At 40.6% G+C, this 64194-nt stretch overlaps 2 protein-coding genes across 4 annotated transcripts; one reads left to right on the forward strand and one right to left on the reverse strand.

The window, feature by feature from the left end:
• Positions 1–6526: 6526 nt before the first annotated feature.
• On the reverse strand, positions 6527–27217 carry DTL (denticleless E3 ubiquitin protein ligase homolog; the record flags this gene model as incomplete). Its single annotated transcript, XM_079532898.1, has 15 exons — positions 6527–6592; positions 7764–8599; positions 12581–12719; positions 14479–14568; positions 18491–18603; positions 21181–21285; positions 21914–22017; positions 23336–23409; positions 24177–24292; positions 25035–25100; positions 25519–25639; positions 25731–25792; positions 26128–26226; positions 26900–27025; positions 27178–27217. 15 exons carry the CDS (start codon positions 27215–27217, stop codon positions 6527–6529), a joined length of 2157 nt encoding a protein of 718 aa, XP_079389024.1.
• Positions 27218–27511: 294 nt separating this feature from the next.
• Positions 27512–47156, forward strand: INTS7 (integrator complex subunit 7; the record flags this gene model as incomplete). Of its 3 annotated transcripts, none has more annotated exons than XM_079532882.1 (20): positions 27512–27602; positions 27697–27826; positions 28470–28616; positions 29759–29896; positions 30244–30290; positions 30653–30852; positions 32135–32257; positions 32683–32800; positions 33725–33859; positions 34402–34499; positions 35128–35367; positions 37254–37391; positions 38256–38462; positions 41269–41463; positions 41948–42051; positions 42421–42489; positions 43585–43717; positions 44911–45009; positions 45840–46025; positions 46869–47156. In XM_079532882.1, the coding sequence occupies 20 exons, from the start codon at positions 27512–27514 to the stop codon at positions 47154–47156; spliced, it is 2886 nt and encodes a 961-aa protein (XP_079389008.1). The 3 variants fall into 3 exon arrangements, with proteins under 3 accessions (XP_079389008.1, XP_079389010.1, XP_079389009.1); XM_079532884.1 differs by having other exon boundaries at positions 43585–43705; positions 44953–45009; XM_079532883.1 differs by having other exon boundaries at positions 43585–43675.
• Between the last annotated feature and the right edge of the window lie 17038 nt (positions 47157–64194).

Raw genomic sequence — 64194 nt, forward strand, 5'->3', positions numbered from 1 at the left:
AGAGCCACCTGCATGTCCAAGGGATGAAGGCTCCTTAAGAGTACAAGATAGTGAAGATACTCTTCTGCACAGGTGAGAACCAAATGGCTGGTACCTGATCTTGTCGGTACCTGTCCATGTTACTGTGCTTTGTACTTCTCTACTCTGATGGTAATAGTGTCATTTTGGTTTTATTTTCCTTTCTTCACCAGGTGCAACATGAAATGGAGGTGATTTAGCTGTCAGTTGGCTGCCAATCAGTCACCAGGGATGTGCTGCTCCTTGACTGCTGTCAGCCGGCATTACAGGACCGGTTCTGATGATGCATTTGTGTTACATTACAGATCTTCAACTCAGAAAAGAAAATTCTCTTCCACTGTCAACAAATTTGGCAAACCACAGTGGTTTGATGCTAACTCTTGTACTGGCAACTCTGCTGTGCTAGTGGGGGTCACAGTGCCCCAATCTTGCTGAGTGATGGAAAAATCTTGCACAGCAGAAATTGCTTTTTCTACCAAGCTTAAACCACGAGAAGTGCTATAACGTATTTGGTAAGGAGACTGAGAAAGCTAAGCAAAGCTAACGTACCACTATACAACTGGGGGTGTTAGAGAAAGCACTGTATACTCTAGCTTTGTACAATTTAATAGCCATCCTGTTTCACACCTGCAGTGGTTATTCTGCAGTCATGGAACCACTTCATTTGTGTTATAGGCAAAGGCAGCCTGCAACAGGCTTCAGTTAGATGAAGAGATCATACTGTCAACAAGAACAATATTTGATTACTAAGAGATGGAGTCCCAGCCAGGAACAACACATCTCCAAGTTTTACGCCCTTATGATCAGAAGGATAATCTATTGATAATCTGATTTTTAGGAAGAGTAACTGGAAAAACAGTCCGGGAGCAGCTGAGATGGCATTCTGTTGTGTGTGTCTGGTGAAAGGATGTATTATCACAGTCCCCAGCGCTTAATCATTGAGTGCAATATGCAGAAATAGTCAGAAAGTTGCAGACTGTGCTGAATGGGTTGAAAGGTTGTGGGAACATGTTCTGGCACAACCTTGTGCTGTGGTGAGACACAGAAAAACCCTCTTCTCTCGTTCATTCAGCATCATTTTGCTTCCTGGAGCAGAAATAATTTCCATTACTCGTTTAGGGTAACACTTTTCTAATGCATATTACATAGAAATTTCTCAGCTGCAGATTTTTGGCCCTGCTCAAACACTGCGAAAAATCTTTAGTATATTACACAATGAAGTATTTGTAAACACAGCTGACTTGAGTTTAACAGGAACTTTGGCCAGTTGAAAAATAAACCAACAGCATATTACATGACAACACACCAGTCTGGCATGAAACCTGCCTGTGGCTCTTACCAAAATCCTGAGACCCTGGAGTGTGTCCAGAGAAGGGCAACGAAGCTGTGGAGGGTCTGGAACACAAGTCTTATGGGAAGGACCTGAGGGGAAGCTGGGATTGCTTAGCCTGGAGATGAGGAGGCTCAGGGCAGATATTATTGCTCTATACAACTGCCTAAAATGAAGTGGCGGTGAGATGGGGATCAGCCTTTTCTCCTGGGTAATAGTGAAACAATGAGAGGGAATGGCCTCAAGTTGCACCAGGGGAAGTTCAGGTTGGATATTAGGAAACATTTCTTCACAGAAATAGAGGTGATGCACTGGCACAGGCTGCCCAGGGATGTGGTGAAGTCACCATCCTGGAGGTGTTCAAGAAATATGCAGGTGTGGTACTGAGGGACATGGTCGACAGGCATGAGGATGTTGGGCTGAGATTTGGGTATGGTGATCTTAGAGGCCTTTCCCAACTGTAATATTCCTATGAAAACTGCTGCAACAAACCCCAAGGCCCACTGCTGGAGCAGGTGGGAGAGCAGATACCTGAGAAAACTAGGGTGAAGAGCTTTTTGGTTGCCTACCTGTGCTGTGTGTGCAAAAAAGGCCCATCAGGACTGGACACTGCCAAAGTAACAGTTAGGTGCCTTGCTGCCTGCTTAAGCCTACTTAGGTGAGGGAACGCAGCCCACAGCCCACACTATGAAAGGCCCAAGAGCAGTGGGAAAGCAGAGTCCAATTTTGTGCCAGTCCAGAAGTGAGACAAGGTGAGGAGGCTGCCAAAGGGCACCATCAGCTGCTCCCTCAGCTGCAGGCTGGCGGAGGGACACACACGTGATCAGAGCTACTCAGAGAACAGCTGAAAACTCACTTTCATGTATAACTGTTTCCCAGCTGCCTTCTCGTCACAGAATCACAGAATGGTTTGGGTTGGAAGGGACCTTAAAGCCCACCAATCCCAACTCCCTGCTGGGGGCAGGGATGCCCCCCAGCAAAGGCTGCCCAGGGACCCATCCAACCTGGCCCTGAGTGCCTCCAGGGATGGGGAACCCACAGCGGCCTTCCAGATTGCATTCACTTAGTCAGAGTGGGCTGGCATGTGTGGACAACTGTCCCCATGCACAGAGGAAAGAAACTGGAGGATATGGACAGGAGCCTAATACGGAGGCACAGAGTGGGCCTCACAGGCCCTAATCTTTCTTATATGTACCCAACAAGCACGTGAAAGCTGTTTCTCCTGCCAGTGGCACCTCTTATGCAATGTACTTTGTTCTTTCAATTTTGTTCTTACATGGAGTGATTTTCCCTCTGCTCAATTCTGCCAACGTCAGCGTTTTGTTTATCATTGCAGTCCCACTTCTTAGAATAATTGCATATGTACAAACAACCAATTTCTAGTAATGCAGCACTCAGTTTTCACATGATCACCTTGCTATCAATTACCTACAGCAAATCAGAGCCTATACAAGCAAATCAAGACTCATTTCATTTATTTCAGTCATGTTTTCAGGAATCCAATAGATTCCTTAATCTCCCATACACACTGTCAATTCCTCCACCAGTAAATTAGCAGAACAAAAGTAATGGTGACACTGAATAATTCACTAATACACTCTGACAGTATTTTATAAGCTCATCAGCACAGCCTACTTTGCTTGTGCTTCAGTATATGATACAACTGGCCTACAGGGTATTGTAAGTTTTTGTTTGTTTTTTTAATACTTATCACCTTTTGCAGGAGCAGAAATAGAATGATGAACAAAAGTTTTATTCTAATGGTGTCAGAGATAGAAGGATGAAATCCCAAGTAGACAAGAGCGTACTGTATTTCACTAGTTACAGGTAAGTTGATATGAAAATGACCAGCTTTACTCAGTGAGCTTTGTCTTTGCTGCTTGGATTTGTGAGTCCAACTCTTCTGCTGTACTCTCAACAGTACGTGCGAACACACTTGCAGGGCAACCAAGGAGTTACAAAATTTATGGTCCAAATAAAAAATCCAGGCTTGGTTACAGAAGTGGATTTTTAAGGATACTTTACCAAACAATTCAGTCTTTCTTCTTTAGACACAAGGGGAGAAGTACAACATAAAGTTGACTCCTCAAAGTGAATGAAAGACAGTGGCTTTGTGTTAATGCTGGTAGAACGACTACAGTAGTACTTTGGTATGAAGGAATGGAGCGCTCCCTTCACTGTTTTACTTAGACTTTTGGAATAGTTTGATCTTGTGTATGTGGAATCTATTAAGCTCATTAAAGAGACCAAGAGATAATGCAGTCTCATATCTGGATTTCTTACATATTGGATGAAAAGCCTATAGTAGTAGAAATATCTTAAACCTAAATAAATAAATAAATAAATAAAATAGTCTGAGCTAATAACTGAAAGATAAACAAATTCAAAATGCAAATCAGAACCTTCTCACAGCGAGTATTTCACCTCTAGAGTAATTTATGTACAGGTGTAATGGACCTGTATCACCCGTTGTCTTTAACTCAAGAGTGAACTAAGAAATGCTGTAACTTAAGCAGAGTTAAAGATGTTATGCTGAAGTTAATGCAACAGGGTATTTGAACTTTGTTATGCATATCTAACTACCTGCACTAGCCTAGGGCAATAGGTCTCCTGTCATAATCTTGCTGTATTTTTAGTCCTTGGAAAAACCTGCAAGATGTGTAAGATGAGACCTGCATATATATACAGTTTGGGAGACCCCTCTCAACCATGGAGTAGAGTTTTTTATCAAACTTTCAGAAAGATAATTTAGAGATATGGCTTGCTAGCTCAGAACAGCTCATAGCCCTTGATACTTAGTTTGACAAGTGTCTCAGGGAAAGCACATCTTATCTTAAAACTTAACTTGAAATGTGATTTGTACATGTGATTCTTCTTCTGTGCTCCTGCAGTCATTATTTTATCACATTGAGATCAAGGCACTTTGACACAGAAGAATGTAAACTTCAGTTATTTTACTTCTTTTGGCTCTGAAACAGGCTGGCAACAGCTTAAGGAGAAAGAAATTACAGCTGATGGTCCACAAAACAAATTGCTCCACTAAACAGGTACTATTTAAAAGGAAAAAATCTCACATTCACAGTTAAGATTATTCATTTAAGAGATACACCATCAGTGTAAATCATCACTAGGCAGCTGTTTACAATATGAAGAGGTAACATTTTGGGTGTAGAACTTTCCTGCCAGAGGAAAATATTGTGAAAGATATGGCGGAACATAAAACCCTATCGCTGTTGAAATGGCTGACAAAACACTCAAATACTTTGAGAGGGTCCACATCTGCTTATTCTGCAACAAGTAATTTACAAGCTGAATAGAAAAATCCTGCACAGAAAACTGGCTGTAGGCAAGGTAAACAGTTTCTCTGATTAATTGTAATTAAGACAGAATTAAATTGCAAACCTCCTAGGTTGCCTCTGTTATATTTCTTTGCTACTTCCATCTACACAAAGTATGTTAATATTAAACTAACAGAATTTTTTATTCTTGTTTTACTCAAGTTATTATTAATTCAGAAAATCAGTTTAAAAAACATTTTTTTTTAAATAAAGAAATATAAAAAAGTGTCCAAAGAACTACACTCTCTTTCCTGCTTTCTTCTAACTTAATAACATCTCCTCAAAGCTCATACAGTAATGGCTTGTAATTTAGTAAACAAGAGGAAGTTTTCCTGGTCCTTATACATAGTAAGTGCTCCTACTAAAAGCTGCAGCTTGATGATGACTAGTGTTTGTTTTTTTTTTACCCATTTACTTTTGCTTTGTAGCTGTGAGAGAACTTTTACAAAAGCCAGTTTCTTTCATGTCATTTATTTTCTTGCAAAATACAATACACAGCAAATAAACCAGGATCTTAATCCTTTCAGCTACTGCACTTTTCAATGCTGTAAAGTAGGTGGGAAAACTTCAGTCAGAAAACATGGGTTAGTTGGAACACATCCCCTTTAAATACCTCAGCACTTCTGCAGCAAAAAGACTTAATTGGGATTGTAGTTTTTTATTTATTTTTAAAGTTTATAGAAACCATCATACCAAAAGACAGAGTAAATACTCAAATCTAAGATACAGATCTTCTACAAGCTACCCCTGTGGAAACAATGACCTTGGAATCAGTATCATTAGCCAGCAGGCCAGTGAACTTATTTCAGCTAGCGATCTTGTTCCACTAGTACCAGTGATGACTTCAAGATGGCAAAGCATGTAAAATTTTAATCTGTAAACTTTGTGAAGTGCTTTCTAAAATGTGAAGTGGCCCCCCATTTACAAGCTATTATTTAATAAATACCAGATTATAAAAGTGTCATAAAGGTATTTTACAAGCAGTTATTAATGTCTTTGCCTCAGGCTAGATCTGTAAGAAGTCACCAAGCAACCAGTTGTTATGGAATGCTGTTTGGCAATAATTTTTGTAACACACCTTGCCCATATTTTATTTCAGAGAAGTGACAAGCTGTTGGCCTCTACAGTTCTAGTGCTAATGGTCCAAATGCCAACTATGTTGGTAATTACTGAAGTTTTCAGCCTTTGAGGAAGAAAGCAATGGCAAGAAAAGTAAAGGCATTAAGTACTCGATTATACCCTCTCTTCTTTTAGACTATAATCACCAGTTGTGCCATTGAATGGAGATGGACACAAGGGCATTTAAAATTCTTTTGTATTTATACATTCAAAACCTCCTTGCTGGAATTGAGTAGATGGTGCTGTAGGAGGACTAACTGGAAATGCCATTCAGCACGAAGTAGTTCAGCTCTTCCTCCAGAACGGGCTTCTGGACATGCAACATTTACTTTTCTGGAGGGCACAATGTCTCACACAGTATTCTTAAACAAAGAAAGTTTCAATGGCAGACTAGTAACATCAAAGGATAAGTTTCATGTGCCTGTCAGCATATGCAGTTGCTCTCTTTATAACAGTTGTCACATAAAAAATTCTGTTTTCTCTATCAAAATGATCCATTACCTGACATGAATACAAGAGCAGGAATCTCTACGTATCATACATATCTTCCGTGCTCTGATGATTTCAAGTGTTAATAGGCTTTAAAACAGAAGTTTACCAATGTCCAACAACAAACTGTGTAATGCTGGCCTATTGTTCTGTCAGTGGTGCTAAATCTGGTCTCAATGCCACAGTGTCAACATCCAACATCATCAGGTGCAACAACTGCACACTACTTTAGTCAATTCTGTGGCTTTCTGTGGAAGTATGTGCAGATCTTCCTCATGGAAACTGAAGTGGTTACAGCCTGTAAAAAAAACAATACCAACAAGAAATGTTTCTGAGTTAACAGTTCGTACGCTGCATAATTCTTAAAGTCTCCCCTCCATCACTGCTCCAGTTTGTGTTGCTTCTTAAATAAGATAGTAAATGACAGGTTCTTTACTGTAATCTGTTTCTCTCACAGATAAGAAGCTTACTACCCACAGGAAACACAGTCTAAAAACTGGGTTTGTCTGACTGCAGCTCCACCTTCCCTATACAGCTTTCAGGGCTGTGGATCTCTGAGATGCAATGGATCAAGGAGTGCTGCACAACAGAGACCACTGGCATCCCAAAATTTGAGCTAGAATATACTATGTGGGAGAGATAATTCTTGTATGGTAATCACTCTCCGGGGCAAATCTTTGTCTTATGTTTAAGCAGGTACACTGTAAATCACAAGCACTTGCAGGTTTTCTTGGTACCACTACAAGATGAAGAGTTCAACTGCTGTAACCCAAGGTGTGGTCATTTGCACACTTCACACCTTGTAGAAGTGCTGAAGGAGATGTGAGATATTTCAGCAAAATAAGCCTTAAACATGGCAATAACTTCTAATATCAAATATTCACTTGAAAGTATAATGAAAATATGACAATTGGAAATTTACTTGGAAAATAGTGAAATAATATCCAGTAAAAGATGCTTTAGAACCTAGAGCCCAATTAGCTCATGGTTTTAACATGGGTAAAAAACTGTTTTGCTGCTTGGGATAGAATAAAATTTAACTCTTTCTTCCAGTGCTAAAGCGGCTTTTCAGTAATATAAACATGCAGATGTGATGCTGAACAGTAGATCTGCCAGGAAAGGTGTTGCCATTTGCTTCTCAGAGAAGAGCTGTATTTCAGAAGACAGCCACATCCTTCAAACATCCAGCTGGGAACTATGAGGATTTCTTAGTTCCTGTGTGCACTAAGTTCTTTTCAAAGGAGGTACAAGACCATCTTAAGAATTCTCCTCCTGCATGGAGGGGATTAGTATTTTGCAGCATTAATATACCTAGATTATTAGGTGAGAAATCATCTCTCTTGTCCATAATCAAGGAGGACAATTCTCCAAATGTTTGAGTAAGAGAGATCTGACCATGTGTAGAAAGGGGACAGTGGTAGCTAGAGATAAATTCTTTCATTACCACTGTCCCTGATCATCCTACTTACAGTTTTCGGTGAGGTGGTCACTACTGCAGCCTCTTGACGTTTTGCGCTGGAGTTGTAAGATGATGGGGGGCTGCCAGCTTTGCCAGTCCGCAGCTTCTCTCCCAGAGCAGACAGCCAGTTTTTCCTTTCTGGTGAACTATTCTCTTTATCTACTACATCTGAGTCTCTCTCGCAGGGAGACTGCAAAACAAGAGGGGGAGTTTGAGTGCTGGATGGATTAACAAGGCTTCCAGAAAAAGAAAGCTCTTTTGGGCTGTGGCTTGATTCTTCATTATCCAAGTCAGCCAGATTTAGAGAGCCCTCATCACAAGCTCTTTGGCCTGCAGCCAAGTGACATAAATTTAGCTTGGACTTCTTAGCCACATGGTCCAGTTCAGTCACACAGCTACAGGCCTGCAGACACTTCTGCCCCGCTTCATCTTCCTTGCTGCAGTCCAGCCTTCTCTTGGCACGCTTTTCAGCCTGTGAGTATTGTGCTTTAGGAGTGCTAGGTGTTTCCAAGAGACTTTGTGTGACTTCTGCCAGGGCTTTTCTAGGGGAAGGTGTCTTTTTTCCAACTTCTGGGGAAGAGCATGGAGTCCTGGCAATCCAGTGTTTAATGGACATTTTGGAGGAAGGCACCAGTTTGGGAGAAGCACGTGGGCTGGCTCCACTCAGCTTTGCTGGTGTACAGACTGTGGCCATTTGAGTTTTGAAAGAGACTGTTGGAGTGTTTGTAGAAAGAGGAAGGTCTCCAGAATAACTGGGAGCACAGGCAGCTGGACGTGGTGAGGAAGCACATGGGTTGCCCACTGAGAAAGCCTTGGCAGGAGTATCCTGTGGGCTGGCTGAATGTCCTAATGGAGCAAAAATAAGCAGTCTAATGAGGAACACAGAGCAGCAGATTAAAGACAGCCCTTTCATAAATACCTGTCCCAGCTAGGAGATTAATTCAGTGCTGGCCCTGATTCTCAGATATACCTTGCTGAATTAGATTGCATGGATGTTTCTTTTATCAGTTAAACTGATGCAAGTCCTCCTTAGAATCCTGTATCACTTGGCTAAGTATAACACAGTATGTTGGTTTAATGTCTGACTTTTATTTCTTCTATGACTAGAACCCTTACTTAAGCTGCAGCTGAGGGACTAATGGATAGAGAAAACAGATATTGAATCTTCTAAGTTTTCTAGCCTTGCTGGAAGCTTTGCAATAGCTCAGTCCAGACAGCTCTGTTTTGGGAAGCTGCCTGAAAACAAGGCTGGCTCTCTATCTGTAGCTGGTCAGCCTATCTGCCCAATCTTCAACAGTTTCATGATTGAAAGAAGAGACAAAGGTACTGTAAGCAAGTCCCATAGCTAATTACACCAGGAAAGCTTTATTCTGCAATGCCATACCATATGAACAGTGCTCCTAGTCAAGCGTCAATAATTGCAATTTTTTAAGATTAAAAAAAAATGAGAATGGGAAAGTATATACTTTCACCTTCTTGTCTTTTTGATGGAGTATTTTCTGCAGTGCTATATTAGGACAAAGATGGTAGTTATTTACCACACCCAATGACATGCGAGAAATTCTTCACCTCCCCAGCAAGGATTTAAATTCCCACGAAAATAAAAATCTGTCACTGGATTTCTTTAAAACAAATGATCCCCAAACAAATACGTCACAACAGCATTTGTGCTCACTAGTCAAGCTGTTAAAATCCCCTGCTTTTAAAGCAGAAGCTTCTGAAAACCCAGCTTATTAAAACAGTAGTCATTGGTAGCTTTACACCTAAGACCTCACCAAGGACCTTAACAGTAACAGTGGGAATCATATATAGCAAAGATCTCAGTCTGCAGCAATATTAGGGAATTGTTTTATTTATAGGACCTTCCAACAGAGACACATCAACAGGTCTCTTAGATGCCTGCTTTCTCATTCATCTAACTTGGGGTGATGCAATTAAGTAGGATAGCATATTAATTTCTCCAAGCATTTTCACTCCTGAGCACAAGAACTCTGACTGTTTTGTTTTTTTCCAAAGGCTTAATCTGAACTCCTAATTTTCAACATTAGCTGCTGTAAAGTACTTCATTAGGACAATGAGAAATCTAGTGTGAATAACCTGACATTTTCTTTAGGATGTTGGGCTGTCTCACAAATAACATGTCAAGTGAATACCTACATGATTCTTTCATGCCATAATAAGCCTCTTTTGATCCTTCCTTTTATTACATTATCCATCCCTTTAAAATAAAGGGCTGGTGCATGAGAGAAAAAGGAATATGACATCGTACTAATGGATCCCTCTACAAATCACCTTAAAGCACAGAGAGAATTAAAGGCTCCTTTCCAGACAAAATGTGCTACTTCATAATAACTTATTTCAACTTGGACTAAGAGAAAATCACTGCCAAGATTAGGTCTCTTAATCTTCACTTTAATGAGCACTTACAGAACAATAATATCTCAGTTGGGAAACCCAATGCATTTTCAAAATTAAGCTCCTAGAGGTAGAAGAAAAGAAGCAAGCTCAGCAGTTCTCATTCTGTAATGACCATCTACAAATCTGTACAGCAGAAATGTGGCATGACCAGCTGAGTTTGAGCACTCTCAATCCCATAGCAGTGTGAAAGCTACACTGTGGAGACCCTGGATAACAGAAAAAAGCTGTTATGAGGGCTGGAGGGGCAAAACGCAAACTAGTTACATCCCCAAACTTAAGAGAAGGAAGATGAACATGAAGCTTTTTTGTAACTGCATACATTATTCAAGCTTCTGCTGAGCCAGTCTCAAGCTGTTTCCCTTCATGCTGCCACTCCACGTAGCATTGCGCGTTTCTGCATACTGTAAATATCTGCAGTCAAACTGCATAACACCAGTGCAGATATTTCCCACCTTCTCTGCTGCAAATTCTCTAGAGTGGTATTATGAATCTCCAGATTTAAGAGCCATGAATTTTCCATGCGCAGGCCCGCTCCAGAAATTTGGTTACCCAAAAGCATAGAGAAAGTACTGCAAGTTAGGGAAATCACAGAATCAGTTTCCAAAGAAAAGGAAACTCTGCTTCCTATACTTCATAATATAGGTCAACAGTTAATGCACATTCTCAGCCTCACAATCCATTTCACACAAATGGGTGGAAAACTACCTAAATCTCATCCCAGCAGGCCTGAAATACAACTTAGTTGTCAGCTCTGAATCAGTCTCTGCAGATAACTCCTGTATTCTAACAGCACGTGCTTTGTGTTCAAGAGCCAAGGTCAGCAGGAAGCCTGCTGTTGTGTTTGCAGTGTCTGTGTACTTCCTTTTCCCTCCTGTGTTGCTTTAATGCATCAAGAACCAGGAGAAATAAGCTATTTTTCTACTATAATTGCCGAAGCTGACTTGTAAAGTTTTAGCATACAAATCACTTTAGATTTCAGACTTCTACACTAGACTCACATTTACTTCTCTTTTGCAGAAATTAATACACAAAGTGTACTTCTCAGCCCCCTCTGAAGCAATGTGAACGCTCACACAAACCATACACCACCTACAGAGCAGAGCTGGCACTCTCCCTGCTATTGTCTTGCAAACTTCCTGCAAGACTGTTACTCACTGGCAAAAGGTTAGATGTAATATTATCCAATTAGTGGGATTTGGAGACCTTCAGCCTTTATTTGTGTTAGCCAAAGTGAAATTCATTCAGAGAATGGCTAGAAAAGATAGGTAGAACAGAGGAACTCACATCAACAGCTGCTGGAAAGCTATTGTATTGCAAGTTTCAAAGCCACACTACAGAGAAGCTCTTCTTATTTCTCTTTGTCAGGGTTATTCGCCTCTCAACCACCCTACTGTAACAAAATGCAAGTTTCAGGCAAGTCAAAGTAACACTATAATGCACGATTCCTTTCTTTTCTCTGGGGTACTGCCCAGTGAACAGCTCCTCTTCCAAAGAGCACCAGTAATTCACAACCACGGCTCCACTACAGACATCTAGCTGAATTTTCCTGCTGGCAGTTCTTTAGATGCATTATCGTGATCTTGACCAACTTTAGACATTCCTGAGCGTGGCAGATCTGCCTGCTAGCTGTGAGAACATGCTGGATGGTTTGTCTGACCAGCTAGGCTTTGTAGAAAAGTTATGCATTTGAATTGATGGACATGATTGATCAATTTTGGAACATTAAGATTACATTGTGATTGACTACATGCATTTTTGAAGTACTTGCACTAACTGCCATTTGTCTGCATGGACAGTCAGTTACAATGAGACATAAAATTCATAGCAGCAGCAAAGAATGCTGCCCACAGTTTAACAACTGGGCAGGAGGAAAAAATTCAGAGTTCCCATGCTATACCATCAGCCCTTTACAAGGTAAAATATGAAACTGGAAAAAGAACATGATCTTACTTCTCTCAGTTACCATTTGATATGAAAAGAATATGACTTGCTGCTACAGCTAACAATCAAATCATTTTTAGCTGGAGCTGTAAGAATGCAACTGTGAAGCAGGTGATTCTGGCTTCCAGCTCCATTGGCTGAAGAAGTCCATGCACACATGACATCTCCTTTGGCCATTCAATTATCAAACACTGCTGATGTCCACTGAAGACCTGGCTGCCTGACAAGTTATATTAATAAATATTTACTTTGCAAGCTGGTCATGCAGACTTCAGCATACTGTAAGCTATTTCAGCCAGCTCATCTTAGTGGTAGTAGAAGTATTTACAAGTAGAAGTGTTTGGCTGGCTTTATGAACTATTGCCTAATATGAAAAAATAGAAGACTAGGACAAGCCAAAGGATTTCATTGGTGAGCAGCCAAATTTCAGAAGCCATGCTGCAGAGCAAGATATCACAGGGGCCTTACCTGCTCCATCTTGTTCTTCTGATTTCTTCTGTGTGACCCAGCCCACCAACCTGGCTCTGCTGGACACTGACTTTTCCTCCTCAGGACAATGTTGTAGGCGCCAGATCCTTACGGTGTTGTCATCAGAGCATGTGGCAATCTACAATATAAATGCATTTGGGAATGGCAAGGCACATTCTGTGGGTCACGGGCCAAATGAGCTAGGACAGCTACACACAGCACACCATGCCAACATATATGCAGGGCGAAATCTGCTTGAGGAGGATACAAGATTTGTCCACTAAACAAACAGAACAACCCAACTCTATTGCACCACTGTACCACAAACAAGTGTTTGCTTTGAAGGGGAAATCAAATCTTCTGGGGAAATCCCAGTCACCAGTAACTATATGCCTTGTACAGCTCTATAACAGAGGACAGCCTGCTCAGGAAGGGCCAGAGCATGTTTTGCAATTTCCATTGCTCAGTAGCTAAAAGTAGCCATGCTGCTTCTTGCACCTGCATCTCTGTCTGTCTGTTATTCAGGACCTTCTCTGCCTGGGGACAAACTTTCGCAACACATAGAGAAGGTGACATTGGAAGGCTGTTGCATTAGCCTTAGGCGCTATCTCTACAGACTCAGATGTCAGCAGTATCTGGCAGAGAAACCAACCCTGCTGCAAACATTCACCCAGATTCCTGTTGTGGCTTCACGTGTTCCAAAATGATCTGTGCAATCTATTTCAAACAAGCAGTAGCATCTAATCTACTCTTATACAGCTCTCTTTGGACAGGTTATCTGGTGACTCACATGGGAATCAACAGCAAGAAGGAAATGCTGTGGCTGAAGATCACAATAATCTTGGATAGAAAAGTACCTCTACTGTGACCTCTGTGACACCAATATTATGCTCACAGAAAGCAACTTGGCCTCTCAAATCACTCAAAGCAGCTTCTTGACCTTTCTTAGCACAGTGTCTTCACTTTCTTCACACCTCATGATCTGTACTGTGACTAATTTTTATCTGTGTTAGTATAGATTTTAAAGGCTGTATAGGTCTGCATTTCCAAACCATGATCAGGACTTTAGGTCACACAAACAACAGATTTCATCTAAAATGCCAATTTACATACTATTGTGCATCTTACATAGCTAAAACAATTATCCTTGTTTGCCTGCAAGACTCCCACTCTCCTACATTGTGTAAAGCTTTTCTGAAGACCTAGTGCTGCAGTGAAAGCTGGGCAAAGTATCCAATTTGCTTAATAACACTGAAGTGCAAGGAAGTATTATTGGGGCACTGTCTAGGATTAATTAGGATTACTTCTCATTTTGATCTAGATCAATCATTTAAACCAACAACTTCCTGCAATTCCCTTTCTTCTAATGATACTTGGAGTATTATTACTGACAATTTCACTATGAATTTTTGGGTGTATATACAAATATTTGTTAGGAAAACAGTTCTGAGTATAAGAACAGTCATGAGGGAAGAGTCTGCATGATTTTTGAAGGGCATACTCCTTACCACTCTGTACCAGACTGGTAGATATATCAGTGGTCAGGCAGCTATGTATGGAACCACAAAGCAAGGCTTTGGCTTTTGAAAGATTCGATGAAATGGTTTCACAACTTTGCCTCTCACAGGTAGTAAGACAAGTTCTAATCAGAAGTCTTTGTTCATTTACAATTTGCTAAGTCTTATCAAATAGCCCAAATTATTAAAGAATAATGAAGAAGTTCTGTTATATTCATGTAACAAGTTTGGTTCACTGCCCTAAAAAAAATGAGCATGTTTGGAAATTATTATCTAAGAACTTCCTCCCAAATAAACAAATATTGCAGTAATTTTGAAAAGCCAATGTTGCCATAGCACCTCTATTACTTGACGGTGAAGAAAGTTTTCCAGAAAACAAACCTTAGTGAAGTCTGAAGGACACCAAGCAATGGAGGTAACCTCTTGAGAGTGGCCAACAAGGATCCGTGGAGGCAGGCTGGGTTCAGAAACCTTTGAAATTCCATAGAAAAACAAATACAAAATCAGAAGACCACACACCACTAAGAAAGACCTTCACAATCCACCTGTGAGGCATACAAGACAGATCACAGAATCATAGAATCACTAAGGTTGGAAAAGACCACAAAAATCATCCAGTCTAACCATCAACCCATCACCGCCATGCCCACTAAACCACGTCCCTCAGTGCCACAAATGATAAATCCAATTGCCTTCTGCCTACAATCACAGTCCATTGTAGCTGAGAGGCAAACCCAGACCTCCATCCTTATTCCCTACTTCAAGGATTTCTTTCTGGCACTGGCTGCCTAGAGAGGTGTCATACCCTCTTGGGAGACACCACAGCTCTGCAACTGTGCAAAGGCAAGATTCTCTGTAAGACTGAATGCCTCAAAGCAAGGGAACACTTTCAAAGGGATGGTGTTAATAAGGACAGCTACTCCATGACAGCTGTTCAGTAGCCCACGTAGAACAAGTCCACATTTTCACTTCAGCACTTCATGGACTACCAGAGATATCCCACCACTCCTTCTTCCTCAAAACACATCCCCAGACTGCATACTGTTGGCAATTTCTTCTGAGAGACAAGGACTTACAGGGTTCTAAGGATCAGTTCAAATTCTACTGCTAAAGGTGAAGCAGCTGGTCAGCAATGAGACGCACTGACTTGCCCGGAAACACTTGTTTAATTCCTGCTGCATGTGGGATTTCTGCCAGAGCTGTCAGCACAGCATACCGTGTGAAGTGGTATCTCTGTCTCTGCTAGGTAAGATGCTTAAAAGTTTGGGGAGATCATACTCTGAATGAGAATAGGTAAATATATTCAGCTGCTATTTTAAAAACAAACCTAAAACAAATGGTTTAAAAATAAAGAACGACAAAGTCCAATATATGAATACTTACTGACTTCATAACTGGTGGCTGCCAATCAAATGAGCCAGAGAACCTCTAAGAGTTGATTAAAAAGTTCCCTAAAGCACACGTGCTCATTAAACTTGGGTCCTTTTCTCTTTTACCCTTCATAGAAACCTTTTTCATTATTATCGTTAATCTTTATTCTTACTGTTACTCTTCAATTACAGCTTGTGTAAGTGACAGATACAACTGAAGCTCAAGCATTAGGTAGCACGTGGAAGAAAATACACACACATACACACATACATGCAGATTATATTCAAGTTAAGCATGCTTTCAGGAGAGAATCCGTTCCAGATCTATGAGTCACCATTTTCAATGTGACATTATATGGGGAATTTATAAGGGGGATTTGCATACATGATAAATGAATGAACAGATCCTTCACTGTGTGGGAAAAAGAGTAGATGTTACATACAGGTTTCAAAGAGAGATGCAAAACAGCAGGGAAGGCTTCTGATTTACACGCATGTTTTTTCTTGTGGAACCCCTTCTACAACAACCTGCATAACCATAATTGAATATCCAGCTTCTGCATCTTCAACTTGTTCTGATATAAACAGGTTCTTCATAACTGGCCATGTTTTCTTTTTCCTGGCATTGCAAAGGCAATCACTGATTAAATATCCACTAAGTGCCTTGTTCAGAGCATTCCCGTCTCTGACAAAATATGTAATGCCATAGAAACTCCCTATTTAGGGAATAAGAGACAGAGGTGCAGAGAACATCTTTGTTTATATTTAATAGCAGTGTTGCACTGCACACATAACAGTTTAGTAGTCACTGACTGCTAAAAGGAAAGCAGAGGAAGAGAATTCCTCCAGCTCCTGCCAAGTTGATGTTACCCTGCATTAGTATAAATTAAACCAGTTACACCCAACTTACCATTTTGTGAACCAAAGGATGGTGTGTTCATTAGAATATGAGGGAGGAGGAGGCTAAATGACACCACCCATTGTTGGGTGCTAGAAAAAAAATGCATTAGGAAGACCTTTGTATTTCCTTCTGTCCTTGGGATGCCAAAGTATTTAGAGTCCAGAAAACTTCATTTTTAGCCTTGCTTTCTTAGGAATGGAGGCTTCTGCAATAAGAGATTCTATGATTCTAAGAGGGTTCAGAAGATAATGGAAGTACGGAAGTCCAAGTCTATAAAGCTTGTTTTAATTACCAGGGACATAGCTCATTTAGGTACCATTTTACAGAGAATAACTTCTCAGCTCCCAGGCTTTTACAGTCTTAGAGTTATTTAAGAGCCAGTTCATTAATCAACAGACTAGTAATTAAAACAACCAACATAATAAAGTGAGCTTTTATTGTCTGAAAGTGATGTTATATGTCAAAGCAGACAGAAACAGTATCCTCGTCAGCAATACCTTCTAGCCACAGTATTCCTTGGGAATTGCTGACCCAAGTGCAAATTGGCATTGCTTACAAAGTTTCTCAAAGAAACAATCTGGGTAGACAATGTTTAGTTTTGTTTTTCTTTCTTCAGCAAGGACTTGGTCTGCCTTTCATGCTTCTCTGGACATGGAAAGTTAGCACTCTCCTTTGAGTTCTTTCCAACATTACCTGCTAATTGCTAGTGAAATATCTAAGCACGTATTTTCAGTGCATAGTAAATCCTCATCCCAGAGAATGTACATGTGTTTCAGCGTCACTAAAATCTGCCAACATTTAAAACAAATTAAGAAGGCTTTGAATATGGCAGACCAGAAAAATAGACTGAGTTTTGCTGAAAGTCCCACTTCCTAACATGACTATGGAATTAAAAGTGATTATCTGATGATTTACTTAATAAATATTCAATATGATCTGTCACCCACACACGATAGAAATAGACAATTCATATGAAGCAAATGCATTTAAATGTATTTGCTTAAACTTTGAGATGGTACAGTGTCCTTGAATGCTCTTGACCCAGTTCCAGCCTGCTTCCCACAAAAGTGCCAAAACATGTGAGTGCAGAATGCACAGCCCAAGTTTGCATAGGTATTTTTGCTGAACTCACACTGAAGTGAGAAAGGCTAAAATTACACTGCCTGACGTGGAACTGACCATGTTGCTGCACTCTGCTCCTGGGTAAGCGACTTAACTGCTTACAAGAAGTGTTCTTAGAAACAAAGGGACTACATGCTCCATGACATGGAGCTCCATGACAAACCATGATCAGTGCAGGGAGACTCACTGCCCTCAGAGCTTTGTATTGTATTTTCAAATGCATCATGAAAGGAATAACCAAGTCAGCATTTCCTGGAATTACCCCAAACCTAAGCAGTCACCTGTGACTTCTGTTTATTCTACTTGAGATAAGAAGTCCACTTCATTACCGAATGGCTGTAGACTATGCAGAACAGAACTTGAAGCATGCCTTATTCTGAGGTCCCTGCTTTTAACTTTGTGACATTTGCATTTCCTACATGTCAGTGCAAGATGCCAAGTGACTAAGCCTCTCAGCTGTCAGACAGTGCTTTGGAATTTTGCTGAAGGCTCTGGCTGAGCTCTTGCTGTAATGCAAAGGCTTTAACTACTGTAAATTTAGTATGAAAAAAAAAGTTAGTCTGAAGCAAGAGCTAGAAAAAGGAAGGAGGAAAAGAGTGCCCCTTAAATACTTAAAATTTAAGTTTTTTCTAACATACTTCATTGCTAAATATGAATCAAGAACTGTCTACTTGCCATAGCCACCTAAATCAACAGGATCGAAAGAAGACTGTACTGCCCATTAAAACAAGATTAAGATCAGCAACTTGCAATAACCAGCAGTGATGAGAGACATATTGATGGCAGGAGGTTAGCTCTATTTTACATTAAATAGTTAGATCTAGCCTTGACTGCACACTCTGGGCACAACATGCCAGGATCTAACCCTGCAATGCATTAAGCAGGAGTGAAGGCTGGGAGTGCCCTGTGTGAAAATGAAAAGCAAATGAAACCAAAGAGCTGAGCAGATCTGGGCAGCCAGCCTGAGGCTACACACTTGGGTTTCTCCCAAATGTCTCACCTTCCAGATGTACGCGTTGCAGTCACTTGAGCCACTAACCAGGAACTGATCATCTGGGCTAATACTGGATTTGATGTAAAAGGTAGAATTCTGGTGTCCGCTGAAAACCGCCACTGTGAGAAAAACAATGAAAATAAAAACAGCACTCAACACACAGCTGTGGGAGTTGGTTGCATAAGCAGGGCTGATCTGACAGGCTTTTCCTGCCTAGCCATGTATATTCTAGAGAAAGCAGTTGTACTGCTTCCTTGCTAGAGGGCTGGGAGCTCCAGTTGGCAGGCAGCAGGAGGCATCACTCAATAGGAGCCCTTCGCATCTCCCTGCATGAAGCTGCTTTACCCTAAAGGTTCTCTTCACAGCATTATTAAAATGTGTTAGGTTTATCAAAGCTTCAGCTCCACTCATATATCACAACCAGGCCAAGACATCACCTGGGCTACCCTTTGCTGTTCTTCCCACTGTCACCAGCCAGCCCCACTGTGTTAACAAGGACAGTTGCACAGAAAGCTTCCACTGAAGAAACTAAGGCTACTCCTTTCCCTTGCTGCCAGCCTCTTTGTCAGCCAAACGTATTCCATGTCAGCTACACTCGTCAATCATCTATATTTAACATCCCAGTAACACTTCACTTCGAGCCTCCAAATAGCTCCTGCTCCCTATTGCAAGCACCGGAAGAGTCAGTGGCCAATGCAGGAGCTGAACGTGCATCTGGAGCACTCGGCCATGCTACACCCAGCCTTCTTATCAGGGTGGAAAGGGCAACTTTCCCGATTTAGCACCACGTGGGGCTGGCACGCCCTTGGCCAGCCCTGGCACAAAGCACTCAGAAGCAGGGATACCATGAATACTGTAGGCTCTACGAGAAGTTAGCAGTCAGTTCAAAAACTTTCAGTCTCTTTTCCATCGTGATTTTGACAAAGGTGACCCACAGACTGGTTGCCTTTGGCTTTCTTTGAAATCTTGTGAGACCCCACAATGTACTTTCATTTTAACCTGCAGCTCTTTCCTTGCAGTAGATACAGGCAAATCCTATTACTGAAGGATTTCCTCACGGCCCTCTTCCAACTAACGCTGCTGTCCCGACATTAGATCGGAGCAGCTGCCATCTGGGTCCAGCCCAAATCAGGAGGCTCAGCGTCTTCCCAGCAGCTCACCCCAGCCATAGGCCCGTGCTGCCCTCTGCAGGAGGGCCAGCTCATTGATCCCCTGCCAAAGTCATGTGCTTTTCAGGCAGCTTGATAAACTGAGGTTTCTGTCCAGGTTTTATTTGCTAACTTGTTGACACTAGTCAACAGAAGATGACAGCTAAACGTAGAAGTAGGTGGCAGGGTGGCCTGGACCTCTGAGAGAAACTGTTCTTGGGAATAGAATATCCCAAGTTGTAAGAGATCCATAACAATCATCAAGTTCTACTCTCAGCTCCATACAAGAACATCCAGAAATCTGATCTTATGTCTGAGAGCATTGTCCAAATGCCCCCTGAACTCCTGCAGCTTGGGGCCGTGCCCACCGCCCTGGGCAGCCTGTGCCCATCGCCCTCTGGTGCAGACCCTGTCCTAACTCCCAGCTGCACCTCCCCTGACACAGTTCCATGCTGTTCCCTCAGGCCCTGTCGCTGTCACACAGAGCAGAGCTCAGCACTGCTCTCCACTTCTTGTGAGGAGCTTTAGCTACCATTTGGCCTCCCCCTCAGCTCCTCTGCTCTGGGCTGAGCAAACCCAGGGACCTCAGGCACTTCTCACACACCTTGCCCTCCAGACTCTTCCCCATCTTTGCAACTCTCCTTTTGAAGAGGGACAGACCAGGGGAGTATTTCCACATCTCAGCAGCAGCACACAGGGCTTAAATCAACAAATGACCTATTAATATCTAATACTTGCACTACTTCTCCACTTTGGCAGCATCTCCACTCAACTGACTGCTTTCCTGAAGAGCATACAGAAGAACACATTGTTCATTTAATTTCAATTAACTGGAAGACTGAGAAAAGGCAATGGAAACTAAATCATATGTCTGTTTGGAACGCTTTTAATAAGATTGGCTGCTTTCTGAGAAGCAGCCACTGGCCTATGACAAAGAAGTTTTAGTGCACCAAAGTCTGCAAAACATCTTGTTGATGTAAAGGTCACAGACACAGAGCTGAAGGAATCTAAAAAGCTGGAAAAAGGCAAAGCATCTCCACAACTTGCTGGGGATGCTTTCTCCCTGAAACTGCCACAAAAATTAAATTTAACAGACACCTTAAAATGTCTGAGTATAGTCTAAGAGGTGATCCCTCTTTAGCTCTGATCCAGAGCTAAAATCCTAAGAGGTCAGAGTGAAAGATTCAAAACTGCTACAAGCAGGCAGTGAAACTTGTCTTTCTATGCTCTCTGTAATATCTCATTAGCAATGCCAGTCATCAGTCCATAACACAGTCCTCATCTCTGAGCTGCCTGGCAAAACTGCTCCACCAGGGTTCCAGCAAGTGCTGTGAGCACCTAGGGCTGGGAGCAAGCTATTTGCATCTATGCCGACACATTGCTCACAGCTCTTACAGTGCTCTTTTCTCTGCTGATCAAGACCAACTTCGAAGCATGGGCAAGCCAGCTGCTTGATTTTAGTAGATACCTACTCTTGTGGATCAACTCAGAAACCTTATTGTATGCAATACTATTTTTACAGGTTATTTCCTCTGATATTATTCTTACCTGGAAAGGACTTTAAACTTGTCATGTTGAACATGTAGATACTGTCATCAGTGCAGTTAGCAAACAGATTAGCACCAGTGGAATCCAACAAGAGACTAGAATACCCTAGAGACAAAGAAAGAAATATTCCCAGTAAATAACTCCACCAAAACATTTTGGAAAACAGGCATTGTCTAAGAAATGTCCAGAGAGGGAAATTTGGAAAGGATCTCTGTCACATAGGAGACTGTCATTGGAAAGATCACTTGTTTGCCAGAACACTTGCTGGAGAACAAAATGTTTTAGCACAACATTGACATTTTCTATGAGGATTCAGAGCGCTATTCAGAGAGAATTCTCAACTTCAGAGCAGGCAAACAACCTATTTGATAGTTTCGAGTGGGTATCAGGAACATCCAGTTGTAGAAGCAGAGGTTAAAAATACACATAAATCCTCATGCTCGGTGGCGTCGATGGCAAGTTATTTCAGTCAGCTCCTTGAAGATTTCCCTCATGTTTTTAGGACTAATACTGACCATTACTACATCAAGATGGTTATTAGGCAAGTCATGAACAATTACTGTGTTGTATTGTAAGGTGCCAGGTACAAAGTCAGAGCAATACGAACAGTATCGATTTTATACCAAACAGTTGCAAGTATTGCTCTGCTCTCAAAGACAAAGGTAAAAACCCACCCTTTCTGTTGTCTTTGCAAGATACAGTGCAAATAGAATTGAATCATCCAATAACTTACCAAGTTTGCGAGTGCTGGTGCCAGGATAGAAAAAAGACTTGAAAGGCACAGGATCCTGCCGGTAAGCAGTATAGTTCTTGCGCAAGTCCCACACTTTGATCACACTGAAATATATGAGCAAAGGTGTCTACAACTTGCCAAAAGTCCAACCCTCTTTTGCAGTGCAGACAGACCCTTCTAAATGCACAGGAAGACAGGTTGCTCGTTAGTAAGGAATGCCCAGTGATGGCACACCGGAGCGAGAATAGAGCAGAGATGTGCTGAAAGGACAATTGTTCTGCTGAGCGCAGATGAGGAAGCAGCATTGTTTTGTGTAACTAACACAACACAAAACACAAACCCACAAGCCAACTTTCCTCAACTAGCAAAAGGACATAACAAGGATGCCATTATATTCTGTTTTTTTTAAATGAAGCTCTTTGAGGTTTCTCTTGCCCTCTAGGAGCAAGCCTCTATCATGCACCATGGGATGTAGAATCAGTATTATGTCTCAGGAAGGCTCTGGCCACAATGAAACCTGCTTTATAACCAAAGCCTGAGAGACTAATCTCTGTGCTAAACAGCAAGACATTTTCCTGAGCTCCAAGATGCTGCAACAGATCTGGCATCTAATAGAATGCACCCTTTGTAACTTGACACAACATTTTCTCAAGCACACCTGCACAAATTTAAGGCTTTCCCTTACTCCCAATCTTCCCCTCACATCCCAAAGCAGCTCCTTGTCTAACAATAGTCTGCTTACTTGCCATCCAACAGGTCCGTGAAAATAAACAGAGATGATGGGAACTGTTCTCATATTGCCCCATAGCTAGTGACACTAAAATGAATATTTACCATTTAGGCACAATTTGTTCCAGCACAGCAATCTTGGGTAAGAAAGGAAAGCACTATTCAGCTTTGGCAACGCAAGCAGGTAGCAAGTTCTCTTAACTCTACCTAATACTAGAGCTGCCCCAAAAGTAATGCATTCTATTTATTATGTTGGTCCATGGTATAAGAGGAGCAGGTTGGAGTCCAAATGATGGATGTGAGCAGAGTGAAGCAGTAAGAGATATGTGTCAGCAGTGGCAACAGCAATAGAGGTCACCTCTACTGGTGCAGATATTTGGTGCAGATGGGCGAGGCGTGCAAGATCCTGTTCATCACTGGGAAAAACACATAGCTAATGGTGGTGACTATGTTGGAAAGTAGTGTTTTGTAGCTGAGAATTTGCTCTATCAAATAGTGTGACTGTGCTCTACATACCTGTTATAGTTTTCATGGAAATAAACAGGAGGCATTACTTCTGGAGCAAGCTACATAGTAATTGCAGCTTTGTGAGCCACTGTGATCTTAGAAAAAAAAAAAAATCTCCCAATCTTTCTGTGTCACTAAGAAAAACAGGCAGAAAAGCACAGAAAAGTAGGCATCTTCCTTCCTTACCCATCAACAGCTCCTGCAGAAATAAGAGTATGCTCGTCTTGAAGCAGCACCACAGTTACACTCTGCTGGAAATCCTTGAGGAGAGAAAAAAGAACTTTGTTTATTTTCAAGGTCAGCAGCGTCTTGCTGCTAAGTTGAAGGCCAAGTGAATATCGAGGACACCACCTCTCAGCCAATCTACACTTCTCTTGGCCAGACTGAGTTTTGCTCTAGAATTAGCCTGAGCTTCTTGGGCTCCCTCCTGCCAGTTTGCTTTGTGTTCTCCAGCAAGCTGCTCGCTGCAGGCAGGAGAAGGTGGAATACCAGATTTCATTTAGGAGACAATAATCCTTTAACCCCGCTTAGCAGTGTGGCTAAAGGACCCACAGGGAGTGGTCAGCATAAGATTACACCTCACAGGTCAGAGATAAGAGAGTTCCATTGGAGAGGTTAATAGATGAAATAGGAGATCATATTCAGGAGAGGCTGTTGTTTTTGTGGTCACATTTGGGAGGTGTAATGTGGAGGGAGTAAGAAGGGAAAGAAAGGAAAAAAAATTGGAGCCCTTCCTTCTCACCCTTCGAAAACAAAAACTGTAGCTACTCCTTTTCTCTCTGGAAAAAAAAAGATGTATTTTCACATGGCATTTACACAAAGACGGCTCTGATAGCATGTGCGTTATTAGACAACAACATCTAAAATTAGCCAGAGCAAGTGACCGTGACACAAAAACCCAGCTCTGCAAAGACAAATTAGTGTTTACAGAATTCAAGCCAAATATCTCTCACTGCAATTACTTAGGAAGGCCACTATGCATAACACCATCCTCAGAGCAGAGGTCTCCTGTCTTCCTGGCACATACCACCAAGGGAGCAAGTCCTCTCAGGTTCTGCCTCTTCTTCCTCAGTTTGGAAGGAGTCTGCTTGTCAACCACGTTGTGTGCTCCGCTGATTTGATTCACCTGCCTGTAAAATCCATCTGGAAGACAAATACATGTAAATTGTTAGTTTCTATGCCTATTTAATCTTGCCACCATTTTCATGTAACAGGCAGCAGCTTGGAATAAATCCCAAAAAAGCAGCTGAGACGAGCTTTCAAAATCTATTAGTAATGTATTCTGAAAACATCAACTGCTACTTGTGTACAAAAACTATGAGAACATGTTCCAGAAAACTGCTGGTGGAAGAAAACTGAGAAGTACAAGGGCATGAGCTGACTGGTGAGGGAGAAGCTCCAGGAAGCAGGAGAAGAGTAAAACAATCACCCTGCACTTAGGCGTTCCCACCTTCAGTCGCTCCCAGGACTCACCATCTCCTTTGCTCCTTCCTACGCTGGTAGGAAACTTTTCAGCTTTGATTACCTCCTCCCCACCACCAATGGCTCTGAGTGAATTGCTCTCACCCAGCCCAGCTCAGTGCTGTCTTACACAATGATGTGTTTTGTACAGCCTTATCTCTTTAACAATACACAGGGTATTATCAGGGCAACACAGACATCAAGCTGCCAGTCTGAGAGAACTGCAAAGTGAAAAAACATGTCTAACATATTCTAGCTATTCCATACTCTCACTGTACTAAGGCAGTCCCTGATTACCTGATAATCTTCTTACCTAAGTATTGCCTATGCTGCAATCAAAAGCATTACTCCAGTAAGTACATTGGAGCACTATTTCTACACGAGCTATGGAGCTTTATTAATACATATCTGAAAGTTCTATTACCTTTCTTGTTGCATCTGGTGTCCCAAACCATGATGTTTCCATCTCTGCCTCCGGTACAGAAAACAGCTGAGAAAGAGAGAGCTATTAATTCCCAAAAGCTGAGAAACTGAATCCAGCATAATGCCATCTATGTGCCCCTAGAACTACAATGATCAGGCCTTTGGTGCTTTCTGACTAGTTTCCTTACAGTCTTTCCTTAGTGCAATCGTAGGAAAAAATTGCTTACAAAGAGTATTTCCAGATTTATGTTTGTAAGTAAGGTGTAAGTGACTTCAATGCCATGTCTTAAAATTGCCTAAGATCAGAGATGTGCAGACATCATCAGATCACTGCAAGGTTACAACGTTGGTTAGGTCGCTGCTTAGCCCACCTGTGCTATGTGCAACCAACAGATTCCAAAGCCCTTTTTTAGCCCCATAAGGATAGAAGTTGTAGTGGGAAAGAAGAAGGACAAAAAAAAAGTCAGGAGGGAATGCCAATTTACCTTTCTCAAACCTAGAAAAACCAACTGACTTGAGGCTACACTGGTGACCTTTGCATATGCCAAGCAGCTCCCCAGCTCTCACATCCCACACCTTGGCTGTCTGATCTCCTGAAGCAGTGACCTTCAGAGGAAAGAATAAAAAGCTTTCATCATATTCTGCACACCACTGCCAAAGCATTAGGAATAAACTTAGATAGGAAAAGGCTTCTTACAATCCTGTGCTCTCCAGGTACCCAGGCAAGGTCAAACACAGCATTTGAATGAGCCTGCCATTCTGACAAGAGAACAAAAGCCATAATTAGTTCAGTGCACGTTCAGTTCAGCACTACACTACGGTATTTTGCAGGAGGCTAATGAACATCAGACATCAGAAGCTGAAAATAGGTTACTTGTTAGCAGCTTCCCTCAGGCATGGCAAACACACAGCTATTCATCTCCCATTGCTTTTGTAAGAGCACACTCACATGGCTGCTCTGTAAACAGGACTCTGCAAAGTATGAAAAGATGCAAGTACTTCCCAGATTAAGTTTAAACAGCCTGCATAAAGTTTTCTTTGGTTCCACCACATCCCATACTTGTCACTTCAAATGAATATCATGTAATACTTACCCTTAGAGATCATTTTGGTGGTATTTTGAGCTTCAGTATCATACAGTCTGACAAATCCTTCTTCATTTGCAACTGCCAATACATGCTCAAAATTTGGGGCTGTAAAGAAATTTGAAATGTCTATTACGAGGCTGATCCACAGTTGTGCCTCTTCCCTTTGTGAGGGGAGTACAGGCACTTTAACACCAAACTGATAGCTGTAAAAAATAAAATAGCATTTACACAGTGATTTCCACTCTCAAAATGCAGAAATATTGCCAAGCATTTATTTCTAGACACTCCATTCTGAAACTGTTGTATATGGGAAATAGAGTGGGTCAAAGAGCAACTTCTAAGATAGTGCCCTCTTTCAACAGCATTGGTGACAGATCCTTTCCTCCATCTTTATGACCTATCCCCTTGGATGTTTTCCAAGTGCTTTCCTTGGATGTGAGATGGAGGAGCAGAAAGCTGCCTTGGAGAAAGGCATTTACAATCTGATTGTTGGGTGGTCCCGCACGGTGCCAGTACTTGGACTTGATGTTTCTTATGGGTCCTTTGTAATTTGGGACAGTCTGCGATTCTGTAATAACCCCATGGCACAACCAGAATAGAGCACACCAGAGTTCTGCCCTAAAGGTCCCCAGGACTCAGCGTGTAGGACGTGGAAGCACACATTCCCTGTTACCAGCTCACACGAACACCAAACGCTGCCAACAGATCTTGAAACATCCAACAGAAACGAGTGTACAGAGGAACCCACACACCGCGACATTCCAGCACGTGGCCGTACCTGCAGAAAAGCTGCAGCCGAAGGGAGGGACGGGCATTCCAATTTCTCCGTAGGAGAGGTGATCATCTTCCCGGCTGCACTTATAGCCGTCCAAGAGATGCTGCAGGGGAAGCGGTGAAGACTGACCTGAAACGAGACAAGCGGACCGTGACTGCACCGGACTCTGCGATCCGGGAGGCCAAGGGCCCGGGTGCCGCCCTCTCCGCTCCCAACTGCGGTGCGGACTCCCCGCACGGCAGTCCCCAGGGTGCGGTACGCGCGGTACACGCGGTACTCACGGTGCCCGGCGGCGCGGCGGAGCAGAGCGCGGCACAGCATGGCCAAGAGCCCGCGGACCGGCGGAGCGGTACCGAACTCCCGCCACCGACCGACCCGCCAAACGCATCTCCGCTCTCTCATTGGACAACAGCTACGCGCCGCACCGCCCTCTCTCCGCTCGGATTGGCGGTGGAGGAAAGGCGGGGTTCCCAGACCGCGCCCGCACCGCGGCCTGTTGCGGGGAGGCGGGGCTGGCTCTGCTGTGTGCGCGGGCGGACGAGCGCGCGGGTGCCGCTGGGCCGTCGTGGCGGGAGGGCGGCCGCGCACGCGCGTAGAGCGGCCGCGGGGTTCGCGATGGCGGCGGGCGGGAAGTCGTTCTTGGCGGACGCGGGGTACGGCGAGCAGGAGCTGGACGCCAACTCCGCCCTCATGGAGCTGGACAAGGGTGAGGACCGGGGCTGAGGGAGCGCGAGGCTGGGGTGTCGGGCGGGGCCCGGCGGGTGCCGCTGTAGCACTCAGCGTTGCGGTGCTCTGTGTAGGCCTGCGGTCCGGCAAGCTGGGCGAGCAGTGCGAGGCCGTCGTGCGCTTCCCTCGGCTCTTCCAGAAGTATCCCTTCCCCATCCTCATCAACTCAGCCTTCCTGAAGCTGGCCGACGTCTTCAGGGTCGGGTGAGTAGCGTGGTATAATTCCGCTGGGGGCAGTTCTCCATAGGTGCCTTCAAAATCGTAGCTAATGAATGAATGATTGACTCTGCAAGTCCCTTCTGTGAGGAACGAGAATACCAGAGCCTCAAGTTGAGCTTTTCCAAGTGCCCTGAACCTAACTGAGCTGTGTCTGCCATGCAGCTCGCAGTAGCACACAGACATCCATGTTTCTGTTGTGGAATCTTTGCCATTGGGTGCAGGAAGGAATACAGACTCGTGCTTGGCAATGGCTGTTGGGCTTCTCTGTCTTAGTTTTTGCCACAGTTTTCCAGTAGAATCACATCTGGTAGTGTGTGCAGCACAGACACATGCCTGTGCCCATAGTCACTGCTGTCAGAGGGTTCATTTCCCCAGAAGTGTTGGACCCACATTAATAGGACATTACTTGTGCTTTGAAGCAACAGGAGGTTTGTCCCTTGTACTACAAAATAGTAGTGCATTCATATTCCATCTTTAACTGTATCAGCCTACTCGAACTATTTCTAAAGCACAGATCTTCTTTGTTGTGATTAACTCTCCGAAGTTTTTCATAATACATTTGGTTTGGAAGTGTTTGAATCTATATTATCAAACAGCTCAGGAAAGATAAGCTTGTGTCTTCTGATAGAAACAACTTCCTGAGGCTGTGTGTGCTGAAAGTTACCCAGCAGAGTGAGAAGCACCTAGAGAAGATCCTCAACGTGGATGAGTTTGTGAAGAGGGTTTTCTCGGTGATTCACAGCAATGACCCTGTTGCTCGGGCTATCACACTTCGGTAGGTAGCACAGAAATTAACCTGACTTACTTTAAAGCTGTAACTCGTTATATGTGTGCTAATCTGTTCTAAACAAAATCAGCAACTACTCAGAATGTAGGAGATGTCTTCCACTCTCATCATAAAGACAAAAGCAGGGACATCTCACAGGGAGTGAGCAGTGGGGATCTGTAAGTGGAAGAACAAGGTTTTTGCATGCTTGTATTTGTGATGTGAGAATTGTGCAGGTGGCTTCAGGCAAGATGGGATTGGTGATATTCAGATGTTGTGTGCACTTCAAAGATAAAAGAAACGATTGTATGTGTAACCCAGATGTATCTATACAAAACCTACATGCATTATGTGATATATTTAGAACAAGACCGAAAGGGAAGTGCTTCCATATATGTCAAAATAACTTTTGCTAACTTGCAGACTCTTGTTAAATTGCAAACCAAACTGATTTATGGGAACTTTGTTATACTTTCATTTATCCTTCATTTGTTGTTGTCCTAGATGCTTACTGCTTGTTTGTCTGTAATCCACAATGTCTGAGGAGGTGCACTTCTGTTATTGATTGCTGTGGCCTTCCTAGGAATCCAGTGGGAAAACACCCACACTTTAAGCTATCTTTAATGTTGCTGTTCTGCTGCTTTGGTGTCTGTATCTCTAACAGTACCCAATAATCTTTTCGGCATCTTCAACTCTTGTACAGCTGAATTAAAATGTGAACAGAGCACTCCTTCTCCCTTGTTTATTCTTTTCTCCTATCCATCCAGAACTGTTATTGATCCCATTTGAGCTTGAACACAAAAGCATCTTAAGCACTCAGTGTACCCTGTGCCATAGTGTGCTCCTAGTTTTATAACAGTTCTTGCTTTCCACTAACGATACTCCAATATGGTTACTTTTTTATTGTTTGTTTTTATTAAATAACTAACAGAAGATTGATACCAGTACTTTCACTGATATCAATACTGGTACTGGTACTACACAATGACATGCCTACTGTCAGTGTGTCTTTTTCTGTAGTTAACATAGAAGAGTCCTCAGTTATATAAAAATCAAGACTTAAAGCCAGTCCTTCTGCACTTCTCTTTGATTTTATCTTGCATTACTTCATATTCCTTGTGCTTGCTCATTTTCCTGGTCTGTGTCTGTAGGATGTTGGGCAGCATGGCATCTATTATTCCAGAAAGGAAGAATGCGCATCACAGTATTCGTCAGAGTTTGGATTCACATGATAATGTGGAAGTTGAAGCTGCTATTTTTGCTGCTGCCAACTTTTCTGCACAGTCTAAGTAAGGTGGATTTTTTACCCCCCTATTTTTCACATTACAAAGAATAAGAACTCCAGTGTCACTAACAGAACTTTAGTATTTTCTTCAGTGGTGTTAGAACGTCCTTCACAGCTGGTATGTGTCATAACAGTACTGTAGGGAAATCTGAATTCAAGTCTAAAGAAACTTTGAAATGTATTTGAAAGCTTCCATTTTATCGTTTGGTTATGCACCTGTGTAGGGGTTCTAAAATAGCTTAAGTTTTGGCAAGCATTCTTGTGATGATTGTTATTATTAAAATGCAGTGTTTGGTTCTGTTGATTTTTAATCTATTTGTTTTCATTTCACCTGTGCTTTTTTCTCTGCAGGGACTTTGCTGCAGGAATATGTAACAAAATCAGTGAGATGATTCAAGGTATGTACAAATACTGAGTGATATCTGAGAGTTCTTTTTTATATGTACATATATATAAAATATCACTATACCGTTGTTCTTATCCCCAAACAATTCCAGTTTTATAGTTAAATTAGGTAACAAATAATCCAATACCTCTTCTACGTGTATTCTTAAAATTTGAGTTTTCAGAACACTCCTGAACTCTTAGAGTACTTGATACTACTGTGCTTAAGCTGCTAGCCAGAGAACAGGTTATTTGAAGCTAATGCAGCAGTCTGCACAGACTGCATTGATAGCAGTACTGGTAATGCATAGTGTGTGTCTTAGTACTACTAAAAGCCTCTACAACAGCCTGGCAATGTCTTTCTTCCCTGTTACAGGTTTAGCTACACCCGTGGACTTGAAATTGAAGTTGATCCCTATTCTTCAGCACATGCATCATGATGCTAGCCTGGCCTCCAGCTCCCGGCAGCTGCTTCAGCAGTTGGTAACATCATATCCTTCCACCAAGATGGTCATTGTTACTCTGCACACGTTCACTCTGCTTGCTGCGTCGTCTTTGGTTGACATTCCTAAGCAGGTAATTCTTTCAAATGAATTTACACAGCATGTTTAGAACAAAACAAAACCCTAGACTTTCACCATCAGCTGACATCTGAAGATAAATTGTGATGGATATGCTAAGATGATTGCTCCTATGTTGCCATAGAGACAGAGTACGTTGCAGCTGCTGTCACTTCCAGATTGCCCCCTCCAACATAGAGACCTTTTTCATAGTTCATAAATTGTCCGTCTTGGAAATGAATAATGAAATTGAGAAAGAAAATGATTTTTTTTCTGGAAACTTTCTTTTTGCCTCTAGAAGCCAGGCTTCCTTGCTGTGTGTTTTCCCTGCTGTGTATTTTCTTCAGATAGTGGGTGTGCCTTTTACCATTCATGTGTACAAGGGAATGAATAATTCAACAGCATTGAGTATGTTTAAAAATGTAATTAAAAATTTTTCTTGGAAGACTGAGTTTATTGCTATAGCTTATGTTTTTAAACCAAGTTGTGAGAAAGCAGTGATGAGCAAAATATAATGCTTTTATGTTTAGATAATGGGCTTTATGATTGTGATTTATATAGCAAGTATGAACGCACAGTAGCATTTGAGACTCATCTAACTAATTATTGTAAAGTCATAAAAATCTATTGGCCTTTTAAGACCATACATCTGTGGAAGGCTGATGTCTGTTCGACTTAGGGCAGTGATTTGTTTGAAACTTTTCAGAAATAGTAGTGAATTTGAGCTAACTGAAACAACATTCAAGCATTTTACATGCTTTTTATGAAAGTAAGCGTGGACTTAAAAGACTGTATTTCTGCAAACGGCAGCCTGTGTTGCACATATAAATCAGGAAGCCTGGGTGTGTGGGTTTCTTGTTATTTTTTTACTGTGACACAATTTATATCTGTGCTGCTGTTGACTGCAGATCGTGGAGACACCTGAATTAGTGTCAAATGCCTGAAATATTTGCTGCTGGTGCAATCATGACAATGCAAAGTGTTGACTGAGGTCTTTAGGAGTGTTTTACCAGTATTTCTGTGAGAGCAGGAATAGCTCTTAGGGCTTCTTGGGGTATGCAGGGTGGTGCAGAGAAGTGTGCTTGAGCAGACAGGAGAAGAGGATAGCAGAAAGCAGCTGTTGGATTCATTTCACTTGCCATGGAACTGTAGTACAGTCTTTGCCATGTGGGAAGCATGCAGACAGGTAATGCATAGCAGTTTCAGATGAGTGTTCTCAAAATTCCTTCATGAATATTGAGTGGATTTCCTTCTAGTACAATCTCTTTCCCTTAAATGATGAATTTACCTTTTTACAGGTCCAGCTTTTGTTGCAGTACTTGAAGAATGACCCCAGAAAGGCTGTGAAGAGGCTTGCAATCCAAGATTTAAAGCTTTTGGCCAACAAGATGCCACATACGTGGAGCAGAGAAAATATTCAGGTTAATACATTTTTAGGCAAAAGTTTGTTATGAAACTGCATTTAGTTGTGGAATTCTTTCCAAGAGAGCAATTTGTAAGGGAAAGGAATGAAAAAAGAAAATATGTCTCTATGTCCTTGAATTAAGCTCAATCTGCAAAGCAGAGTAGCCGAAAATTAATGACTAATTGAAGTAATGTAACCAAGAAGTGTGTGTCACTGGCTTTAGAAACTGGTGCTGCTGTTGATTCTTAGCAGTTGGTTAGGATACAACTGCAAGACGTTTTTCAGATGCTCGTCAGGTAAGCAAGGAAGTTCTGGTTTGACTTCAGTTTTGTCTGTTTTGGTATAGGTCCTTCCTTACAAACAAACACAACTAAACCTTTAGTACAGATAGTTCATGGAACTTCCTTCTGTTTGCGTCTTTTCCCTTCTCTTAACCCATAGGCACTGTGTGAATCTGCTCTGCACACTCCATATGACAGTTTGAAGCTGGGCATGCTGTCTGTTCTTTCCACATTATCGGGGACCATTGCCATTAAACAGTACTTCAGCAGTGCTCCAGGTAAGAAAACTAGATGCGATGATAATTTTTGGCATTTTTGGAAGACTAGCTATCTACTTCTGAACAGTTTAATCTAAACATTGTTGCATATCCTGGAAGTATTTTTGAACTTCAGAGCACTACAGAGAGTCAGACTGTGTTTATTGTATGCGAACTTGAAATGAGAGATGCACCAAAGACAGTCATGGCCTAAGATTCTGTTGTAGATTTTGTGGCTAATAAGCTCTGTGAAAGTTTTGTTTGCCTTTGGATTTTCAACCTCTCTACATAAACTAAAGAAACAGTTTGCCTCTTAAATGGGCAGTCTGTATTCTGCTTAAGGCACTTTGAAACCACTACTTGTGTAGTATGTATGTGTATGAAGGGAATAGAGAAGCATAGAGGCTTTGTAGTTGAGAAGGAGCAGACATTCTGAAACAGGTAAAGGTATCTCATTCTGGAAATGGAGATGATACTGTCTTTTATGTCTTCTTGAAATGCCTTAATGAGTATAGTGAGCCTGACAACACTGGTTGCAGGAAAGAAGAAAAGCAGTATGTTTTCGTTAGTTATTCTGGCATGTCTTAATATGCTCATTGGTTTTTTTTGTTTGTTTGTTTGTTTGTTTTTTTTAGTCAGTAAAATCTTAGGGACAAGTCTAAAGATCTCCAAGTTCCTGAAACATCAGCCTTTAGACCTGAGTACTCTTTTCCTGTGTACACCTAAGTTGTGTTTAAGAAAGAGGAGACAGTCTCTGTGTTGGTGTGTGTATAGGAATATACGTTAAAATGGTAGGATAAAAAAATATGAAGTAAAATAAATAAGTAATTTTAAGAAACCAAGCACCATAAATCGATATAGATTTTGTACAGGAATATACTTGAAAGTTTCATAGTTTAATTAAGCTATGTGCTGTTATGTCTGCTTTGCCTTATCTTCATTTAGGAGCAGCGGCTACAACTGCAAGGTCATTTGATTTAGTAAAATTAGCACAGGAGTGCTGTTACCATAATAACCGTGGCATTGCAGCTCATGGTGTGAGAATTCTGACAAATATATCAGCCTCTTGTCAGGAAAAAGGTAAATGAGAGCAAGGACAATGAAATACATTTATTTGCAATCAGGCTTATGCACTTCATGTATTATTAACTGGTTTTGTCCATGAATTTTTCTGTAAGTCTGTCTGATCCTCTTCATCTGGTTATGGGGACTACAATCTCTACAAATGTTTTGTGGGATTTTGTGAATGGTTGGGAAGATTCCATCTTCTGCTGATTTGTAAAAAAGTTAATGGAGGCAGTAGAACTGCTAAAATAAAGACTTGTCTTACTTTTGCTATAAATCACTGAATTATCTGTTAGCCTTTGATAGCTCTTGGCCCAAAATCTGCTGCAAAGGAATAATGGAACATCTGGAAGTTGTAATCCAGAATTTTATGCTCACCCTACAAATGTCACGGTTAATGTGACTGCTGAATAATTACCTAAGACACAGAATTGCTTCCAGTTAAAGTAAGTCAGAATCATTAGAATATTCATCTGTCACCAGCACCACAGTAAGCATTACATTGATTAAAGTCAGGAACTGTGAAAGGGAACTAACTGACTGTTTCTTTTTCTTAGATCTTCTGCCTTTGGAGCAAGATGCTGTTTTTGGCTTAGAATCTCTTCTTGTTCTCTGTAGTCAAGATGACAGTCCAGGAGCTCAAGCAACTTTAAAGGTGACCGTACTATTGTGTTTCATTAGCACTGCTGTAAGTTATACTAATGGTTTCTATAGGAGAAGAGCTAAAGCGTATCAGATCTTTCTGGTGGAAACATACATACTGACTGGAAAGAAATCAGTGTTTTTCTATGTCTTGTCAGTAGTTAAGAGTTCAGAGTGATAGTACATGACTGCGGTGTGATTGCTTTCAACTCTAGTATAAGTTATTTTCATGGAGGGGAGAGAAGGTGGACTTTTCTGAGGTACAGCTGTAATAAAACAAACTTGAATGAGGGATGGAGATGTCTCTAGAGAACAAAGAAATTCTTGGGAAGGGAGAACCCACTTTTTCTGAGATGGGGATGCAATCTGCAAGATAACGATGCTGCTATGAAGTATTTTTTTAATTGTCCCACTTCATGACCTGCTACCAGCAATTTTATTTAGTTATGTCCCTGTAAAGGCATGAGAAGAATTGTTTCCTGGTATCTTTGTGCTTTGAGTTTAGAGATGGATGCTTATGCTCTAAGGAAGTCTCCTTTTTGTGTATTTTTGTAATCACACTTGCAGCAAAGTGTGTGTTTTGATTTTACCTCTAAGTAAGAATTGTATTAATTGTACCTGTTGATGTTTATGAATTACAGATCACCTTAACTTGTATGGTGAAGTTGGTCAAGTGCCGTCCTCACCTGAGCCAGTCAGTGGTTGAATCTCTGCTGACACAGCTGCACAGTGCTCAGGATGCTGCTAGGATTCTCATGTGCCACTGTTTAGCAGCTATTGCCATGCAGCTGCCTGTGTTAGCCGACGGCATGCTAGGAGATCTGATGGAGCTCTATAAAGTGATCGGACAATCTACCACAGATAAAAAACAGGAACTCTTGGTAAGACCTCCTTCTAGAGAATAAACCTTGATGGACAAAATCATAGAATGATAGAATGGTTTGGATTAGAAGGGATGTTAAAAACCATCCAGTTCCAACCTCACTGCTGTGGGCAGGCATACCTTCCACTAGAACAGATTGTTCAAAGCTTCATCCAACCTGGCCATCAACACCTCCAGGGATGAGGTATCCACAGCTTATCAGGGCAGCCTGTGTCAGTGTCTCACCACCCTCAAAATGTAGAATTTCTTCCTTATGTCTAATCTAAATCTACTCTCTGAGTTTAAAGCCATTACCCCTTCTCCAATTACTACACACCCTTGTTTTAAAAAAAAAAAAAAAATTCCTCTCCAGCTTTCTTTGTAGCTTGGTTTGGGTACACAAAGGCTATATAATGGTCTCCCTGGAGCTTTCTCTTTGTCAGTCTGAACAGCCCCAACTCTCTCAGCCCTCTTCTAAGGGTGAGTGCTCCAGCCCCCCATCATCTTTACAGCCTCCTCTGAACCTCACGTAACAGATCTGTGCTGCTCTTATCCTGGGGGTCTCAGACCTGCGTGCAGTACTGCAGGTGGGGTCTCACAAGATCAGAGTAGGGGGAAACAATTGCCTCCTTTGACCTGCTGATCACACTGCTTTTGATTCAGCCCGGGACATGATTGGCACTCTGAGCTTCAGTCATATTCTGCCATCTCACATTGAGATTGACTTCAGATACCAACCCCTAGTCCTTTGCCTCAGGGCTGCTCTGCTCAATCTCTGTCTGTGCTTGAAATTGTCCCAACCCAAGTGCATGGCATAGCATTTGACCTTATTGACAAAGAATTTCATACAGACCTACCTCTTAAGCCTGTCCAGATCCCTCTTGGTGGCATCCTTTCCCTCCAGTGTGTTGACTGCACTGCATAGCTTGGTGTCATCAACGTGCTTGTTGAGGGCATACTCAGTTCCACTGTTCATGTCACTGACAAAGATGTAACAAAGTGCCAGTCCAGTACTGACCCCTGAACACCTCTTGTGACTGGGGCCCATCTGGACATGGAGCCACTGAGTGTGACCACCCAGCCGATTCCTTATCCACCAAGTGTTCCATCCATCAAATCCATATCTTTCCAGAGAAAAGAATGTCGTATGGGACAGTGTCAAATACGTTGAGTGAGTCCAGTAGGTGATATATGAAGGAAGAACGCCAACACTATAACCCCATCTGCATAAACTACAATGGATAGTTTTTCTCCTCCCAAAAGGTTAGCTAAAGGCACTTGTTAGGTCCAAGTTGATGTGCCAGCCTATAGTCTCATTTTCAGGTTGCTGTTTTAGATAGTTCAATTGGATAGAATTGAATCATAGATATATGAGATGTGATTTCAGAGTTGTGTTGGCTTATGCAGTGTATTCTAGATTTCCCAGCAGATGGCACTGCTTAGACAAAAGTTGGGATAGTAAAATAAGGTTTGCAGAAGAATAAGATGGCAGTTAATTATATCAATTTACATGTGGTAGTCTGGCATGCATTTTAATATACTTTAAAAGACAAAAATCCTCTCATTACATCTATTTAGAGATTAATTTATTTTTTGAGAAAGAAATTACAAGCTTCCTGCTTATTTATCTGGAGCCTTTGAACTATCCCAGTGGGAAGTGGCAGTAAAGGTTATTTAAATTAAAGTGAATTTTATCTACAAAAAATATTCTGGTTGCCCCAAATATTAAGATACATGACTGAGAAGAGTTCTTCAGTTAAAACGTATATTAAGTCTTTTATGTAGATCCAGGTCCAAAATCAAGCAGATAATTTCTATTGTGCTGAGGTGGTTGGGGTTTCTTTTGTTTGTGGTCGTTTGTTCTTGAAATACAACCTTATTCCTAACCTCTCTGCTCTTCTGTAGGTTTCTCTTGCCACAGTAATATTTGTTTCCAGTCAGAAAGCTTTATCTTCAGAAATTAAAACTGTTATCAAACAGCAGCTTGAGAATGCCTCCAATGGATGGACAGCCTACAGGATAGCCAGGCAGGCTTCCAGAATGGTAGGTGAAAATAAATACCTGGAAGAAAATGGTGTTGTTGAAAGAATTCCAGTGATTTCCTTGAATTGGAAAAAGAATGTAAGGAAGGAAAATAATAGGGCTCAAAACATAGAAAACAATGTGGGTGGGTAGCTGTGGGGAATGTAGTATTTTCCTTAATTCTCTGGAATGTTGATTCCATTCAGAGTGGTCACCCCATCAGGTTGGTTTTCCTAGCCAGTCATCTTTCCAGAGTGTTTGAGAAGAGAGAAGCTAATGACTTGGTCTTTATTTTTTTTATGAGCACGCCTAATCTTTATTTTCTGGTTGATGTTTAGAAAGTACTACAGGCCATCCTGATGTATGCTTCTCTTCAATGTGAAGAAAGATTGATTTTTCTCTCCCCTTCAATAAAATCATAGCTGGGGTTAGAACTATGCAGAAAGCCTGTTAGGAGATGAGGGGGTAATCTGAAGCAGATAAGGTATGCGTTGCAGAGGGGAGAACTGAGTACAGCACTGCTTCAGTACATCAGCCAGGGCTCCTGATTTTAGCTCTGGTCTGACTTGATAATAGTTTCAAACCCAGTGTTACTGTGAAGATGAAATATATGTTTTCAGTATTAAAAATAAATACATTTCTAGACTTGTTTCTTATCTTGTTAAGCTGTCTTGTATAAATAATTACTTCATTCAGGCTTATCTTTCCGTAAAATAAGGTTTAGTGGTTTTTTGTTATTAGGTTTGTAATGATCAAATGACTAATAAAAGGTTCACTGGTTTTATTTTTGAAGTATGATTAATTCTGGGGAATTTATGTTCTTACACAGCGATTATCCACAGCTTTTTTTCTTGTCCCCTCTTCCAAACCTTCTTATCATTACAGGGTAACCATGACATGGCCAGAGAACTGTATCAAAGCCTACTGACTCAGGTGGCTTCAGAGCACTTTTACTTCTGGCTGAACAGTTTGAAGGAGTTCTCCCATGCAGAGCAGTGTCTGACGGGTTTGCAAGAGGACAACTACAGCTCAGCACTTTCTTGCATAGCTGAAGCTTTAAAATCATATCACAAAGGAATAGCATCCCTAACGGTCAGCACAGATCTTCTACTGTAGTGATGATTCTGTGTACCATGGCAGATCTGTTTTGTTTCTGTTCTTAAACTTCTTAAGAGTTGTTAAGGGTGCCAACCTCTTTTTTATGAGAGGGCTGCAGGGAAATCCCCTTTAGAACCCCTTTAGAAGAGAGAGATCAGCAGCTAAGTTCATTTGCTAGATTTTTTTTTTTTTCCCAGTTTTCCCATTCCTCACTTTCTGCCTTGATCAAATCATGTGATACTTTTTTTTTTTTTTTAACTTTTTTCTTTTTTTTACTTAAAGTTACTTAATTTAAGTGCTTAATTGTCTTCCTACTGAGTTCAAATTGCATTGTATTTGACAATGTGATCCTGTGGAATTCTAAGAACAGTAAAGCCACACCAATACAGTAAGAGGAGGGAGAACAATTCAATGTTGTCAAATCCACAGGAATTTGGAGGTACATATTTTAAGCAAGTATTTTCTGCTTTTTGAAAGTAGGGAAAAAATAAGGCTGTGTGTGGTGTCTCTGAAAAACAGTAACAGAGGCATTCATGACTATGGACTTCCATTTCATGCTGTCATCTTAACAAAAGGTGTTCCATCTTCATACAGCACTTCTAAATGAAGCAGCGTACTACTTTTGCTGTTGTCAGTGTCATGTCAGCTCAGATATTAGTATTAATAAAGCTCAGATATACTGTTTTTTAATAATCTGCCACTTGGATAACATGGAAGGTTATAAATATTATGCCTTTATCCTCTGAGAGAAAGCTCTGTAAGTATTTGCCTTTAAGTTGTTGGCTAAGTGGATAAGGCTTTTCATTCAACACTTAAGGCTTCTCTAACATCTAGAAGCCATTGGAGGGGGCATCTAATTGGACATGAATATTTAATACAGGCAGGGAAGTGGTTCAGCAAATTAAATTGTCTTTCCCTAGAGTCTGGTTTTTTTTTTTTTTTTTGTCATTGAAAAATTACTTTCCTCATCTCTTCTACTGGTCTTCTTGAAAATTGTGGTCCACGGGTTTCAGAGAGCTAGAGAAGAGGAAGCTGCTTTATTTTTGTTGTTGTTATTTGCTAGCTGTTCCTGACTTACTGCATCTCTCTTGACAAATTCCTCCCTGTGCTCAAATCTCAGCTGTGAAAGGAGCCTTTCTCAGCTTAGGTCTGTGTAACTCAGTGTTTTTTTAAAAGAGGAACAAAGTGTCACTAAGGATGCATGGTAGTCTAACTGCAGAATACTTCAGCTGTCCCTTCTGTCTGACTTCAGCTTTTCTGTTGCTTCTGTTTTAGTGTAGTGCATGACTCAGCACTGTTGCTGCTGCAGACCATTAATGCCTGTGTAGTTGGGCCACCTTGTAACTACACAGTAGTAGTTACCACCTACACAGTGGTAATCCTGCAGACATTCTGCAATGATGACATATCCAGACAGTGACTGATCTTATCAGAATATTTCTCAATTCCTTCTTGATATGCATGCAAGAAGGAAGGTTGCATTGGGTGTATGCAAAGTGTTTTTTCAGGTGAGTTTCTCCTCTTGAGGACTGAACCTAACTTCTTTACAGATGAGAGAAATGTGTGGGATGGGGAATTATAAAGTGCATAGGCCCCCAGTCCCATCTGTCTTGCTATGTGCTTTCTTGCGTAGTTAGCAAAGGTTTTGAAATAGGACTCTGGCACAGAACTTGCATTTCCTTAGAAACTCCTGCTTGTTTTTTCACTACTGGTAAAGCAGAGACAGAGCTTGAACAAAGCATATGTACGATTAAGTAGTGCTGACTCAAAACATGTTAAGTAGTGTCATTTGAAGAACTTAACTGAGCTGAAGAACTATCTATGTCATTTTCAGAAGAACTGTAACTTAGTTATTGCCCGTGGCTATATGTGTTACGGGTAATATAAATTGCAGTTTTAATGAGGCAAGTTTGTATCTCTATCTACAAGAATCAAGTCCAGTTTGCTGTACTGAGAACGTCTGGCTTTTTATAGTGGTTGGTTGATATTTCCTTAGTTTCACCCATGGTAAGCCAGTTCTCAGATGACGTGGGACACTTTGTGATAAACTTGTTTGTTTTCCTGCCAGCAAAAGGAAAAAAAAAAAAGTTCTTGATAAGGTGTTGGGTGCATCCTAGCTTGGGTTTTTGGCTTGACTAACATCAAATATTGAGTGCTGCGGTTTGCCATCCTGGGTGACTTCAGCTGTCACAGGTGGTTCTCCAAGTCAAATGAGCTCTTAGGGAACAGAATTGCATAGAATGATAACCTTAGATTAATAGCAACATGTCTTTCCTCCTGGAGTTCTGTTGATCATTCTTGGTTGTCACTGCCTTCATCAAATATAAGGTGCCTTGTGGTACACAGTTCAGAGAAAGTCAAAGGTGGTTACTACTGCTTTTAGTACTGGGTGGCTTTAGCTGGTCCTTTATCATTCTGGCTCATCCGAAGATTGACTTGCAGTTCTCTCTGCTTCTTTGCCTTTCAATTCAGTGTGCCCTCTCATGGTAGGGGCTGTCTGGACTGTGTGGCTTTAAAGGTCCAATAGTTTGCCCTTTGAAGAAGGGGAAATAAGTGCCCAAATGGCTCAAGTCACAGTTGTTACAAGCATGATACGCTTGATGGCTTAGCAATTACCTAAATTTTTCTACCTTGTGTATTTGGTATGATTTAAATTAAGGTTTGTTTTCAAAAATCAGCTTTAGTAGTGAGCCAGAGAGTATAGTTGTCTGAAGAGAACACAGTTTAGTGACATTGCAAAGTTATTTTACTATGTTTGCTTTTGACCTCAATTAGCAACATTACAATTACTGTGTTTCAGGCTGCAAGTACACCGCTTAATCCTCTGAGCTTTCAGTGTGGATTTGTGAAACTCAGGATTGACCTTCTGCAAGCTTTTTCTCAACTTATTTGTACCTGCAACAGCCTGAAAACAAGTCCACCACCAGCTATTGCCACAACGATTGCCATGACATCAGGCAATGATCTCCAGAGGTGTGGGCGCATCTCTAACCAGGCATGTGTTCTTGTTCCACTTTTGTATAGTTATGTTTAGGATATCAGTATGTATTTTGCTTCTCAGCAGCTATCATAGATTAAGGTTAGAAGGGGAAAGTTTTTACACAGATAGTGGTGAGGTGCTGGTGCAGCTGACCAGAGAGGTTGTGAATGCCCCATCCCTGAAGGCATCCAGACCAGGCTGCACAAAGCCCCATCCAACCTGGGTTGTTCAAGTTAGTTTTGTTTTTAACCTCAAAATGGTATGCTGTGTTGTTGTTTGTTAGTTTTTTGGTTTTTGTTTTTTACATGAAGAATATCTGTTTAAATCATGAGTAATACTCTGTCACTGAAGTGCTTTTTATCCATGGGAGGAGGGAAAAATTTTATGTATCTTTGAGAGTGTGTTTTATTTCTTCAGCGGTGTTGAACAGTATAGGGATTTTCTGGATGCGCAGGCTGTTTTTCTTCTGTTATTTTGACAGGTAAAATTGTCTCTGTAGATGAAGTTATCAATGGAGGAATTCCGAAACCTGGCTGTGCGTTATGGAGATCTGTATCAGTCATCTTTTGATGCAGACTCAGCAACTCTAAGGAATGTTGAACTGTATCCTTTTAAAAGCTCAGAATTTGTCCTTTTAGATTCTGATTGGGACAGCACGAAGCTTAACAGTCCCTTCTCTAGGGAAAGCTAGCACAAAGTCATTTTGAAGCAGTCAACATAAGTCAGGTTACTTAAAACCTATTTGGAAATGTACATTGATATTATTGTTCAAAATTACTTCATGAGTGAGTTAGGTTTTGAAACAGCATAAAATGGGATTTCCGTAAGTCTTCGTCTGTTTACCAAAGGAGTAATGGTAGGATTACTTCACAAAAACTAGAGAAATAAGGAAAAGTGCTAGTAAATAGTACTGTATTTCTTGTTTTAGGAACCAAGTTTGTAAGTCTCCTAGCTCCTTAATATTAATATCAGACAACAGCAGAGCTGCCTGTTGATTTCACATGCAATTGAAGCTCTGATTTTGGATCCAGAATCTGCAAAGTAAGTTTTAGAGTTAACTTTCTGCTCCTTTGCTTCTAGTTTCTAAACTCTTGGGACTTCAAATCTAGGAATTCAAGGAATGTTCAGAGAAGCCTCCTTGTGGCCCCTTACAATTTTGCTCTGGCCAGGCTGGAGGACCTGCTGCTGTGCTGTAGCTGACAGGTTAGGGACTGCATTTCAGGTTCTGCTTTTTATACTTACTCTGCTCTTGAGAGCTGTAGTGCATTCATCTTAAATACAGATTTGAATTAAAATAAGAAAAGACTTTTGATCTGTTGCTGTGAATTTTAATTTTTGCTTTTCTGTGTTAACTCTCATACTTGTAAGTGGAAATAGCAGGTACGTGTTGGTTTCCTTCAGAGTCCTGGAAATGCATGCATTAGATTAGTACAAGATTTTTAAGGTAAATAAACAATTTCTGGCTTTTTTTGTGTGTGTGTAAGCTTGTACATATTAGCAAAATCACACTGAAGCAGCTATGAATCAAATCATTCTTCAGAACTCCGGGGCTGTGATTAAAGGGAGGATAATGTGGCTAAACATCTTTATAAATGTGCGTTTCTTGTAACTGGAAATAAAATTGGGCATCCCAAACATCTATCCTATTCATTATGAATTAAGCACTATTTTGAACATGCCTTAATCATACTTTTTCCTACTGTGTCCTTTAGAAAGTTAGGTTTCTAGGAGTTGGAGCTGTATTCAGAGCATTAGATTATAAGATTCCATATTTATTAACTCTGACTGACATTGTCTATTTTTGTTGAGTTGTCAAGCTTTTTTAAAAACATTATGAGTGCTGCAGGCTGAAATAAAATCCCTCAGGGAATTAAGCACACCCAGACTGTTAGAGCTGTAGTTGCTTCAACTAGGAAAGGATGGGAACGCAAAGTGCTGGATAAGCTGGAGTTAAGACAGGGCTTCAATACGTGGAGCAAGTCTGATTGGGAAAACAATAAATCAAACAGTTTGTTTATTTCTTAATGAATTTCAAGTTGTAACAGAGGATGGTCTCGTTGGGCATGTTTCAGAGTGAGCCTCTTGGGCTGGGATGAGGAAAGTATTTTAGGCACAGCAGAATGTTTTATTTTCTAGTTTCCAGGAATACAGTTCAAATGGAGCAGCACACGTTGAGAGTGAATATGAAAGGAGAATGATGTCTGTATTTAATCATGTACTGGAAGAAGTGGAATCCCTCAACAGGAAGTATGCTCCTGTGTCTTACTTGGCAAGTAATAGCTTTACGTATATGTTCTGTAGATGAAGGTGCCTAAACCTCAGGTGATCAAGCAACTGAAGAGCACATTTCAGTTATTTAATGTAAGCTATTAGTGGTACAAGGAACTCAGTTCCTAAGGATATACTCTAATACTTGAAAAAAAGGTTTTGCTAGAACATCTGTAAACTTACTGGCCTGATTAAAAACATGGTTTTTAAAATCCTCATATTATGAGTGTAGCAGGTGCTGATAAATGTTAGGATAGTTAGAGGTAATACTGAGTCTCTGTCAAACTGATCACTTTAAAATACTGAAGTACTGTTTATTCATGCTGTTGTGGTTCAGGAGTTCCACCTGTAGCACACACAGTGCTGGAGGGTCCGGCACTAGCCCAGCTTCAGTGTCTGAGCTGTTGGCAGTTAGTGCTGTGTGGCTGGAGTGTAGTGTTTCTCTTATCAATACAGGTCATCGGAAACACAATGTAAAGTGTGCTGAATGCAAAGAGGGAGCTGATAAGAGCACTCCTTTACAGTCCTAATCTGGTGTTGTTGTCTTCTGTTAGTGAAAATCATAAAGCACACTGGTGGAAACAGGGCAGCTCACTTGTTAGGACTGGCACCTTCTTGCCTATTTTTTGCTAAATTCAGCAGTCCCTATAAAATTCTAATTTGCGCAGAAAAGTGAGTTGCCTAAAATGTAGCCAAGGTAAACACTGTAAACTTAGTTGCTGTCTGCTCCAGCCCAGCTGGGTGATTTCAGTAGGGCTGCCTTTGCTGATGTTACAATGCAGTGAGGGAAGGAAGAGCAGATAAAAGACTTAAAACTTATTTGCACCCTGTGAAGTTGTGGGATTTGCCAGGAGTGGATTATTGTTTATTCGAGGGTTTGTGTATCAATTCTGTGTTAGGAGTGTTTTAAGCAGATACTGCTAAGCTAACTCTAACACTGGGACTGAAATTATCTAGATTTATATTTTTCTTGGCCTGCTTGTTCTTTCCAGAGCAGAGTACCTTCTTTGTAAAGAAGAGAGCATAAACATAAGCTGAATGTAGTCACTGCCATTGTAGTGGCTTCTGTAATATGACGGTGTCAATATATTTCTGAACTTGTAGTGGAAGCTACTGCAGTTTCATTACCCTAAGTGCATATCTTTTCCATACTGTCTGAAATATTCTTATTTGCTTTGGCTCTGTTTCTTACAGCATACAGCTTGTCTGTGCAGTGCTGTCATTGCCTTGCTGAAGGTACCCCTTTCTTTCCAAAGGTACTTCTTCCAAAAGCTGCAGTCTACAAGCATTAAGGTAAGCGTTGCTCAAATGTGGCCTAAAATCTCTCCTTATAGAACCTACTTCATGAATAGTCATACCGAAGGCATAAAGCTTCAGTATTTTTTACTGAAGATACTTAACTGCAATACAGACCTGGGCTTGCCTGTTAGGGATAGCTTAAATAATGTCTGCGTCGTAACTGAGTACATATATAATTGTTATGAGGCACTAGGCTATGATTTAATCAAACAAATAGGATTCAGTTTTTTGATTGCAAGATCTTAAAATAAAATCTGACTGGTAATTTTTCTTGGTTCTGCGTCTGCAGAGCAAATTTTCTAGTCTTAGGAAGGCAACTTTTATAAGCCTGAGTTATTTTTCTTCAAAAACCAACATTTACTATGGAATGGAGTTGTAATATTTATCAGTTAAGTGAGTTTGAGAACGGCAGTGTGATGGCTTCAATGGCAAGTTAATTTTGTATTTTTAACTCAAAAGATCCTTTTTTTTTTTCTGGGGAAATGTTAGACTGGAGATTGACACTATTTAATCATACAGGTTTTCACTTTTGTATTCGTCTTCATATGCTTAGAACTTGTGGAAATTTTATAGAAGATTTCTTCTTTTGAAGGTATTTAATTAAAGAAGGAGATGCAAACACCATGCCTGGTATTGCTGATGATGCTTATAGATTTTAACAGTAATTGTTTCTGCTGCAAAGTGAACGTTTCCATTTTCTGCTTTTCTCTACCAAATCCTTCCTTGAAGTTATGCTATAAGAAGGTGCTCTGTTACATCTTGTAATTATTATTGCTTTTAAGGAGGCGTGAGGTTACATATTTGTCTGTCGTCTTGTGTTGTAGCTTGCTCTATCCCCATCTCCAAGGAATCCTGCAGAACCTATTGCAGTACAGAACAATCAGCAGTTAGCCTTAAAGGTAGAAGGAGTGGTTCAGCATGGATCTAAACCAGGCCTCTTCCGTAAAATCCAATCAGTCTGTCTAAATGTATCTTCAGTACTGCAGAGCAAATCTGGACAAGACTATAAGGTATGGGTAGACAAGAGCAACAAGGAGTCTTAGGCCTTCTCAGTGTATTTTTCATCCTTTTCAGCTTCTGGTTGAAATTAATGTGTTCTTGTCTAATCCTCTCTTGGCATTTGACATTTGGGCACAAGTGGGAGCTGGTCATAGTGCTTGGAAGGAATCTGGGATTTCTGTGCTTGCTGTATGCTGATAGCTTTTTAGTAACAACTTTCCTTCCAGACTAAAGAGACCCTGTGATGTTGAGAAGAAGTCATTAGGAGTCTGCTTGAGATAAGGAAAATTCAGTCTAGCTGTATACCAATGAAAACTCCAGAGGCACAAAAAAGAGGCAGGAACAGATCACTTATTGCACAGCCGCTGTAACTTCTTACCCTTATTAAGGGTTGTTTTTTTTTCTTTTCTTGTAACAGTCCTGTTAATTTCCATTAATCCAGTGGAGTGCCTTATCAAAGACTGCATGTCTGAAGTTCAGTTTATGCTAATGTAATACTTAGTGCAAGGTCTGTTTTGGTGAGTTTGGGGGTTCTTGAGGTTTAGGGGGGAAGTGAATTGCTTCTAAAGCAACAGGATTATAGGAAGTACGTCTGAATTGCATTATTGCAAAACCAGAACACTGGTAAGGGGAAAGACTTCATGTTAGCTACCTTGCTTTTATTGATAGAAAAAAAATAAAATTGCATTTATCTATGGAAAAATATGTCAAAACTGATGCAAGCATACATGTGCATTGGTTTAGGAAAATTGAGGACAAAGGTGGTTTTTTTTTTCTCCTTTCTCTTTCAAACAGAAAATAGAAAACTGATTCTAGCAGATTATATAAAATGGTAACCTTTTTTGTGTTCTCAGATTCCTATTGACAACATGACCAATGAAATGGAGCAGAGGGTGGAGCCGCACAACGACTACTTCAGCACTCAGTTTCTGTTAAACTTTGTGATACTTGGCACCCATAATATTACAGTGGAGTCCTCTGTAATAGATTCCAATGGTATTGTTTGGAAAACTGGGCCTAAAACAACTATTTTTGTTAAATCTCTTGAAGATCCATACTCTCAGCAAGTTCGTCTTCAGCAACAGCAAGGACAGCCACCATCACAGCAGCAACAACAAAGAACAGCATACTCACGGTTCTAATTCCTGGAAGTGACTCTTGTGGTCAGTGACTACTTTGTGCTGGCTAAGGGAAGTGATGTTTTCTGTCCCCACTTAGATTGTTGTGTAGTTAGTTCTGTGGCTGTGTATGTACATGTTCCCAAATGCACGCATTCACATACCCACGACCGCAAATAGCTGTAAGGTCCAGGAGATGATTCACCTACTGTACGTGCAACCAGAGATCTGAACTGTTTGTGGTTGGTGCTTTCTTCATTGAAGTCTCAGGTTATTGTCTTAACCATACAATCTTTCTTACTGTAACACAGAAAAAGAAAGCAAAGATCTCCAGATTAAAGGGTCAAACAACTTTTTATGTTGTGTAATGAATGTTTGTTTCTTGTTCTGTTATTGATGGATATTTTGCTGAAAACCTGTGATGTCAGCATTCCAAACCAGCTCAGAAACACTGGGGAGCAGAGTTTCCTCGTAGGTTGCATGATACACAGTATGTAGCTGAGTGTGTGAGAATTCTAGTAGAAGAAACTTAAGCCAGCTCCAATCTTTCCCTGGGTAAGTCTTTATTTTCTGTGAGCCATTAAGATTAACCTTGCTACGATTCAAAAATGCATTCCTTCTCCAAAGCACTTTGTTCACCTGATCTGCTAGGTGTGTACAACTCCAGAGATTTGCATCAATTCTAGAGCCAGGTAAATAGCACTGAAATCTGAAAATCTGAACACTAGGGCTTGGGTGTCAGAGGGAAATGTCTTATGCTGGCTCATTTGCAGGCTAGTTAAATATGTAGGCCCTGAATCTATTAGAAAACATTCATTTAAGTAAAGTAGAGTGTTCTAGGTTATGTAGATTTTGCAGTAAACTTATTTCTTGGCTGCATTTTTGTTTTTAAACACAGTGTGTTTTTATTCCTCATACAGGGTGAGATAAACTTGGCAAACAAGAACCAAGATTTTTCATAGAAATTAATTACTCAAAATAGCAAGAAGTGAAGAAGGATGTTAAAGCTGCAGCAGTGCATTCTGCTGATGCCATCAGGGTAAATATGATCCTTTACTATTAATAAACTCCTGTTTCTGGTGCCCATGCCTGAAAATGCACAATGAAGGATCTATAAAGTAATTCTGTGATATTGGCCCAAGTTAAATCTGGTTAGTGCTTCTCAGCAAACGAAATAGTAACTCAATTGTTGTGCATATTGCACACTAATAATGGCAGATGGTTCAGATGTCTCAGTCATTGGGAAAGTAAGAAAATATTCAATGGCCAGACATTGATCTTGAGCCTCTTGCAAAGAATTCATACAACAGAAAAGCTTATGCAGACAGATACCAGTTGCATCATTATGTAATCTTAATGGTGAAGATTATGCTTTGATCTAGCTTGTGTAAATTGGGTTGGGAAAGGATGGAGCCAATGATAAATTCAGATGAATTTGGAGTTGTTTGTAAAACACACTGTTCCATATTAAGCCAGTGGTAATCATTTGTAGGGTCTAGAATTGCAGCTGGTTTCCCTGTGGGTGATGTAGCCGGATTTTCTCACAAGTGGAGAAAAGCTCAAAACTGGAAAAAGCACATTCTTGTAAACGTGTGCTCAGGCCTATCAGAAGGTGTCATTTCTGGATGCCTGGCCAGTCTCTTGCTTGAGGCAGTGTGGATCCTTAAAAAGAGGTAGAGATAAGAAAGGAATTTGCTTCAAATTCTGCTCTTGGAGCTCAGAGTGTAATCTACTGGAATCACTTAAATGTTTTTCATAAATGGTTCTCTGAAGGTGGCATCTTGGACTTCCCTTTTGATTCTCTTGGGTACTCACTCATTTTGCCTGAGGACTGAAATGCCTTAATTTGTATTTGTTAGTGGATATATGTATATTTGGCTTTAAATCATATGAAACTGTACAGGAGTTTGATAGGTCTAGAAACAAGTTAATGGTCCTTTAAGCTTTTTAACTGAGTTTCTTTCCAAATGTCATAATTCTAGTTTATATATGTAAAGAATTAGTAGGATTTTAATGAAACACATTGCATTCCCAAAATCCATTTTGAATGGTTTTAATGCTGTAGTCCTCACAAAAGTGCAGTACCTCTGGAGCTGAATACTTCAGTCAGCAATGTTAAGGAATAATTTCACAGATGGAAGACTTGGGGATTTTAACAATATATATAAATATTTGAGGGGAGTGGGCAAAATAATTGGACAAAAAAAGCCAACAACTGGGCATGAGCTGTCAGTGTGGCTTTGCAGCCCAGAAAGCCAACCGTATCCTGGGCTGCATCAAAAGCAGTACATTGTTTTTGTTTTATTTAGCACCAATGTATATCAACCTTTACACCTTTAAAACTGGATGCTCTATATCTAAAAGCTAAAGTGTCATTCTGAACTTGTATGGCTATTAATTGTCACTGTTCTCACTACACTACCTAGAATTACTTGTACAGACAGCTATTGAATTTACACTGGTTTGGGGGAGTAGCTTCTAGAGCAGGTACATATGATATGTAAGAAGAGAATGTAAAATAGTAATCTTTAGTCTGGTGAAATTCTAGTTGTTCAAGCTGGATTAGTATAGTACTTGGAATGATTAGAGGAAAATAATTGTATTTTTGCTGTTGTCCTCCAAATGCGTTCACCTGAGTTGGAAAAATTCTCAAGAATAAACTGAAGCCTGTATGCTTTTTTTAATTAACTGTGCCTAGTAGGCAATTTTTTCTCAAATTGGCTGAATTTGTTTCAGCAGTAGTCTTGAAATCCCTTCTTTCTTAAAGATGTGTGATTCTACCATGTGCTCTGAAGTGAAAGCATGTGCAGGTGTGTGTATGTATGAGATTGCATATGTGTGTTCATGGAGAGAGATTCTTTTACATGGAAGCATTCTGCCTTTGGTATAGCTATATTTTTTTTGTATTTTTGCTGGCCTGCAGTGCTTTTGTTGTCTCCTCAATCAGCATACTTACACAAGTGCCCTTTTAATTCTTAGCAATATCTTCTCCAGGCTGTTCTTTTTATGGCAGTGCAGACGTAGTCTGGTATCTGCCTTGTCCAAACCCAGAAGCTGGTAGAAGTATATGGGAGCATGGAAGGAGTGAATTTAGGACCTAGTTAGCTCACAGAACAGTTCTGAGGTGAGAATAGGGCTTACAAACTGGTCCTTCTCTCTGCTTGACTGTAGTTTGGCTTCCAGCACTATTAGAGCTGCTCTCCATCCACATAGATGCCTCCAAGTTTGGATACTAAACGAGAGGAGACTTATCCAGAGCTTTACTTATTAACCTCTAAGGCAGAGAAAACAGTAGGGACCAAAGTAGTTGTGGAAAGTGTTACCTTTTCCTATTAGATATATTTATAGTGTTCATTACCTTCTGCCTATGTGAGTTTTAAAATTAGGTTCTGTTTTGTGTTACAGGGAAATAAATCTTAGCGGCAACCATAGACAGCTTATAGTTTTTTGCCTTCCTAGGGGCACCTCCCTGATAAAACAGCAGCTGGTCAGACTCACTGTTGAAATTATAGATTTCAGTATTTCAGTGAGCAGTTTCCAGTGAGCCATCCCTATTGCTGTACTGCATACTTCCAGAAAATTGCTCTGTTCTGCTGCCTGTCAGCATAGTGCTCAGAAATAGAGCGTACCTTATTTGCTTTTAGAGGAAGACTTGATCTACCTCTTGCTTGCCCACCTCTAAGCAATGCTGTCCAAATTAAGGATACATTGTTAATGGAGTTTCCAGTTAACCTCAACCTCTTGACTAACCATGATAGATAAGGTAAGAAAGGGTTCACTGAACTTCAATGGCAAGTTTTTCCCAGGATAGGAAGAGTCCATGGCAGTGGTTTAAGCTCTTGAGTCTACTGGACGCTTCTGTAGTTAGTTCTTTTTTTTTTTCCTTTTGTCAATACTGAACCTGTTGATCCAGTACAGCAATTTAAGAGGTGCTGCATTGTTTCCATTGTACAGAAATGAAACTGAGGAAATAGCCACTTCAGCCTGAAGTCTTTTTTTTTTTTTTTTTTTAAACGGATAGGAAGTGTTACATTCACATTCCCATAGATCTAAGATTGAAGCCTTTTAAAAGGTAGTATAATAAAAGACATTTTGTGGTGTGTTTTTTTTTTTTTAATGGATATTAGTGGTGGCTGCATAACTCTAAAGAAGGTAAGATAAAGGGTGGTTTAAAATTTATTTCTCAGCCGTTTGATAAGTATGTTGCTTGCTGCCAGTCCATCTTATGGGTCTGTTCCCTGCTCCCTAGAAGTAATAAATTCAGATACACAGTTAATTTGAAATTAGTAGATGTCCATTCTTAATGCACTGCTTTTAACTACAGGGCAAAACCAATGAGTAGTTGTGGTAAATATAAACAAAATGATATGTGAAAGTTTAGACTGCCAAAGATGATGGGTTAGCAAACTTCAGGGTACTTTCACACTTAAGGCAGGCTAGCTGTGTGTTGTTGTTGCTGAAATGGACTCTCTGCTAATTATTCCTGCCTTTGTCCTTCACATAATAAGATTATCTGGTTAAGGTTTTCACTTTGCTAGGGTATTTTTCCAGCTGAATCAGTAGGTCTGTCTTGGCTGACTGTAGCGAATGAATCGCAGCCAGTAGAAGGGGAGTGCTATGGAAGAAGTATATCCCACAAGTCACACTCTACTGTTGAACTGGCTGTGCATGAGTAGTGTATTTCTGTATTTAACACGAGTCCAGAGGGAATAATCTGTTTAGTGGTATCTGAACTGTGACATTTCTGCGTGATCAGTCTGAGAGCAGAGTTCACTGGGATGCAGTTGCTACCAGCTGGCTGTCTGGCCTTCCCCTCTGCTGGGAGTTGCCTCTCAAAAGAGGGGGAGCAGAAGGGAAGAAATGCCCTTTATTGAGCAATGGATGAGTCCAAGGCTGCACTGAGATGTCTGAGTACTTAGGATGTCCTCTGTCAGCAGAGCGTGAAGCCAACAGTTGTATGCATTGGCAACTGTCTGGCTCATAGTTTGACAAACTCCTAAAGTATGCAGATATTAAAGGTACTGATTTCACATAATCTTCTAGTTTTTGTTGTTATTCCTCCATACATACTTTGAAGTTTTGGCTAGGAGCCAGGCTTTTGTCACTTGTCCTTAAATCCCCTGGAACTATTTTCATGGGCACTTGTAGAAATTGGTCTCAGCTAATGATAGTTTGACAGTGCTCAAACTATGCCATCGTCTTGCTGAGTAAAGTGAAAAAGCAGCATGGATTGTGATGGATAGGAAATTGTATGAGTTCTAGTAACTCACAAAAAATGCTGCTTGACTTCTTCAGAAGGACTCTTTCCATCGTTTTGTGAGGGAGGAGCAAAACCTATTGTAATTGATAATGCTAATTGTTGTACTTCAGTGAAGCTGCCACCCTGCTACGTGTTTTTCGAGAGCAGCGTGAATTAATCCTGCCTACAGTGTGCAGACTGATACAGTAAGTTTATTTTATTTCCTTTCTTTCTAGCATATATTGCGAATAATGAACAATGTGCATTTCACCCTTCCAGAGGAAAGAGTTTACTTGAGGGTATGAGAGGTGCAGAGCCTTTCCTCGGTTAGTCTTGTGAGAGTTTATGTGTTAGTGTGCACATAGTGTTTGGGTACCAGTTTCTGAGAGGAGTGATTCCCAGTGCACCCGAGCAGTAGTGCAGCCACACAATGGACCGCCTGGAGGTCTGTGTGTCTGTAAATATGCATACACCAGGTTAAAACCAGAAACGTACTCTTTATTTTTTTTTCTTCTGAAGGGTGGGAAGATACAGGGAGGATCAGAGTAGCTTAAATGCTAGTAGGTTTAGTTGGCTTTCTGATATTTCTGCCTGACCAGAAACAGCACCTAACTACTGTGTTGGTTTTCCCACTTAAAAGGAGCCAGAGATTTGAGCTTGCTCCTAATGTTTTGTTCTTCAGAATTATTTTTTATTATTATTCTAATGAAAACTTCTCAAAAAAACCATCCTTAGGCCTAGTACTTGTATCCTGGTCTATTTTTCAATGTTTTCAATGTACTAAATGGCAGATGAGAATGCTGACAATTCATTGGGTGCATTTATGCATATATGTAAACACTGCCTTGCCAGAAGGCAGCTTACCAAGAGGGATATGATAATTTAAAATCTGTTTCCAATGAAGCCCATTCTGTAGTATAAACATGGTGAGCACTCACTGTGACAAGACAGATGGGAGAGCCCTCTGCGGAGTCTGCCTCATCACCTGAGCTGCTCCTTTCTGCTTCTCTTGGGCTTTGTGTTTTCTGAACCATCCCCTTATCGTTGTGGCTAATAACAGCATTTAAGAGCTAATAAACAGTTAGCCACTATTTATTTGTGATGTGTGGTACCTTTCCTGGTTCTTAGCTATGCCCAGCCACTTAATTTCTGCTGGCAGAGATGAGAGCTCTTTGATGGGAGAAACTGCTGGGAGCCTGAGGCTGCTTCCTGCTGGGAGGCAGCCCAAGAAGGAGCTGGCACTGACAGCCTCAAATACTCTGCGATGCAATTGGAATAAATTAAAAAAATAAAAACTCCATTTTTAGTCTCTTGAGCTTTTAATTTGAGCCGCTTCTCTGCAGTCGTGATGGCTGTAAATAATGATTTGCATAATATCGTTCTGCATTTTTATTTTTAGTACTTGGCTCCAGGATGTGTGGCTCCAAAAAAGAAACAGCCAGCAAGTACCAAACATACAATATAATCTGTCCTTCCAACAATATTGTTAATTCAGTTAGCTCAGATTTGGCCTTCAGATCCCTAATCTTGTTGGGCTGGGTGTATTGGGCCATTCAAGGAGTAAAGGAACAGTGGAATTTAAATAAATGCAGCAAACAAATAGAAGCTTTCCAAGATGTCATCCAATCAAATCTGTATAAAAAGAAGCTTGTGTGTGATGTGTGTGATGTGTGTGAATGAAGATTGCTAATTGACAAAAGTTGATCAGCAGTGAGTTAGCAATTTAAAAATGTATCACTGTAATTATCACCTATTTCTTCATTGCCCTCCACCTTTCTGCACAAAGAAAAAACTGGGTGCCCTCTGATCATGCTCATGGAAATGATTACTGTTAATAAAAATTCCAGTTGACTGAGTATATGTCATTGAAATATTGATATCCCTGGGAACAAAACTCTAACTCACTTTGTCCTTTGCCTTCAAGAGGCAAGGCCTTGGCCAGATTTTCTAAGGAATCTGCAGAACCAGGGTTACTCATAGCAATTTAGCTGGTGGTGCACTGATTCATTTGTGTGGCCTGTGAGTACTAATTGTGTTGCAGATAATGAAAAACTGGTGGCTGGAAATCATACAGGGACAAAGGTGAAAAGAACCGCATCCAACATGAGCAGCAATCTGTGGATATGCTGTCTGTTACGTAACTTGTTCACCAGATGTTTAGTAACTCAAGGTGCAGTCACAAGAAACTCACAGGAATCGAATTTATAAACGGAACATAGTTGAAAGTTTCTTTGAACGTAGGACAAATACTGTTAGCACTGTAGGATGGTCGGCACAGGGACAAACTCTTTGCTATAGTTCTGTACTGGACTTCTGTTAAAACAAGGTACATAATTAATGCTCAGCAGAGGCAGACGGGACTATGACTCATTTGTGCCACTCTAAAATATTAAAACTTCCAGTCTGCTTCAGTTACAAACCTGGCAGGACATAGAGCCTGATAGAATTAAATCTTTACTTGCTATCCTGCAAATGTCAAAGAATCCAATTGTTGCAAAGAATGCTACTGGTGATTAACAGCATCATTATTTGAACTCTTTCTGTATTGCTTTGAGTACCTAGGAGTAGAAGGAGGTATAACTGAGTATTTCTGCCCTTAAAATATGTTGGAGATGCATGAAAGCTTTCTAACTTCAGAAACTTTAGTCTTTGAAGTGTTTGTATGTATACAGGCAGCTGTTGCTCTGAAGTGGGATGATGTGAAAGATAAGGGACCAGACAAACATAGACTACTGTAATAGCAAAGATTACAGATGAATTTCAAATGAGAATTTGAGAAGGATCTCAAGGTAATTGAGTGGCTGCGGGGATAAGATGTTAACAGTGCATTTAAGTTAATACCACCAAATATCATGAAAAGTAATGAAACTTAGTGATTGAAAACTAATTAAAGTGTACTTGACAATCAAGTCCAGTGTGACAAGAATTAGAACTAGAGACTAAAAACAGAACAGTTGATAAAGTTCCCTGCTTTAGCTCTTAGGGACAAAGATGCTCAATAAATACAAAATAAGCATCAGGCCTACAACAGGATAGATGCAGTGTGGCTTGCAAAGAGAGTGAGTTAAGGAGGCACAGTGGAGAGGATCCAGAATGTCCTTTAGCACAGTATTTTTGTTGAAGGAACATGGAGAAGTTTGAATTTTTTATTGCTTCTGAAATGCTGAAACTGGAATCTTGTTTGTAAGTGTCCTTTCATCTAGCTGGTAGAAATACCTGGAGTTTACATGCTCTTGCTTTTTTTTTTTTTTTTCTTCCTCTAATGATCAGTATCATCATATCACAAATTCTGACTTAGATTTTTGTGTTTGCGTGCAGTACTCTTGAGCTCTGTATGCAGACAAATGTATGTAAGGGTAGACTTGGCCCAGAACCAAATGCATGCAAATGTATATGGGAAACTGTAAACTAGTCTGAAAAATCTGAGTATTCAGCTCAGGTTTCCCTGCATAATGAAATCACTGGCTAATTGGTATCAGATTATGTAAAAGTCGTCTTTAGCTGATAAATATAATACCAAGGCTCCCATGAACAGTTTTTGATCGACAATTCATATTGTTATCTTGCATGATGAAAGCACACAAATGGCTGCTTGTTTTATACATAGTGATGACCTTTGTTAGAAACCCTGCAGGATTTTTATAACCATTCAAGTGAGATTAAATGTGGAGCAGATCAGTTGCTATAGGCTTGGTAAGATCACAGCAACATAGCTCACAGGATGAAGAGCATGGTGAACAAGGACACAGAGACCTAGAGAGAAGCTGTTATCAAATAGGAATTGTATTGAAAAGCAGTATTAACACTGGAGAAATTTAAGCTTTTAACTGAAACAGCAAGTATACAGGTCTTTCTATGACAAACTATTTTCCTATCAGAACAGATTATTAATCCACTGAATTTTTAAAACAGATGATACATGAAATAGAAATAAAAACACTGACCAGAGGTAGGATGAGATCTTAGAAGCTACGGATCTCTGGGCTGCAGGATTGTAAGATTCAGATTGCAAGTCGTCGTTTTTATCTCTACTCTGTGCTTTTCCCCCACGCATGGGGACACACACGCCTGCTTGCTTGCAGTCCAAGGTACTGCCTCTGCCCTTCCTGTCTGACCCTTCCCTGCTTTGTCCTTAGTTGAGAAGTGATCAGTACCCAAAGTATGTAGCAACTCTGAACCTACATCCACTTGGAGTGAGGAATCACCACACTAAGTGTGTGTTACAGGGACTGGAATGTGTAGAGTAGTTTGCATACTCCAAATTGCTGGCCTCCATCTGGGTATGAGACAGGAATAGCCTTTGTGGAACCACAAGGTGTCAAACCTCAGCTTCCTCTCTCTGCCTTTGGGAGTGGCAGCTAGCTGGGGTTGCTGATTACTAGCAAGCTGTAACAAACCCAATGCAATTGGTTGGACTGCTGAATTATATTTTTGTGTGTATCTTTAGTAGCTTGACTTTAATAAGGGTGTAACTCCATTGTTCATTGAGTATTAACAATGAAAAAGAGTTTTTTGAAGGCAGAAATCCCTAAAGACATAAGTACAGTGAAAATAACACTGAATAGTGGGTTAAATACCAAAGTTTATGATCTGTATTGTGCTGTTCCTCCAGCATGTTACTGGTTTGATCCTTACGGTTTGCCAATCAAGACACCATTTTATGATAGGATGTCCTTTTACTTATTTTTTTTGTATTCTTGCTCTGACTGGAACTTTCTGCTTCTCTATAACTTTTTAACCTAAAAGGTTTTAATTAATGCCTTCTCTTTAGGTAGATGCTGCCATTTAGAAATGCTATCTAAAAGACAAGCAGTAAAATCTTGACCTCAATTAAGTACAAAATTCTTGCAGCTCGGTGTGATAAGCAGTTACAGTTCTACAATACTGGATTAGCTGTTGATGTACTGTTTTACTGCTCAGCTCAGGATTAACACAAGGCACGTTTTGTTTGATAATTTTTCAGAGCCTCAACACATCAGACTGTTTCCTGTTCCCCTCCCCCACAAAACCTAGATATTGTGGCTTTCATTGTTGTGTTTAGTCTTGACAATTGTTAACAGAAGCAAAAGGAAAGACGTGAGTTCTACCAATAGCTGTTTTTCTTGTTCATCAGTCTCGCAATTGCATTTAACTGCATGCATATTTCTTTTCCCCTTGAAGCTGGGGATGCTGAAGATACGATGTCCTGCTTTCAGACTGGGTCGTGCTCTTTGGCCTCCCTCTCTCGGCTGTTTCGGGCCCAGCATCCATGTGAATTCATGAGGCTTTAGAGTGCTGGAGGTGAAAGCTGGGTTTGAGACAGTGTGAGGCAGTAGGTATGAAACTGTCAGGTTGGATTGGACAGGTGGGATCAAAAAAGGTTGTATGTGTATTGAGAGCAGATCAGCAGGTATTGAGGACAGAGCCTTCATGTATGGGAAGAAGGGATGACTTCAATAAATGCTTGAAAGGTTTATTCTTTTCCCATTGCCTCTCTTTTGCGTAGGAAAGGATCTTTCATTTGGAGTTTACTTTTTTTCTTAATGTGGATTTGTTTTTAAATTTTCTCATAAAGGTGTAATAAATTAATAAATCTAAGTAAAAGTAGCATTACAGCTATATTGATCATCTTGAACTCCTTGCTTCCCTTTGCCTTTTTGTTATGAGCCTTTGGCTGATCAAAACAGGCTCTGTAATCCCTCGTGGTCTGGCTGGAATCAGCCATACCGTTAGGACTGCTTTTCTTAGCCACAGTTAACAATGGTATAATGGATTTTAAAATGTTTTATTAAGTTGAAATTTGTCAGTAGCACTGATGAGAAACAATTGTGGTATTTTAGGAAGAACAATTTCCAGTATTTAGTAATCATGCCAACCTGCAGACGTCTGGGGCAGCAGTTTACTCTATGAAAATTTGCCCATTTCAGACATGTATGCTCTGTGGCACAGGCTTGAGGAAACCAGACTTGGGTGTCTGTATGTAAAAGCATTACTTTCATCAGTCTAGATAAAAATTCCTCTTCATCTGAAGATTACCATGTCTTAAATCTTTGCTGCTTGTTAGTCTAAATAAGGAAAAAGTGGCCTAGCTTGGATTTACAGTGGGTAGGGTGAGTTTGCTCTTGTTGTCACATCATATGACTGATGTCAGTTGTAACTCAGCCTCCTCCCTTTATCTTCCTCTGATTCATGCTTCGTTCTGTCCCTGGCTTAGGTTGATAAACTTAATGTGAATTGACAGGTGTAAGGATTTTCTGGAATTTGACCTCCGCCTTCATTTTGAATCCTGATGAAAAAAGCTACCTTCAATGCCTAACAGTGTTATCTAACTTAATTAATGATTACTAATTAACCAATGCCAACAGTGGCTTTAAGTGAACTTTTCCCAAGGAAATGATTAATTGTTGTTAGCAGACAACAGTATTCTACTAAAGGCATCAGAGAGGCAGTGATGCTCATTTTCAGCTGTGGAACAATTAGGCAGTGAGACTGTAGAGGGTGTGGGGGAATGCAGCTTAGATGCAAATCATTGTGCAACTTCTCCTTTTGGATTTCCCGGTATTGGGCTACTTCTTCAGTCAGCTTCAGCATGTGCAAAAAACTGTGTAACTAGCATGCAGCATGGACATCTTTATTACCACCGTAATTCAGTAAATGAATCAAGCACGGTCTTGAGGAAGCTAAGCAGAAGAGTTGCACAGCTCTGTATGTCATCGTAAAGCTGGGAGTTTATATGTTGCGCCGAATGGTACCAAACGGTGGGAGGCAGGATGAATTATTTTCTGTAACTGTTCTCAGTCCTGATCAAATTTCACTGATGGTATTTATTCTTCAATCCCTGCTTCCTAGAAATGCACTGTGGACCTTTGGTCGGACCTGATTAGTGTGTCCTCAGTGCTTCAGTCACCTGAACTGGAATGGATCTTTGCTCTTTGCACAGAGCTGTTTGAAGTTTCTGGAATTCACATGGACAAATAATACTCCCCTGCAAAGGTGGCTGACATTGTTACATTGGACTCTACTTTCTTTCTCAACTCGAAAACCAATGCTTTTCTGAGACATCAGTATTAAATTTAATACTGATATATTCTAATATACTTGATATATAACCAACAAACATAAGGAATTATAAGGTTGTTGGAATACCTATTTCAATTTTATAAGCTATTTATTAGGAAGTTCAGACTCATCTTTCCTAATAACAGTAACAGGAATTTATTTAGTTTTCTTCTATTTGTGGTTTGATCTATAAACTTTGACTGGACGTTGATAAGAGTTTACCAAAAATCAAGTCAGTCAGTCTGGTAAACATTGACTTGAACTGAACTTGAGTAGGTCTGAAGAAAACAGAAGCTTTGTCTGGTGACTGACCTCACAGCATGTGGTCTTTGCAACCACGACCATGCACCGCAGTATGCAAATTGCCAGTAGTGATAGTGAAAAATGTTAGATTCATTGCAGTCAACTCCCTGTTTGTCACTACGCATTCTTAAAATGGCTAATGGTAAAGCAGTGCAATAATAGCTGGAAATTGTTTGAGGAGTTCCATCTGCCTAAAGGCAGGTTGGCTTTGTCCTCGCATTTGTACTATGACTGCATAAGCAAACACGATGGGATTAGAAGAGTCTTGCAAAACATAAATTTATGTATAATCAGCATCTCATAGTTGCCTGGAGTAATATGATTCTGTAGATATGATTGAACTATGGATAAAAGATTTCATAACCAAACTAGCACAGAGGTTAAAGATTCAGTAAGTAATGGGAGTGTAACTTAAGAGCTCCTTTCTTTCAGACAAGCAAAAACAAACAAAAACCCTCAGCTGAAAATTACCTTGGTGACAGTAAAGTCAATAGATGAAAAATGTGCATATAACTGAAATAAGAACCTTGTTTTGTTGTGTTCTACTTAAGCCACCCAGTGATTGACAAACACTGTGGCAGGAACACACTGTCTGCAGTAAACAATTGCAGTGTTGCTCGTTGACCATCTGGTTGCATTGTGGAGTATCCATTATCCATCTTTAATAAGTAACTGTTGAAGTTTTTAGTTTAGTTTTAATGAGAAATTAAACACTTCAAAACATCTGAATAATTCAGCTCACAGTTGCTGGCACTGATATGGGAAAATCTAGCATTGTGTGAGATGGCACTGGAATAGCAGCAGCAACTTTTCTTCCTGCTGGGGTATCTGTATGTTTGTTGCAATGCTGAGAGTCACATCACCTCACAAAGCAGAGACTCCAAACATGATCTTTCTGGGGTTAAAACTGAGTTACTGCTTATCTTGAACCCTTATGAAACTGTAGCTGGAAGAGAGAACTTTAAGTTAACTTGTGCTTCTTCAAGGAGATCGATGCATCTTTTGAATGGTTTAGCTGTTCAAAACCCAACATTTTTGAGGGCTAACCTTTCCTGTTTCAAAGATGATACTGATTTGGCAGCAGTGAAACACATCACTTATCAGATCTGAATGTGAGTTACAGAAAGTGTAGCTTAAACAAGAGCCTAATCCTAGACCAAAACCAACCAAAATATTCTGAAGGTCATGTGATGCATATATTTTATGTAAAAAAATTAAGATGGAAGAATCCAAGTGCATTGCTTTAAGCTCTAATCTCTTCTTAAATGGAAATTTATGAAATGTGCATGTAACTGATAGAAGAAATAGAGGGATGGCTACATCTGCTTCGTGTTCTGTTCTTAACTAACTGTCAAATTGTTCAGATGTGAGATATTCTGCATTTTTTTCACCTCTTTCACAAATGGTGAAGGACATCAGTAGAGGCAAATGTGCTGTTCTCATCCAAAATTCTTTATGCCAATCTTCTCAACAGTGTGTGGGTTTAATCTTGCTGTGCTGTAGAAACAGTGCATACATTCAGATGTCATTCTACCCAAGCCCTTATGGGAGACGAGGGTAGCTTTGCTGAAGCATCATGTGGCTTGGATCTCTCTGTAGCTTTGTTCGTTTTGTTGGATTCTTTGTAATGAAAGTAACATAGGTGTTGACTGTCACATCTTTTCTGTGCTACAAAGGAAATGTGTCCAAAAACGATTATTAAAAAACATAAAACACCTTACCAAAGCATAAGTGAGTACTTCTAAAATTGAAAATGTAACCTCCATCTCAAAAGTTTACAAGCTATTACTTTCTGTGTGTCTTTAACTAACAAATCTGTTTTGATATTGCCTTGGCACTGCTGAAACTATGGGAAAAGACATGATAAACAACAACTAGTTCTCAAGAGGGACAAAAGCACATTCTTATGGAGAGTGCCCGACTGCAGTGTGATCAACAGGAAGAATGTCATTTGCTGTCTCAGTCTATGTTACTCAGTTAAATGGAGCAGTGGTGATCTAAAGGTTTGAGAGCAATGCAGGGTAGGAAGTGTGCCACAGCCATGCTCTTGGCACTCTTACTGTGTGAAAAGGATCCTCTGTGTAGCAGGACTCACCAGACAGAGGAATGGGACTGTTGCCAGAGACAGCGCTAGATGCGAGCAGTCTTCTCTTTTCCTGCAAGCACACTTGATAATTTGTACTTGTACTCATTTATCATGGCTGCGTCTTCCGTGTCGGATGGCCTCCTTGGCTATGGCTCTGCTTGTTCTCCTCAGAAGCTGTGGGTAGAATTTTAATTTTTGCTTTACGTTGGACAGAATTTTAAGCATTACATGTGGATGGAATGGAAAGAAATATTTCCTCACTGGATCCAGAAGTTGTTCTGTCTGTGCCTAATAAATTTCCCTGATGCAAAACTACAGATGTGATACCTGGTTATAAAGTGTTTACTTTGTTTCATTTAAGCTCACAAAAATATTGGATGAACATATTAGCTCAAAGACATATGTAATGATTAGTTTTGCACAATAGTTAATGACTCCTGATTTTTTTTAAGAAAAAAATAACAATGGATTTAGGCTCAGGCAGCATGATGCTGTTGTGCAAGTGCTATTTTTATTTATTCAAAATAGATACCTCCAGATTTTCAGTCTCTCCCACCCTAGCAATAGTCTTTGGGTTTCTTTGGTCTACTCAGCTGTGTTTTTGTATTGTTTGTTTGTTTAAAACTAGGAGCTCATCTTTCTATTTGCTCCAGGGAACAAGGTAAATGCCCCTAAACCAACTCAGGGCTTTAACTTGGCATTCTGCAGTCTCATCAGAACCAATGCTCTCTTAGCTTTGATGCAAATTCATGATAATAGAGGGGGAAAATAGTGAATTTATCACAAGCCTGAACATTGGCTACATTTGTGATGTATTTTCTCTGAGACCTATAATTTTGTTATGCAAAAAAAAAAAAAAAAAAAAAAAAAAAAAAAAGACAAAACACTTAGGCTCTTCTTCAAGACCCTAAAATATTAGAGAAATGAGTGAAAATGATGATGCTATGTGATAGAACTGTGGGAGCTGGCAGTGCTGGTTTTGGCCTGCCACTTGTGAGGGATGTAACAGGTTCTCAAGTCGACAGCACAACTTAGTCCACAATAGAAGCTCCTTATAACACCCCTTAAGTGTTCTTAGACAAACTAGGAAGGTGACCATTTCGTCAGGGATGCCTAACTTGCAAATACACTGATAACATTTCTTGAGGAGAATGTGGTTGCTTGCTAGGTTGTTAGTGGGCCTGCTTTTAAACTTTCATCGTTAAATCTGATACTTGGTTCATCTGAGACACTTTCTAGAGTCATGCTGCCTTGAGTATTTGCCCTATTTCGTGTTAGGCATCTTTTAGCAGTCTATGCTATGCACACGCTGCTATCTTTGTAGTTCTTCAATGTCAGTTTTGCATACTTTTGTCTTTTCTCTCATGCTATTTAAAAAATATATATATTTTTGTTTTCTCAAGTAGTAATGAGAGGTAGGAAGCAGTAGTTGTCTGCAGCTCTGCAGGATTTCTGAGATTTCTTGGGTTATTTTTTGTCTTTGTTCATTGTATGACAGGTCCTCATGATTTTTTTTAAAGCCAATTTTGGTGTTAGTGTCATCAGCACACAAGTGCATACTCCTAACGCTTTTTTCTCAGGCCATATGGCATCTGTGACTCAGTTCGCTACAGGAAAAGCAAACGAGAACTGATTGAATCTGATCAGGACAAAGAAGCAGCTTTTTAATTTCTAGCCGTGGACCCATATGGAGGTTCAAAAGCATTCCAGAACGTACTGTTTCTGGATTCCAGAAACAAATCTTTAAATTGATTTGGTGTTTACAGCCTTGAGCCTGGATTTCATTATGGCAATCCCTGTCTGTGCGACATGTGGAATATGTGCAAGTAGAGAACACAGTGCAGGCATTTAGTTATGCCTGCACGCAGCTCCAAAGAGTTGCCAAAGTTGGAATGTGGATGCCTGCCCTTGAACGGTAGCATCTGAGGCCCACAGTGGTAACTTCTTGAAGTGTACCCAGAAACAAAAAATGTTCTTTTCTGCAAAAGACTCTTGAGGGGTTAATGACTGGGAACTGCCTTGCATCTTGTAGCCAGATACCAATCAAATCCAGCCTAGTGAACTCAGAATCTTCCATGCTGTGCAGCTCGCCTGCAGCCATTTGTGTGCTGCTCTTCAAAGTAACTGTCTGGATGCAGCAGATGCTTGTTTGTTGCTGTACAACACTCCCATGGACATCATGGCATGTTTCTCCTTACAGGCAGAAACAAGCCCAATCTTTCTCTTGTTTCTGTACGTTGGATTTTTGGATGTGGATAGAATACCATTCTGGTATTTTATTATCTGTTCTGGTTACCCTTGACATCAGTTAGTCACCCAATATTACCATTGCTGGTATCTGTATCTTTCTGACTTAATAAGCACATTAAATTGTGTTTTTATAATGATCAGTAGTG

The sequence above is a fragment of the Tetrao urogallus genome, assembly GCF_951394365.1.
Source record: "Tetrao urogallus genome assembly, chromosome: 2".
NCBI lineage: Eukaryota > Metazoa > Chordata > Aves > Galliformes > Phasianidae > Tetrao > Tetrao urogallus.